Source organism: Pipistrellus kuhlii, unplaced genomic scaffold (assembly GCF_014108245.1).
Source record: "Pipistrellus kuhlii isolate mPipKuh1 unplaced genomic scaffold, mPipKuh1.p scaffold_m20_p_18, whole genome shotgun sequence".
In the NCBI taxonomy this organism is placed as follows: Eukaryota; Metazoa; Chordata; class Mammalia; order Chiroptera; family Vespertilionidae; genus Pipistrellus; species Pipistrellus kuhlii.
In genome coordinates, this window is record NW_023425493.1 from 10,310,301 (window position 1) to 10,371,903 (window position 61,603).

The 61,603-nt window shown below is 48.1% G+C and overlaps 1 protein-coding gene across 2 annotated transcripts; it reads left to right on the top strand.

The window, feature by feature from the left end:
• Positions 1–30,150: 30,150 nt before the first annotated feature.
• On the top strand, positions 30,151–60,675 carry CAMK1G (calcium/calmodulin dependent protein kinase IG). Of its 2 annotated transcripts, none has more exons than XM_036442199.2 (13): positions 30,151–30,355; positions 42,106–42,229; positions 45,937–46,065; positions 49,192–49,266; positions 51,407–51,545; positions 52,224–52,347; positions 53,799–53,874; positions 55,403–55,515; positions 56,260–56,338; positions 57,693–57,780; positions 57,981–58,402; positions 59,484–59,598; positions 59,745–60,675. In XM_036442199.2, the coding sequence occupies exons 2-12, from the start codon at positions 42,135–42,137 to the stop codon at positions 59,572–59,574; spliced, it is 1,431 nt and encodes a 476-aa protein (XP_036298092.1). In that variant the 5' UTR covers positions 30,151–30,355; positions 42,106–42,134; the 3' UTR covers positions 59,575–59,598; positions 59,745–60,675. The 2 variants fall into 2 exon arrangements, with proteins under 2 accessions (XP_036298092.1, XP_036298091.1); XM_036442198.2 differs by lacking the exon at positions 30,151–30,355 and adding an exon at positions 31,101–31,393.
• Positions 60,676–61,603: the final 928 nt, after the last annotated feature.

A 61,603-nucleotide genomic window follows, 5' to 3' on the forward strand; every position in this document is an offset into this window, starting at 1 on the left:
CAAAGTCACCCTAACCATGTTCTATAGACCTGCTAGGTCCATGATATACTGACATCAGACCACATGAAAATAGAAGTAACTTTAAAAAAAAAAAAAAGTAGCCCTAGCTGGCTTGGGTCAGTGGATAGAGCATCAGTCTGTGGACTGAAGGGATCCGGGTTCGATTCCAGTCAAGTGCACATGCCAGGAATTGTGGACTCAATCCCTAGTAGGGGGCATGCATCTTTGATGTTTCTATGTCTCTCTCCTTTCCTCTCAGAAATAAATAGATACACTGAGTGGCCAGATTATTGTGATCCCTGAATGCAAAATAATCTGGCTACTCAGTGTATTTGTATCTCAAATGGGAACCAAACGTATTCTATCAGCCAGTGCAAAGGGGAAAATTGATCAGGTGGATGTTTTATAGTATCTTTGATATCAAATAAATGAGGTACTCAAGAGAAGTACACTGAGTGGCCAGATTATTATGCATTCAGAGACCATAATAATCTGATCACTTGGTGTGTGTGTTTTAAATAGTGTAGCTATGAACCAAGGAATACCAAGGATTGCTGGTAACCACCAAGAGCTAAGAAGAGGGAAGGAAGGATTCTTTCTTAGAGCTCTCAGAGGGAGCACGGCCCTGCCGCCACTTTCATTTCTAAATTCTAGCTTATAGAACCATGAGAGATTAAATGCCTGTTGATTTAAGCCACCTGGATTGTAGTAATTTTTTATGGCCACCCTAGGAAGCTAAGACACACAGTGTGGAGGTAAAAAGGCAGCATGCTACCAAAAAGCAAATCATGAAAGAAGAAATGCAAATACAAGTAAGATATGTAAACAGCATTCCACCTCAGGGATAACGAAAGAAGTGTCACTTAAAACAATGGTGTGCCCTTTTTACTCTTCAGATGGCAAAGATTAAAAAGAATTACGACGCCTGCTGTGGGCAAGGAGGTGGGAAATGGACATCTATATGCTGCTGCTGGGAATAGGAGGGAACAAATCTTCTGGCGCGTAATATGGTAATGCACATCAGACGCTGTAAATCTCATCGTATTCAAGGAAATAATTAGGTGAGGGTGCAGAGATCTATGCATAACACTATTTTCATTCAAGCATTCTTTATTTAGCAAAATAGAAAAGGAAATTTAAAGTTCAAACAATAGGGAGTTGTTAAATAATTTATGTTATGTTTCCACAATAAAATTATGAAGCCATTAATAATGACGTTGCTATATATGTCTATATATAGTTTTTAATATATTCTTATTTATATATTTTTTATATACAGGGTTTGGCAAAAGTAGGTCTACAGTTGTGAGTACATGAAACACACTTGTATTATTATTCACCAACCTTTGCATTATTTTCCATTCAAACAACTGTAAACCTATTTTTGACCATATGTAAATAGCATATGTAATCTTTTCCTGGATGTTAATCCTCCGTTAATATATAAAAGGAGACAGGAGTGGCAGGCAAAGAAGGTTCATGGTCAGGGATGCAGACTACGCCCTCCACGCCGGGGCCTCTTTGGTGGTATTTGTGGGGTCACTTGTATTCGAGTTCCTTGTAAGAAAGGCAGTAGCTGAAAATTCAAAAACTGCCAGCCCATAGAAACCCACGATGCTCCTTTCTTCCCACTATCAAACGTTTTGTAATACTGGTAGCAACCTCCTTGAAATGCTCCGACATGCCCTTAGGGGCGAAAGCCTGCTCAATATCCAGTGTGGTGTCTCCCTTGTTTTCATATATCTGAGTTTCTTCTCCGTCACTGGTGTGACTGATGCCATCTTGGAACCCCAAATGTCCTCTGAAGAAATCAGTTTATATTTATCAACAAGGAGAGATGTTCCAATATATTGCCCAGTAAGAGAATCACAAAATAGAATAATATAATTGTTTGTGTGCTTTGTGTGTGTTGACTGAGAAAGGGAGAGAGAGAGAGATCTAGAATATATACTATGTTAATTGGATGCTAACCTTATACATCATTTGGTTTTTTTAATTTTCTAAATAAAAGCAAACAATGTTTAAAAATAAGGATAAATTTTAAAGCAATGGAGTGGATTTGACCACTTCTTTTCCAAATCCTGGGAGGAGAGGCCCTGGATGCTGCCTCCCCGGGACCTTTTTTTCAGCACGGGGCCAGGTCACCAGAGAGCCCAGTGGTGCAGCACGAGCCAGACCCACACGGCGTGCCTCCCCTTCCTTCTTAACTCTGCTTGGAAGCCTTAAGCACACCCTTCTTCTGTTTTCTTCTTCTTCTTTTTTTAACCTCCAAATAAATCAGTTCTTCCTTCAGCTCCCATTTTTGGAGTTTTCTGCCCCTCTTTATGGCTCTACCCTAACTTTTAACCAGGTCTAGTAACAGAATCGATGCTTTCTCCCTTCACACTGTAGCCCAGGTGCCTGTGCAAATGCCCATTTACCCGAGTCAGTGTGAGCCCTTCACTGACAGGCATCTGCTCCACCTGCCTCTCAGCGCCGGGCTGTGCCTGACCCACAAATGCAGATGGAAGCAAATCACACAATTTCTATCGCTGAAAGGGCTTGGCAATCCCTCAACATCCCTATGCTATAGATAAGGAAAGGAAAGGCGCAGAAAACGGAAATGACCCGCCAGTGGCAAAATCAGGCAGGAGCCAGAGCTCCTGGACCACATTCTTCCTACACGTGGACTTTCTACAGATATAACCATTCTTCAGGCCTAGGCTTCAGGACCCCCAATAGTTTCCTCGGAACCTTCTGGAAATCTGGCACCCTCACTGAATCCTCCCAACTGTTCCTTCCCACTAATCCTCTCAACTATCCTCAGCCCTTTCCATGGGAACAGGCTTTCAACCGCGGCCCTGTGCCAGACTCCTTTCCCCGCTGTCCCTTCAGCCCTGGCCTGTCTCCCCCGGTCCCTCTCCAATCTTCTCAGACCCTCTGGCCACATTTCTCAGCTCCCATCTATGTTCCCCCACCTCAGTCTCCACCTCAAGTCAATTCCCAGACCAGCCTCCCATGTCCAGTGGCCCAGAGAAAGTGGATGGTGCCACTGCTATCGCTTTGGGCCTCATATTTCTCTTCCATACCTGTGTTCACACCCATGCCTTTCACCTGGACCTGCTGCCTGCTCACCTTCCTCACACTGCCCTGTGGAGAGGCATGGAATATGCTTATAGCTTCTGCTTATAAGATTGTCACAGCCTAAATGATGGTAACCTTAGCCCAGTGCCCAATCCCAGGAATTACTCGGGCCTCAAATTAAGTATTCTCATGTATTCTCATTCCTTAAGTGATTAGATTTCTAGGCCCCCTTACCAAGCTGGTCAGCATCCATGGGCGATATCTACACTTGTCAAGATCCCTTCGAAACTGCCACCCTTCATCCAGTGCGCAGGTGCAACCCGTGTGGCCTCACCTCTCCATGGACTAACAGTCTGGCATCTTCAGCAGTTTCTTGGTTCTGCTAACACAGTGGTCAGCAAACTCATTAGTCAACAGAGCCAAATATCAACAGGACAATGACTGAAGTTTCTTTTGAGAGTCAATTTTTTTAAACTTAAACTTCTTCTAATGCCACTTCTTCAAATTAGACTCACCCAGGCCGTGGTATTTTGTGGAAGAGCCACACTCAAGGTTGCCAAAGAGCCATATGTGGCTCTCGAGCTGCAGTTTGCTGACCACGGTGCTAACGCATACCAGTGTGCAGGAGCCTGAAGCCTTCTTTCCTGTGGTGCCACTGGACTCTGGCCCTCATTCATAGCAATTCAATCCCAAGTTGTTCAGAGGAAAGCCTGCACGCTGGCGGCCGAAAGCTGAATCCAGAGCCTGGGATTTTGCATTCCCCACCGTTTTCCCTTCTCAAGGCCCTTAAGCTAAAGATGCCTGTTCCCAGGGTTGTAGGAGTAGCACAGGTAGGAAGTGAGATCTTACCTGTTTAGTCAGCAAGTTTAAACTACACAAAACGACCTTGAAATAATCTTGAGTCGCTAATATCTGATGTCACTTCTCCACCCAAACCAGCCATCCTGCTTCCCCCCAAGTGAGAGCTGGCACATCCAAGAAAAGATTTGGCTCTTAAGCTGACAATTAGTGGCACTGGCCTAGATTTATTTAGAAATCCCTAATTAAGCTCCAGAGTCAACTAGTCATCAAGGTGTTTAATTGGCAGCATATGACCATTAGGAGCTAATTAAGTTGTTCTGTCGTTCTTTAATTAATGTCTCTCCTTCGGCCACCGTATGACTGGGGCAAGTTTAAAGACAAGAGAAGCCCTAGCCGGTTTGGCTCAGTGGATAGAGTGTCAGCCTGCGAACTAAAGGTCCTAGGTTCAAAACTGAAAGGTCCTAGGTTCAAGCCTGGGTTGTGGGCTCGATCCCCAGTGTGGGGTGTGCAGGAGGCAGCCGATCAATGCTTCTCTCTCATCATCGATGTTGCTTTCTCTCTCTTTCTCCCTTCCTTTCTGAAATCAATAAAAATATTTTTTTAAACTTTTAAAGAAAAGGGCCCATCTAGCCAGCCCATAGACTACGTCCGGAGCTGCTGCTGGGTAAGAGTGGCCTTGCCGTGGCAGGAGCCCCAAGCTCTTCCCAGACCTCTTCAGGCAGCAAAGTCTCCTGGCCCACACTGAGCCTCTCCGGTGGTCCTCATAAACCCTGAGCACTCCTGGTCTGAATGTCCTGTAGCCATAGCTACTATAGGTGCTTCTTCCCATGTTCTTACCCATAAGCCCTCAGAAGTGCCCTCAGGAGATGAGTTACGAGGTGCTTATCGACAAGCACAAATGCCCATTATGACAACCTGACACAACTTCACTCTTACATCAAAACAACTTTATTTATAAAAACAATTTCAGCCCAGCTGGTGTGGCTCAGTGGTGGAGTGTGGACCTATGAACCAGGAGGTCTCAGTTGGATTCCTGGTCAGGGCGCATGCCCAGGCTGAGGTCTTGATCCCCAGTAGAGTGTGTGCAAGAGACAGCAGATCAATGATTCTGTCTCATCATTGATGTATTTATCTCTATCCCTTTCCCTTCCTCTCTGGAATCAATAGAAATATATATTTTTTTTAAACTTCATTTTTGTCAAAAACAAGTGGATTTGAAGTCCTGTGAAACAATACACAGCAGAAGGCTTTGGGGAAGAGATGAGACATAGGCCCAAGCACTGAGCTATGGTTAGAGTGAGATAGACTAAGCAGAGAACCAAAATGCTTCCCCAGCATGAAAAATAGCAGTATCAACAGTAATAATAACAACAACCATAGCCCAGTGAGTGAATAGGATTTAGCATGCCCAGCTCTCCGCATTTTGTAAGCGTTATTTAATTTAATCCTCAGAGGAAGTAAATTTACCCCTTTTTTCAAATGAGGAGACGAAGGCAAAGAAGGTTCATCATTTCCCCCAATATGCACAGTCAGGAGCAGAGTGGGGCTCTCAGCCTAAGTTGTCAGCCTCCAAGGCCACACTCCCTCCCATTGGATTCCCCGCTTTGATCTAGATCCCTCCCACTTCCTGTGATCAGATGCTGCCCTGTCCCTGGTGTTTCTAAATTCATGTAAATAACCATTTCCTAAATACACTCAATGAAAAATCAATTACATAGCAAAGAGGCTGAGGTTTGGGTAAACATCCTAATTGTTCCCTCTGGGGCTGCTGGCTGAAAATCCCTACAGAAAGAAGAATGAGTTCATGTTTAGTAAAAGCTCTGCCTCAGGCACTGAATGTGCATTCTCTTCCCCCTTGACCTTAGTGGTCTGAGCCCCTGGGCCAAGCCCCCACAACTTCCCAGGGAAGTTCCTGGTCTCTTATACCACTCCCCGTGGGGCTAAGTGGAAACCCCATGCTCAAAGTAGGCCTCTAAAAGCCAACTTGAAAATTTGACTCCCAAAAATGCTTCCCAGGAGCCTTACTCACAGATGAGCAACTGGCTGCCTTCCTGACTGATTTGATGACTCCTCCGGGAAGGTCACCCTGCTTACTCCCCTGGATACTCCTCATGAGTTCTCTGGTTCTAGACTTAAAGATCTGGCCATTAGACTTTCTTTTGAGTCAGGACACCAAAAAGATGTATTCCATCAAACCTTGTCAATCATTAGCACCTTACCGTGAGTTAGTTTTCAGAACTTTTCAACCAAACAAGTAATTAAAATTGAGCATTGGCTAGAGAAGATGCAAAGTCCAGGTTTGGGGCATAGTAAAGGAAGGCTGAAGGCAGAAAAGTGGCCTTTGATAAGAAAGACCCTGAAAGGGTGGCATTCTAAACTGAATCTGCATAGCCACCCCCTCAACCCCTCCCCCCCACACACTCACACACGCAAGTCAGTTATCTATTATCAATCATTTATGGTGAGCCAGGTAAGATGTATGGTTGGTGACAATTGAAGAAAGAAGGTATGGTTCCTCCCTGGGACTCACAATTATCACAGCATGCAGTTAGTGCTATAGGAACACGGGAGCGCACCCATCAGCACTGGAATAAAGCGGTCCACGGTCTGACCATCTGACTACATGGAAGCAGTGGAATAACTGAAGCAGGATGCAGGAAGTCAAGAGACCTGGTTTCAGTGCATACTTGCTGTGTGACTTTGCATGAGCTCCTTCCTTCTTTTCTTCTTTCCTTCCTTTCTTCCTTTCTTCCTTCCTTCCTTCCCACCTACCTACCTACCTACCTACCTTCCACTTTGTGCTAGCACTGTGCTAAATTTTAGGGATGAATATGGTGATACTACTAGACCAAAGTCCCTGAGCCCAATGGTTCAAAAGACCAAAGCTTAAAACATCAGAGAGTAAGGAAAGCTTTATTTGTCGAGATGGCATCAATTGAGAAGATAGACCTAATGGTGCCTCAAAACCATCTTGCTCGCTGGACTAGGTCAAGGGTTTTAAGGGGTTGGGGAAGAGGTGTGCAGGTGGGGCAAGTTTTAGTGGTAGTGAGGCAGGAAAGGTAAAATAGGGAACAAAGGCCTCAAGCTCTACCCTCCCTTTTTCCATCCTGAACTGGTTCTGTAGTCACAGTGATAACATTATAGATACTATCCCTGCTGTCTTAGGTTTTACAGTCTAATGGAGGAAACAGACATGAAAAAAATAACTTCACAGACAATTTGCCTCTAAAATGATGATGTTTGTTTAGACTGGAGGCTTTCCATCTTAGAATCAACTGGGAAGTTTTAGGAGAGCTATCTGGACATTATCCCCAAAAATTACAATCCATACTGGTGGGGCTCGGGCACAGATATTTTTATAAGTTCTCCCAAGTGAGTCTAATGTGTAATCAGGGCTTAGAACTGTGAATGTCTCTTTATACTCAGACATTCTATGAGTGTTTTATATTCCACTAGAAAGCCAGTGAATGAAATTCATGCACTCAGGGGTCCCTCAGCCCAGCCCATGCCCTCTTGCAGTCTGGGTGCCCCCTCAGGGGATGTCCAACCGATGGCTTAAACCCGATCCCTGAGCAGGCCTAAGCCAGCAGTCAGACACCCTCTGCTGCTGCACTCACCAACCGTGAGTCCAGCTTCTGCATTGGTCAGTGCGGGTCATAGTGACCAGTCATTCCACCGTTTGGTTGATTTGCATATTAGCCTTTTATTATATAGGATAGATAATCTAGGACATTTATGTGTGCACATATGTATATTTCTGTTTATCTGTATATAAGAGAAAGACAAAGATACACAAGGAGATTGCGAACGAGAGAGAGACCAAGTCCAAGTGGAATGTGAATAAGCAAAACGTTGGAAATCAATGGGAAAATAGTATAGATCAATACTTCCCAAACTTGGCCTGAGGAATATTCAGTTGGAAGAGACTACTGGCTTTCTCAACATTCTTCCATCCATTTCTCTTTAGTTATAAACCTCTGATTTAATTCAGGACAGAAATGTGTCCAGCTCTTGACCTGCATTTCCTAGCCTCCATGGCAGCTAAATGTGATCAATGAGATGCGAATAGAAGTCATGGATGGGACTTCCAGAAACTCTCCTTAAGAAAGATATTCACTAAGGGAGAGCATACGTTATTATGCCCTTCACCCCATTCTTTCAACTTTCTGCTTGGACAGAGTGCGATGGCCAGATATCATTAGCCATCTGGAACCTTGAGGATGGACCTAATGAGCTAAGGACATTAGAAGAAAGAGATAAAAAGGAGCCTGGGTCTAAGATCGTATCATGGCATCATAATCACCTGGACCGCTTATTTCTGGTTTTCTTTCATCTGAAAAAAAAAGCTAAAACCCCACTTTGTGTAAACAAGACACAGAAGATTCTTTGACTCTAATGCAGACATTCTATTAAAAAGAAAAATAATCCTCCTTTCGGAATAAGTTTGGGAAATAACGCATATCACAGGGTAATTCTCCACCTGGTCTGTCAGGGCTCCCATTGCACACTGGCTCATAATAAAGGTTCAAAACAGAGAAACCTGCTCACTTGGTTTAACTTGGCATTCAGAATCTGTCTCCACTCACCACCACCACCCCTCCTCCCCCCACCCCCCCACACACACTCCCTTCCCACAACAATATATAGTCAAACACGGACACACAGAGGATCTTTCCATTTTGCACAAAACTAATGTTGTTCAGTGCCTTATTCAAGAACCTCTGACACTGAGATCTGCAGGGTGGGGGTGGTCGGCCGGAGTCGGTTTGGAGGGTGCTGGGGAAGGAAGAGCAAGATCCGATTAGAAAACGGCTCAGCACATACCTTCTCATTGCGGACCAGGACCAGGACTGGGACCCGGACCGGGACCGGGACTCGGAGAGCACCAGCAGAGGATGGATGGGCGGTTGTCTCATGAGTCGCTTGCAACCGACAAGTTCATGGCAGCGGCAGTGCTCTGGGAACTTCGCTGATTCCAAATAGTAAACAGCCATCAACGCCAAAGAACAGAAAGATCCTCTCCGACTAGAGGCCATGAACATTGCAACGCGCCCGAAGGAAACACCACTTCGGGAGGAGCTGGACACACCGGAAGTGTGCGACCGGGGGATTGTGGGATTGTGGGGGCCGCCAGGGCGCCCACCGCTGGACCATGAGCCTGTTATTGCGCATGTGCACAGTCAGCGCTATCATCCTCAGCCCCCCAGTATTGGGACCTGACGTCTGATGGGAAATTATTTCCATTGAAGTTTGCTGTTCCCTTGGGGGGAGGAAGATCAGAATTAAAGGATTCGTCTGTTACCTTGGTTTTAAAGCGAAGGAAAATGGAATAGTGACGAATAAGAAACCAGAGAAAGAGAAGCAGCGATCAGACTCTCAAACCTCAGAGAAAAAGTAGGGGAGGGTGGGGGTAAGGGGAATTGATCAACCAAAGGACTTGTGTGCATGCATATGGGCCTAGCCAGTGGCCATGGACAACAGGGGGTGTGGGCATATGTGGGGAGGGGTTTGGGGTGGGAATTGGGGAGATGAGGACAATTATGTGATATCATAATCAATAAATTTTTTTAAAAAAAAGAAAAACCTTGGGAGATAGTGAAGGGCAGTTTGTCCAGGCTGTTGAGAGATCAGAATTAGAGTTCAATTGGGATAGAAATCCTGCTAACAGCACCTGATGCCTAAAATCTGAGCACTCTCCTTTTAGGTTTTCCAGTTCAAGCTTTTGGAGACTGCCTATGAAAACATGCCTGGTAGGAAAGTGTGTGTATAGAAGCCCATAAGTATTAAGAGTTTGCTGTGTTTACCATGCTTAGCTCTCTGTAAGGAATGTGGAGTAATGTTAAACGCCTCATGTTCTCAAGAAACTTTAATTTTAAAATAAAAAATAAAGAAGAAATATAAATATTTTTTTAAAATAAAAATAAAAGAAGCTTGAGTTTTAGGAGTGAATCAGGCAGGCAGGCGAGTGGTTAGGGGTGATCAGGCAGCAGGCAGCAAATTTAGGGGTGATCAAGCAGGCAGGTGTGCAGTTACGAGCCAGAGGTCCTGGATTGCGAGAGGATGCAGACCAGGCTGAGCGACCCCTCCCCACCAGACATGAATTTCATGCACAAGGCCTCTATTTTATTAATAAGAATAATGAAGCTTATTATATATAGTTATGATTATTATACTGAGCACTTAATCTCATAGCAGACACTGAGCTGTAAACTTTACATGAGTGATCCTTATCAATTCTTACAATGATCCTAGGAGGTCAGAATTATGATCATTCCCATTTTACAGATGAGGAAAATGAGGTCAAAATGCACCTTTCAAAGTTAAACAGACAGTAGGTGGCAAAGCCTGATCATGACGCCAAAGTCCACACTTTTGACCTCAAGTGTCACGCCCAGTTAAAATGCATCTCACATAATATTAATAGATCAACCGAAGGACTTGTATACATGCATATACCGTATTTTTCGGACCATAAGACGCTCCAGACCATAAGACGCACCAGTTTTTAGAGAAGGGAAATGAAGAAAAAAAGATTCTGAAACAAATAGTGTCCTAAAATATTTTATGTGCATTAAAACCCAACATCACAGTCATAAACACATGTAATCAACCCTGTAAAGTAAACAGCAGCATTTAGAACCATTTTAGAGCCGGGCAAGCACACAGAGACCACACAGAGCCGGGCAAGTAAAAAAACTTTTTTTTTTAAAGTATATGTGTAGGCTATATTTATTGGACCATAAGACGCAGGGACTTTTTCCCCCCACTTCTGGGGGGAAAAAAGTGCGTCTTATGGTCCGAAAAATACGGTAAGTACAACCAATGGACATAAAACTCTGAGGAGGGAGGGGATTTGTGGGAGGGGGGAGGGGGGCAAAAAAAATCAATGAAATATGTAAAATAAATAAATAAATTTAAAAAAAGTAAATGATCCAATCAAAAAATAAATAAATAAATAAAATAAAGTTATGTTGGAATCCCTCAGAAACAGCATCTCTCATGGGAATGTTAATTTTTATCACTCAAAGACAAACCTAAGTTAAAAAAATAAAGAGATGACTTTAATCAGCAAAAAAAAAAAAATAAATAAAATAAAATGCATCTCACAGAGTTCAAACAGCTTGGGAAGGTGGCAACAGCTAGGTCCATCTAGTTCATTCATTTCCTACATCGTTGCAGGAAGGAATTGAGGCCCTGCCTGACAGTTACAATATTCTTGTTTATCTAGAACTCTCCGCTTCTTTGCCAGTTTTATAAAGTGGACAGCATTGATTTCATTATACCAATTATTTTACTTTAATTCTAGAATTACTGCCCCCCTCCTTTTTTTGTTTTTGTTTTTGTTTGTTTGTTTGTTTGTTTGCAAATGAGGAAACTAAAACTGGCCCTAATCCTTTCTGAGACGTGCCCAACCCCCTGAGGAGAGCGCATCTGACAACTGTGAAAACTAGTGGAGGCTGCTGACCCAACCCCAGGGCCCCAAGGCACACAAGGCTAGCATAGCTGAGCAGGGTGGTGGGGGAAAGGGGTGGGGGTGTTAACAAAGACTCTTGAGCTTTGGGATATCACCAGAAGTGAGGGCTAATCGCTGACACGGCCCCCCAGGAGGGGACCTGTCTGTCCACAGCCTTCCTCATGGCCCAAGAGCAGAGGAAGGGGCATGCCTGCAGGTCTTGCAGGAGGAGGGTGTGTGGGGCTCATCCCCCACTGCCACTCCCTGAATAGGGGTAGTTATTTTGTTGCTCAGAAAGGAAGGTTCTTCATTGTACTGTGCCAAAGGGCCTGTTTTTATTCATTGTGCCCCAGGCAATGGTGTGTGTGTGTGTGTGTGTGTGTGTGTGTGTGGTAAGGTGGACCAGAGTCATTTAAACCTAATATAACCTGCAAAAAAATACAAACAGAGCCAAAACCGGTTTGGCTCAGTGGATAGAGAGGCGGACTGAAAGGTCCCAAGTTCGATTCAGGTCTAGGGCATGTACCTTGGTTGCAGGCACATCCCCAGTAGGGGGTGTGCAAGAGACAACTGGTTGATGATTCTCTCTCATCTATGTTTCTAACTCTCTATCCTTCTCTCTTCCTCCCTGTAAAAAATCAATAAAATATATATTTTTAAAAAAATACAGAGATTTGATTCAGAAAGAGCAAGAGCTGTGGAGGAGCATGCTAACACTGATAAAGGGAACAAGAGGTGGACCAGTGAGAGGTGGGCCTCCACCGGAGCCTCCTCTGGGTTTGCTGCTGGGATTCCCAGAATTCCCCTGTCTAGCCTGAGCCACTGCTCCGAGAATGGGTGCATCGTGGGGAGAAACAAACAGTCCCATACCCCATATGGGTGCTTTTCTTTTTCTAAGGGATTAGAGAAAAAGAAATAGCTTTTGTTTTCCTTTTTCCCAGTTGGCTAAACATGACATCCGACCTACAGACTTGAAAAACAACCACTAGCAGTTGAGCGATTAGACAGGACAACAGCCTGGGGCATTCTCTCCTGGAATGGGGGAAGCCCAGGCTGTCTTTTCTTCTCACATTTGTGACAATCATCAGAAAAGAGCAGCTGTCAACCTCACCTCCTGCCCCAGTGGGGCTGCCAGGCCACTGCATCTCTATGTCATGGGTTTACTAATCTTACAAGGCAATGCCAGCCTCTGTCTCCTGGTACCTTTCCGGTACCCAGCTCCGGATTCTGCATACAGGTTTAATTAAGCCCCCACAGCCACAGCCCTTCTCCGCTTGTTGATCCTCTCCCACCAGGCCAGACACCAGCCAGAACTCCAATAAATACAAGGCTCTGCCTCCCTGTCCATCTGTTCCATCGGGGGTGGTGATGCAAGGGCAGGACATCCTTCGGGAGGAAATGTCCACTTCATCAGAGGTTTCCTGCTCTCCATGATGAGGGGGAGGCTGCTATCCTGTGTAGAAACGTGCATTAGAGTGCTGAGGGAAAGGTAAGAAAGAGAAAGACATTATTCAGTTTTTTGCACGTAAGTCACTCCTGCTCCCAGCCATTCAAACTTACTGGGGAGGAAATCTCCCCGCCACTAAGGAGCTGCTCTTCTCCAGGGTTCTGTGAGCTCCTGGAGACAAGGTCCCACCCTGGGGAGTGTGTGTGTGTGTGTGTGTGTGTGTGTGTGTGTGTGTGTGGTAGAGGGGGAGAGGTTGGGGGAGGGGGGCGTGTAAAACCAGGAGAGGAGGGTGGGAATATCCAGAGACAGGTCTGGGGAAGAAATGCATGTGTGAAGTATGTTCTACAACTGTGTTTTCACAGCTGTGATCACATCTGTCTCACCCAATAAACTGTGAGTCCTAGCAGGCAAGCACTGCTATCTGGCATAGTGCTGGGCACATAGTAGACATACACATTTTGAAGGAGGAAAATAGGAAGGCAGAAAGGAAGAAAGGGCAGGTGGGTAGGTGAGGATGGGTGGAAAGAAGGAAGAGTGGATGAGTGGCTGGGTGGGCAGATGGGTAGATGGTTATGTGGCTGGGTAGCTGGGTGAGTGGGTGAGTGGATAGGTAGATGAGTAGATGGACTATAAGGATTTGGATGATGGACTCCACTCATTATTATATGGACCTCATTGCTCCAGAAAACCAAACCATTGTGTCTCCTCCTCAGGCTGTTCTTTCATTGGCTGAGTCTTTTTCCTGGGAGGGCATGGTCAGAGACGGCTCACACACAGTCTGCATAACCCAGCATTAAAGCAATGCCAGCAGGAAGAGAAAAATTCCAATCTGTCTGGTTGTTTTGAAAACAAGATGCTAAACACCTTATTGCTTGGGTTGTAGAGGCTATTTTATTTATTCATCTATTTGTTTTTACTGAATTGTGTCCATAGGACACCAAGCACTTGGAATAAGCAAAACTGCAAAAATTAAATCTACCATCTGGACTTTTCTAGACATCTGGATATTTGGCATCGTGTTGACCCCAACTGGATAGCTTGTGGCCATGTAGTTATAGTCCAGAACAGCAGGAGGGCCAAGAAGGAGGCGTAAGTAAAGGTGTGAGCATGATCATGCATTCCAGAGTACCCATATATGTTCCGATTTCAAATACTCTGGCCCATTGTCAGACTATGTCTCAATCTTTAATTTGAAAAATTTGGTTATTCTAGACACATGAGTAAAGGAGAGAGTACACGGGATAAGGGAGGGAAAGAGAAAGAAGAACAGGGAAGGGAAGACAGCAAGTGAAGAAAGGACCTGCTTGGGGCACCTCTCTGAGCTGTCAGTTGGGGGCACTGCAGACAGCTCCCTGTGCCACAGGGTATTCCTCAGAGGGTACTGTTCCCAGAGGGTACTATTCCTAGCTTAGGGCTAAGTCCGGCTGTTCTCCGCACCCCAGGCCCACGGCCCAAGTGCAAACAGCCAGAGCACCTCCTGGGTTTGGCTTACACCGTTTTAATAATGCCTCCACTTTTCCTCACCCCAGCAATGTGGGCAGAGAAAAGAGAGTGAAGCTCCCATTCTACAGGGAAGAAAACTGAGGCTCAGAACAGAAGCTTTCCCGTGATGAGCTAAAGGGAGGGCTCTGTGCTTCCAGGGTACCTTTCCCAGAGGAGGAGCACAGTGAAGCCTTAGCTGAAGTTCTTTTCTGCTGCCCAGGTGTGTGTCAGGAAAGAGGCAGATGACAGGGGAAAGCCTGGAAAGACTGGCATCACTTTAGGCGTGAAAAATGGTGATGATTAAGCAAACTCTTTCTCTCTCTCTCTCTCTCTCTCTCTCTCTCTCTCTCTCTCTCTCTCTCTCTCTGGCACAGACAACAGTACAGTAATTACCAGAGGGAAAGGGGAAAGGGGGATGGGGGAGGTACGAGAGGATAAAGGGAGGGATAAATGGTGATGGAAGGAGATGGGACTTTAGGTGGTGAACACCCAATACAATATACAGATGATGTATTATAGAATTGTACACCTGAAACCTTCAATTTTTTATTAACCAATGTCACCCCAATAAATTCAATTAAAAAGAGGCAGCATGACAGGGGAAGCCTGGAAAAGATTGGCATCACTTTAGACATGACCCAGTCTCTCTCTCTCTCTCTCTCTCTCTCTCTCTCTCTCTCTCTCTCTCTCTCTCTCACACACACACACACACACACACACACATACATTTAAGAGAAAAATATTCTCTCTCCAGGACCCCCCTCCCTGCCTGCCAGCCTTGCATCCCCTCCTAGCTGTTCCTGGCTCACTGTAGTGTGTTTTTGTTTTCTGACTGGGAGATTGATTACAGACGAGCAAATTAGCTCCCACTACTTTTAAGATGCATTTTCTCTCTTAAAGAGAAGGTGATGTGTGTGAGCATTGCATCTCTCTCCCGCTGCCTGCCTTGGCCGCAGGCTGCAGTCAAAGTGGCTTTAGAAGGGAATTCTTGAAGGCAGGCGCACACAGGCAGCCCACAGCAGTCCACCTGCTGTGACCCAGCCCTACACCCATCCGCCTTCACCACCTCTAGCCCCAGGGAATCTCTCTGGTTACTCCAGACTATTTTTAACCATCTCTGTGTCAGTGCATTGAATCCAGCTGCCTAGCACAAGGTAGATAATGGTGAATGAATGGATGAACACATAAATGATGAATGATTTATAAACAATGAGGTCTCAATGTAATAAAATCTCTCTCTCTCTTAATTCTCTCTCTTAATTCTCTCTCTCTGCTGTGGACCTTGCAATTAAAAGTGCAGTCTCCTGACCAGAAGCCTAGCAATCACGTGGGGACAGGGTTTCCAGGTTCCCAGGTGACCTACACCAGCGTTTTTCAACCGCTGTTCTGCGGCACACTAGTGTGCCGCGAGATGTTGCCTGGTGTGCCGTAGGTGCAGACAAGACAAGAATTTTATAATTTTTCACTATTTTGTTTACTTAATATTTCACAATAAAGTAATTATAAAATACTTTCTTTGTGTTTATTTGATTCCTATTCAAGAGAATTACTTTATATATAGTCAATATAGGCACAGAGTTAAATTTTTTTAACATTTTCTAATGGTGGTGTGCCTCGTGATTTTTTTCATGAAACAAGTGTGCCTTTGCCCAAAAAAGGTTGAAAAACACTGACCTACACGACCTACACACAGACCTATAGACTTTGAGAAATACTGCTATGTGGCCTAAGTAGACAGGTAGACAAGATGATCCCTTACATGTGTCTCACTCAATGATATCAGATTAATCAGGATATGGAAGACTTGGCTCAGGGGCATTGCAGAGAGAGTGCTGGCCTAGGGGAGGGAAGGTGCAGTTTCAACTCTTCCTTCCTTTGGTTCTGGCCCTTCCTGCTGTCAGCTCCTTTGGGGTTCCCAGCTAACAGATCCAGAGCACAGCCTGACTTGGCTCTAGCTAATTGCCAACAGTTGGCTGTGGCTACATTCGTTACTCAAAAAGGCTCACTAATCTCCTAATGCCAGTGTGGCCAGAGTGCTAACGGTGCTCTCACCTCCTTACACCCAGAGCCCCAGAGGGCATCCTGGCTTCTCTGTGGAAAAGCAATAGGAACTGCCTCCTTCTCTGGCTAAGGTGGTGCCTGGGCACAGGGAGCCAGGCCGATTTAGAACCTGGTTGAGCCTTGCTTATGAATACCAGGAGGACGGCTATCTGAGACCCTTTGGATGAGCTGAGTTGCACTCGTTCAGCCAAATAATCGAATCTGCCCTTTTCTCTCTCAGGTATAGGGATGGGTTTTACCTTGGAAAACCTTGCAGGGTGTTTGGAAACGTGGACGAGGCGCCTTCTGGAAAGCTAATGATGAAGTCTGAAGAGCTTGAGAGCTTTTGGCCACGGTTTGAGTCAGAAGCTCAAACTAGTATTTATCCTTTCGCTCCAAAAATGTGGCTTCAATGTTCTCCTGCCTTTCTCCTCTAAGTTGCTTCTGTGGCTTGTCCTTCAAAGACTATACATTTTATTAAAATGATAGCTAGATAGATGGATAAATTTAGAGAGGAAGGGAGAATGAATGGAATAGAAACATCAATGATGAGAGAAAATCATTGATAGGCTGCCTCCTGCATGCCCCCCCTACTGGGGACTGAGTCCACAACCCGGGCATGTGCCCTTGACCGAAATCAACAATGAGCTCCTGGTTCATAGGTTGACACTCAACCACTGGGCCACACCAGCCAAGCAGACTATGTATTCTTAAAAGAAGGGATCTGCTGTGCCTTTCACACTCTGGCCACTGGGGCCCAGACCTGCTATCCCATCAGCCATCCACCACCTAGACTCACATGGATAAAGCACAGGATAAAGGAGAGAGCATGATAGAAAGAGAAAGAGGAAGAACAGACAGGAAAGGAAAGCAAGTGAGGAAGGGAGCTGGTTTGTGATACCTCTCTGAACAGTGAGAATATGATGAATATTAAGAATAAGGTGCTTGCCCTGGCCTGTATGGCTCAGTTGTTGGGTTTTGTCCTGTGAACTAAAAGGTGGCTGGTTTGATTCCTGATAAGAATGCTTTCTAGTTCTTTACAGGTGTGTCTGAAACACATGCCTGGGTTGCGGGATCAATCCCCTGTAGGGGGCGTGCAGGAGGCTGCCAATTGATGTTATGCTGTCCCTTCCTCTCTCTCTCTAAAAATCAATAAAGGGGGAGGCGGGTGTCAGAAAATAAGATGCTTAATGAAGATTGATATCACTGCCTCTAGTGGCTATGGGACTGGTCCAGGTGGGTGAGCCATTCACTAGGTCTAACGTGGCACATCTTATGGCTTTATTCTCTTCTTCTTCTAACATTTTTAATATGAAATTTTTTCAAATGGAAAAGTTGAAAGAATTATGTGGGAGATGCTAATGTTGACTATAGGTGGTGGGTGTGTCAGGATCCATCTTTGTTGCTATTTTTGTTCTTCCAATGGACCAGACTCTGACTTCTGTCAATTCCATCAGTATTGCCAAAGCAGATGTGAGAGAGCGTCCTTCTCATCAAAGTAGTTGTTAGTGCAATACTGCCCTCTGCTGGCCATGAGTCCTCATTTCCCCAGGAGCTCTGGCTGGTAAAGGGCTCCAGAAGAGCTGGTCAGGTTGTCCCTCCTGTGCCTACCCTTCACCGAGGCCCCCACTTAGTGCTGATGGGACACACCCAGGCACAGCGGTAGGCACCAGGACTGAAACCCAGCTAAGCACAGACAATTAAGCAATGTGTTAGGTCAGCCAATGCCTTTGTCTTCATGTTTCTACAGCCATTTACTGAGGATATGCTGGTGTGATTCACAGTGGGCAGTGCAAAGCTGTGTCTCCGTACCATGAGAAAATGACTTAACCACTCGGAGCCTCATTCTCCTCCTCGGAGAAATGGGGGTCATCAGACTCTTTCTTCCCTGGGGTAAAGCAAAGAAAATTGCAATAAACCTGGTGTTTCAGACACACCTGTAAAGAACTAGAAAGCATCTGTCTTCTTAAATCAACAGTGACCCCTGTGCAGGTGGTTTGTTGACATCAGGTATATACCCTGGGCCTTGATCTATGTGAGGTCATTCGCTGAGGCAGCTGGTGCTTAAATAGCACTACCAATGGGAAGGGGGTAAAGCAGAAGGGATCATGCAAACAGTAGCCACCAGGGGGCAGGGGAGAGAAGTCCCTGGGCCACTGGAAGCCTGGGGAGCAGGGTCTCCCCTGTGCCTTGGACCTGTTTTATTCAAGAGAGGTTAGGGCGGTGGTTCTCAAACTTGAGCTCCGTCAGCATCGCCTGGGGGAGTGGTTAAAACCAAGATCACTGGCCCCAGCATCAGCCTCTGTTTCCGTGTGTCTACAGTGGAACCTGATAATGTGCATCTCTAACAAGTTCTTAGGAAAGCAGACCACATTGAGAACTGCTGGGCTGAGCTGTGCTATGGTAATAGCTCCTGAACCTCAGTGGATTCCCACCATAAAAGATTATTTCTTGCCCTAACCAGTTTGACTCAGTGGATAGAGCGTCAGCCTGTGGACTCAAGGGTCCCAGGTTCAATTCTGGTCAAGGGCATGTACCTTGGTTGCAGGCACATCCCCCGTAAGAGGTGTGCACGAGGCAGCTGATTGATGTTTCTAACTCTCTCTCCCTCTCCCTTCCTCTCTGTAAAAAAATCAATAAAATGTATTTTAAAAAAGAGATTATTTCTTGTTCATGCTGCATATAGAGGGAGAGTCGGTGCGGATCACTGGAGGACCCACGCTAATAGATGCTCTACCATCTTATTGCTGCAGCTTCTGGAACATCTGATCTCCTGGTTAACAAAGGAAAGGAACTGCAGTGTCATGTTTGGGTTTTTAACCATCTCAGCCCAGAAGTGATGACACAGATCACATCCACTTATTTCACTGACCGGAACTACTCACCTGCCCTGCCCATGTTCCAGGCAGATGTCTGCTATGGCTCTAGGGCCTAGAGGAAGTGGTGGACTGGATGCTGGTGAACACAAATACTGTCAGTTATGCCACCAAGCATCTCTCTTTTCACTCTCAGGAACATGTGCAATCAATCAAAACAGGTTAGTGGGGACATGGTTTTATCCTTTTAAATGTTGGCCATTTGATGGTGATGATGATGATGATGATAATGATGGCCACAGAGAGTTTACTATGTGCCAGGAACTGTTTCTACTGCTTTTTGTATACTAAGTCAGCCGCACAACAACCCTATGTGATAAGTATAATTCACATCCTTGTTTTATATATGCGACAAAGTGTGGTTCTGTCAGTTTCCCAGGTCACACAGCTAGTGGGCAGAGCTCGGATTGTAGCCCAGCCAGTCTGACACTAGAGTCCATGTTTTTAGCCACCCTTCTGCTCCATCACTGTGCAGTTGACTTAATTTTTTTGTTTGTTTGTTTGTTTTTAAATATATTTTATTGATTTTTTACAGAGAGGAAGGGAGAGAGATAGAGAGCCAGAAACGTCGATGAGAGAGAAATATCGACCAGCAACCTCCCCACCACTACCAGGGATGTGTCCGCAACCAACGTACATGCCCCTGACCGGAGTCGAACCCGGGACCCTTCAGTCCGCAGACCAACGCTCCACCACTGAGCCAAACCGGTTTCGGCTTGACTTAATTGAAGAGTATGTAGGGGAGACCTGGTTTCTGGATAAGCAAATGGCTCAAATCTAAATGATCGGGATTATAAACAGTTCTACAGGGAGAAAATCCTCATACAGGTAGCTCTATTGATAAAATCTAAAGGAGTTATCTCAGCTGAGTAGGTTAAAATGGAATCCAGTTCTGAGGTGTCTTTAAGGGTACTCACGGAGACCCCCCCCCCCCCCCGCAAAGGCTAGAAAGCCATGCAGGTAGTATCTGCTGCCCCAAATGAACACCATCTTCCTAGCAATTGGTCAGGGATCAGGAGGACGAGACAAGACATTTCTCGATTTTTCTCATAGGATTGCTTCCCATATCATACAGGTCCTCCTTTAATGAAGATCCAGAAATCTTACTCTCACTTCCCCCCAGTACCCTCAACTCCTGCCCTTGGCCCTTCTTCTTCCAGAAAACACATCAAGCTGCGTGTTCCCACCCTGAGATCTGAGCATCTTCTCTCCCTCTACCCTGGGGGTCGAGTGACAAGTTCTTGCTTAATATCATAGGCAGAGGCTGTAAGTCTTAGTGTTGCTGAGGTGCAGTCCCACTGAGTAGAGGCTAAAACAGTTCCTCAGGGTGGATCATCTATATGCAAAATAAGCTTTTTTCCCCAGTGAAGGTGATATGCTATGGTAATAAAACTGTCCCTTTGTTCTGTCTTACCAAAGACCCCCCCACTCCACAGAAATTGGGAAAGGGGGAGCTAGGAAAATATATAGCTGGGAGAGGGAAGGATAATCCCAACAGGACACGTTGGATCTGATGAGTTTGTTTAAAGGGCCAGTAGAGGGCGCTACTCTAATGCCAGAGAGAGCTTCACATCAGGAACTTGAGCCTGCCCTCTCTGGTCATTCCATAGCATCTCTGGGAGAGCATTATATCCTCAAGAGGGATCTGTTTAACCCAAATGGTCCTTGTCAGTGCATCAGAGGGAGCCAGTCTTTGGCCTCAAAAAGTTAGATGTCTTTGCTGGGATTTACAATCCTCCCATTTCCTGTTTTTCTTCATAAAAGCTCAAAATCTCCTTGGCAATGGTTTTGAAACACTACATTTTCTGGGCAACCTGAAAATACTGGCTATTTTGTTTAGACAGCTATTAAGGATATGTGGACAGTTCATCCATCTTTCTATTTTTATGTCTCTTTCTCTCTCCAATACACACACACACACACACACACACACACTCAATATTCACTGTTTCTGCTGGCAGCTCAATCCCACATCTGCAATGTGGTATCCGACTGAGAAGACAGATGATTGGGAATTAACTGAGTGCTCAAATAAGTTATTCTGCATTGAAGGTCTGTCTGGTAAAGGCTCTCCAACCTGTTTAGGAGTGTGCTTAGCATTAATTATCAATTGAGTGGTGACTAAAGCAATTCTTTCCAGCCCAGTCTCCAGGTGGTAAAAAGCATGGAAACATATCTTTTCTTTCTTGCAAAAGTACCTGTCAGATGGACCAGTGGTGGGAATTGTGCTTTGAAAAGCAAGCACTAACAGCTCACTCCTCTGCTGATTCTGACATGAAATGCATGTTGTATACACGGCTCCTGGAGGCACCGATGAGCTCTGCCTCCAGACTGAGGATGAAGAAATGGGGTTGAGCATTTAGCAAATCCATATCTTGAGAGGTCAGCAAAGGCAGACTTGAGATCTCCCATAGCTCTCATTTCAGCCCATGTGCAGGGGAGGTCAGCTGACCCTGATACTTCCTTACTGCACCCTATCCCACTGCATAGGATCCTACCCTGAGTCAGCCCGACCACCCCTATGGAGGTGTATTAGTTTGCTAGAGCTGCTGTAACAAAGTGTCACAAATTGGGTGGCTTCAACAACAGAAATGTATTGTCTCACAGTCCTGGAGGCTCCATGACCCAAATCAAGTGTTGGTAGAGTTGGTTCCTTCTGGGAGCACCGAGGGAGGAGCTGTCTCACGCCTCTCTCCTCGTTTCTGCTGGTTTGCCCGCACTCCTTGGCATTCCTGGGCTTGTAGAAGCATCACTCTGAACTCCCCCTTTATCTCACATGGTGGTCTCCCTGTGGGCTTATCTGCTTCCAATTTTCCTCTTTTTACAAGGACACCACTCGTATTAGATTAGCACCCTCCCTGATGATCTCATCTCATCTAATTGCATCTGCAATTACCCTGTTTCCAAATAAGATCACATTCTGAGGTCCTGGGGGTTAGCTGAAGTTTTAAATAGGTTTTATGGATTAAAAAAAAAAAATACAGGATAGGTGTCCTAAGCAAAATGAGAGAAGGAACATGATCAAGTCCATGAAGCATGACACAGCAAGGTCATCCAGCCATACAGCACAGATTTGATCCTGCAAACAATGGGGAGCCATGGGCAGATTCAACAAGCATGCATGCTCGGAGGTGCATTGCAGGTCAGTCACTCTATCAGGGCTGGTGGATGGGAATGGGAGAGGGACAGAACTAGAGGAAATGAGCTCAATTCAGAGCTCTCACTATAACTTAGGCAGAAGGAGTGTGGAAGGGGCAAATTTAAGAAATACTTAGGAAATTAAGTCAGCAAGACAGGGGGTTTACTGGATGTGGAAGGGTGAAGGAGGGTGGTGGGGTGGGTCACAAGCAGCTCAGGCTTCCACACTGGATGACTAAGAGGGTAACACAGGATACAGGTGGAAGAGCAGGTGTGGGGACAATACATCAAGTTCAGATTCATAGGCCTGCTTCACTACTGTTCCTTCTCACTCCCAGCTCCACTGTTCATACTTCCCACTGAGGTGCAGTTTCAGACGCGCTGATCTTGGGGAGCTGCAGGCCCCCTGAGAGTGTTCCTCAGTGCCATTAACTAGTTTACATTTTAAGAGAGAAAGTAGACATGTTTGATCCAAGTAGGCCTAGGCTCTACTACCTACAGTTTCACAACCTAGTACCTACAATTCCAAAATCCAAAAATCTCAGAAAATCTGGGGAAATTTTTTTTAAATAAATATGTTCATTTTAGCAGCAGAACTAAATGGAATTAACTTGCTCTCACTGCTTGGCCCAACAACTGTGGCCAAGGCTAGGTTCTATGTAAACATGATGGCTTTCATTGGAGTTATGTGACAACCCCAAGGGGGTGGGAGTGTGTATCCAGAAAATGTAAAGCATGCTATGTAGACCCCATAGGAGCTACCCACTATGCTCATAGGACTCCCATGCCATCAATTCTACATTCCCATTCTATAGATGAAGAAACTGAGGCTTAGATCTAGACTGAAACCTCTTCTATTAGCTAAAAATTTGAAAAGGGCTGCTAGGACCTGAACTGTTTTTATTCTTAGGCTTTTCTAGTTCACTTTCTGGTTGTTTTCATGTTGACTAAACACATCCCACAGATGTGTTTTCACACCTGAGCTCTAAACCCCCCTCCTCCAGTCCACCCCTGCCTTATTCCTAAAACTAATTTTCCTCCTTGAACCCCATTTTCAACCTTGACTCTTGTATGGGGATCCCTGTAATAAACTCTGCCCTGGGCCCAATTCCTCAGAGCCAAGGCACTTACTTACTTTAGTCTCCACCCCCACCCTGGGCTTGGAGTCCCATCCTGATATCTCCCAATAACTCCCACCCCACTCCATGCTATCAGCCAGCCTGCCTTCCTGAATCTCAATTTACATTTGTTAAACGAATTGATACATTACTGGCCACCCTAACAAGTTTGGCTCAGTGGATAGAGCGTCGGCCTGCTGACTAAAGGGTCCCAGGTTTGATTCCAGTGAAGGGCATGTACCTTGGTTGCGGGCATATCCCCAGTGGGGAATATGCAAGAAGCAGCTAGTTGATCGATGTTTCTAATTCTCTCTCCCTATCCCTTCCTCTCTGCAAAAAATCAATAAAATATATATTAAAAGGGGGGGGGGGCAGTCCTGATCAAGGCATGTGGCATGAGCATCTCAGAATCCTCCTTCTCTTAGACTCCCCACTGCTGTTCTGCACACATTTGTGATGCAAGAAGACAGTCCATGTCCTCTTTGCAATCTTTTATTTTGGTTGCTTTCCCTCAGGTTTTGGAAAGCCTGGGCAGACCATTTTCTCTCTGCTTCCTCCCACCTGTTGGGAGGCTTGTAGAAATGCGGAAAGTTGAGATCAAAACCATCCACAACACAGATTGTCAAGGCCAGCCACCTCCCCACCTGCCTGCTGAGGACTTGCCTCCTGTATAAAGAACAGGCACTGGCCTTGGATCTGGAGCTCATTGTGCCTGTTTCGAGGCGCTGTCCCAGGGATTGGGGGGTGGGGTGGGGCAGCCATTGTTCTCTGCCCACAGACCTTGCCGGGAGGTATGGTGCCTGCATCATTCTCTCCTTCTGCAAATGTTCCTTCAGTCCATCCCTGAAGGTCAGATTTAGACTATTTGTTGTCTCCATCAAGCAATTGTTTCTTCTCTCAGGAGTGAATTACGCCTGCTGATTTCTACTTATCATCAGTTCTATTATGTAAATGTTCCAACTCAGCAACAAAGCAGATGAGAACATCTAGGTGGTGACACTGGCTGTTACGTTAGCAGCCTCAGGAGCACTCCTTCTCCTGAAGGCCTAGAAGGGGGCTGAGGAGAAGTGGGGAGGCGAGGGAGAGGGGCTCACTGCCCTCCAAAGGTGGGAGGCAGAGAACCAGGGAAAGAAGGGTTTCTCATTGCTACTGTCCCCAGGGGCTCCCTCCCCCCAATAGGGTGGTGTGTTCCCAGAATGCCGTCCAGCTGCCAGATCCTAGGCATTCCAGTTGTTCCAGTTGTCAGCCTCACACACTGGTGACCTTGGAGAGTCATGCCCATTATAAGGAAAAGTTAGTCTGGCCATGGCTCCACTGTGACTAAGTCCCTAACCAGGGCCTACGCTGGACTTGGCTGGCACTAGGTTGCTCAGGGGCTCAAGACGGCTCCTCCTCCTGGAAAAGATGGTTTCTCCGTACCTTAGAATCATAAAATGAGACCTCACTGTACATGGACGTCCCCTGTCCCAGACAGCTGGTTTACAGGAGTGAGCGCACACACACACACACACACACACACACACACACACCAGTGCTGACACTGCCCCTTCCCTCACCCCGTCTGCTGCCCTCACCAGCCCCCCCCTGAGCTGCCTTCCTCTCTCTATAGGTCCCCACAGTGTCTCAAACTGAGCCATGGCCCCAAAGGGTCCTCTTCCTGAGTGTTTATCATTTTCCAAGCACTTTCTCACCGTTATCTCATTTAATTCTTATGACCCTCTTGTGGAGAAATGTGTTCCTTTATGCCCAACTTGTGCCTTAGAAACAGACTCAGGAATGAGAAGAAAATGGCTTAGGATCATACCGCTAGTAACAGGGCTCCCAGTTCAATCCAGACTCTACTCCTGTTGCCTGACTCTTAGCTGCTTCACTGTAACTCTCAAGGAGGAGTGTGCCTATTACAGAACGCTAGGGTCTGTTTGGGCAGACATTCCTGAGGGTCAGCTGTTCACTCAGCAGTCAAATTCTTCAGTAGGTGAGTCCTTCCAGGATGCCTGCTCCGTGCTTGCTCTGAGCCAGGCACATGCGCACAGAGAAGATTAGCAGGCGGTCCCTGTGGTCCCATGAGCTCCTTTCCCCAGAGGTCAGCGGGCTCAGTAATTATCCCTGGACATTTTCCAGAAGGTTGGCATTGTGGGGATGACTGCTCTGCAACCTGCCCCTTCTAAGGGAACGGGGAGCAGAGGGAAACAGAAAGGAGGGGAAGGAGGGTCACCTCAGTGCCTGGCACAGTGTCCCCACCCACAGCAGACACCCGACAAGCACGTTTTGGTTCTAATCATATTCTGGAAACGGTGCAGCAGTCTCCACCCACATCAGGAATATGGAGAACTACGAGGCAAAGCATTCTGAAGGGGTGTTAGTCAGAAACAGATCAGCCAGGTGGGTGGACACAGGCACCAGGTCTGGGCAGAACGCTGTCACTAGAGGGCAGTGGCAGCTCGCTCTTGGGAATGAGGGAGCCCTGACGGGCCATCATTCCAGAGAAGCCAAAAGCAATCCTGCTGCTTTATAACTCTGTCCACATGGGGAGGACCTGGAGGGGGATCACATGACTTCGGCTGGGAATAAAATGCAGCATTACCTTCATGTTTCATTTGACTCCAACAGTAGCCTCGAGAGGCAGGCCGGCATCGTTAACCCAATTTGACAGGTAAAAACAAAAAGATTCCTGTGTTTTAGACACAGCCCAGGTTGCTTGGCTAATAAAGAAGCTGTGAGGACAATTGCGAGGTGCCCTAAACCCCAGTCCGGGGCCAAATCCAAGACCTGCTTGTACATGGTGATGTGGGCTAAATGCTTTAGGGAAATTCTCAGCATCACAGTTTTTCCTTTATAGGCCATTCCCTTTGTTGTCTGTTCATTCCCTGCAGGGTTGGGAAGTAATAGAAAAAGGAGATTAAAATCAAATTGGACCATCAGTTACTTGGTAAGTAAACCTGATAAAAGCTTGGAGGAGGCAAGTGATACTCATGACTGCCCACCCACTGCCCTTAAAGTCCATTCCTGCTGTCTTTCAAGGTCACACACTGGTGACCTTGGAGAGTCATGATGTATTCCTCCAGCTGTGGATACAGAAATACATGCAGATAATGATGGAAGATAATAATACTGCGAAGAAAGGTACGGCAACCTCTGCCGCGAACCACTCCAGAACTGACTCACTCATCAGCCAACACTCCCAAATCCAAGGTGATGGGTTTATCTCACCCCTCACCACTTCCTGGAGCTGGGCTCATTTGGGAATGTGGCTCAGGCAACAATGGTGAGATTCTTTTAGTACATGGGCATACGGCAAACATAGGAAGAGGCGACCAGGTGAAAATCTACTCACCTTGTAGACATTTTACCTGCAAGGCCCAATGCTACCCTACCCCACCCGTGAGAGAGCCAGAGATAGCCGATGTGTGCTGAACCCTGGCAGAGGCTGAGGGGGGGAAATCTGACGAAAGGATGCCTAGGATGAAGGAGTCATAGGAAAGAGAAGGAAAGAAGGTCTAAGCTGATATCTTCTTCCCTAGGAGGTGGGGGCATTGGAAGCTGCCAGAGAGCCTAACTGAATGGCCCACCTGACACCCAACTCTCCGCAGACTCTAAAGAAATTAGGCCAAAACCGGTTTGGCTCAGTGGATAGAGCGTCAGCCTGTGGACTGAAGGGTCCCAGGTTTGATTCCTATCAAGGCTATGTACTTTGGTTGTGGGCACATCCCCAGTGAGGAGTGTGCAGGGGGTGGCTGATCGGTGATTCTCTCTCATCGATGTTTCTAATCTCTATTTCTCTCCCTTCCTCTTTGTAAAAAATCAATAATATATATATATATATATATATATATATATATATATATATATATGAAAAAATTGGAAGATGCAACACAAATCAGGGGGGATGGGCTGTTACCTATTCTGTGTACAGGGGGCAGCCCATGCAGAGCCTATTATCAAAGTGCTCAACTCCTCCTCCTTCTGCTATCAGTGGTGTCAAAATCAGGACACACCAGTAAGTTCTCCTCCTAGGGTTGAGTCAGCCCTTTAATTGTGTAGATCTTTGGGAACCCTGCTCTCTGCCTGGCGATAGGATAGTCTCCAGACAATAGAGACGTGGTTTCTGTCTTAGAGAGCTTGTCACTCTCAGGCCACCCTGACCTGTGTCAGACCGGTTTCCACCCCAGGGGAGCAGGGTGACACCGTTGCAGCGAGGGGCTTGGGGAGAACAGAGAAGGTCATCCATCTGCTTATGGGCCCAGGAAAGGGGACTCGAGAGAGGACAGTGCTTACGGGTCCGGCTCAAATAAAAAGATGAGCACATCGCAAGCTGCAGGAACAATGCACACCAAGACACAGCAGTGTCTATTCTTGGAAGTACTAGAAATCTGGAGACTTATTTTTAAAACAAATAAGTGCTAAAGTAGCAAGTCATACATTGATTCATGCCGGAGTGCCAGCCTGTCTCTATTGTCCCGTGTTTTCTATTCCCACCCTCCTACCGCCACGGCCTGTGCCTACTCCATCCTGTTATCCAAATTCAAGTTGGAATGTGTTCAGATTGGAAAGTTTTATGAAATAAGTGCTGTTTGATTTTGGGTGGCACCTCTTGTTAGCCTTCCTGTCATCCTTTCAAGGCTGTGCACAATTTGTTCCTTCCCCACCTCATCGGTTGCACTTGGGGCTTCTCTCCCCCATGCTCTCACTGTACAACCGCAGTGTGTTTCTCTTCGTCTCTCTAAGAGGCATGGCTCCTGTCCACCCCAGGACCTTTACATATGCTGTTCTTTTGTTTCTCTGACTTTTCCTGTGCCTGATGCTTTTTCCTTCTGATTCCATTGGAAAGTCACTTCCTCGGGGCTAGGTACAGTTCCCGTAACGTGTGTTTTCATAATGCCCTCTTCAGAGCACTTATCACAATGATAATTACCTGTATTTGTTTAAAATCTGACAACACTGCTAGAACGTAAGAGTCATTAGAGCAAGACTGTGCCTGTCTTGTTTATTACTCTATGTTCAGAGCCTAGCATATTGCCTAGGACATGGGAGGGACTTAATAACTACAATGAATGAATGGATGAATGAATGAATGAATGAATGATGAAGATCACTTTCCCTTCCCTTTTTTTCAACCCTGGCACCTCATTACATCTTGTCATTTGGCTACGGAAAAAGCTCAATCTCAAGATCTAATTAAATATAAAAGACAATGCAGACCAAAGTGAGGTGAGAAAGAACTGCCCCCACTGAATGAACTGACTTGTGTGCTTGGACAGTTGAAGTTCTGTGAGTATAGAGTCTGGGTCTGGTTTCATATCCCCAATACCTAGTAGTACCCAGGCAGTGCTTGATAAATATTTAAGGAATAGTGTGTGTATGTGTGTGTGTGTGTGTGTGTGTGCTAAAAATGTCAGAGGTGGAATTCAGCAACCTACAGATAAACTTTCTAACCCTTGTTAATGTCCATGGGCATTACTGGACTGCCTCAGGCTGTAACTAAACTCTGCTGTCCAGTGTTCAAACAGGAGGAGGACAGCGGCTGGTTGGGATGCTATACCCAGAGAATCTAAGCCATGGAAACACAAACTAGAATTCAAGGCAGGAAAAAAAAACACCATTAAGAACCAAAGAGAGCTGTATAGGATGAGTTAGGAGACTATATTTACAAAACAAAACAAAAACCAACCAACCAAACAAACAAAAAACACCTAAATGATATAAAATAAAAAGGCACAACTCCAAAGCTAATTCGAAGGAGCAATTGAAAGAGCAGAACAGCTGACTCTATCTGAAGGGCAATGAATGGGACCACGTGGCCAAAGGAAGCATGTGTGTGTTTGGGAAGATGGAAGCAGGTCGCCTCGCTGGGAAGAATGGGGGGGGGGGGTTTTGAAGGAGACTATGGCACACTCAGCTTTGTTTGTGGATGGCAGCGGCCATTTTGATGTTGAGATGAAGGTGGATGACCCAGATGGGGGTATTGGTTTGGGACATCCATCGGAAGACTCTGCATTCACATTAAGGGGAGAGTAGAGAAGAAGAAGTAAGAGGGCAGAAAAGTTCAAGGACTTTCCATGAAGAAGCAGCGAAGAGAAGCTGAGATGAAGACCGGGAAGCCTGGTTAAGGGCAGGAACAAGAGGGGAGTGTGAGGGAGCAGAGTTTCCAAAGGGGGAATGGTCTCCTAGGGTCTAATGAGTTAGCAGTGAGAAGAGAATGGCAGGTTTGGGGACCAGAATGCCGTGCTTCTAGAAAGAAGGAAAGGAGACATAGAGACAATGGAACCATTCAACATAGGTCCCCTTCTGGGACAGCCAAGGATTTCTCTGTCAGAGATGTCAAGCCAGACAAATACTGAGGGTTCTTGTCTCTCCATTTCAGCCAACATAGAAGCCCTAATGCTCAGGTAGGTGTTTTTAGACAACACACCCCAGCAGCTGAGTGGTTAAGAGGGAAACCGAGGCAGGCAGACCTAGAAAGCCTCTTGGAGTTTCGGTTGTCACCCCATCCATGACAATGGAAACCTCTAATCTGATGTTCTGGTTATGCTTTTATTTTTCCTCTCTCTCTTTCCATCACACTCATCAATGCAAACACATTTACACAGGCATGTGTGTACACACACACACACACACACACACACACACACTTTGAAAGAGAGAGAGAGAAAAAGAGAGAGAGAGAATAAAAGGACCTCTTTGCAAAAGCATTTTTCTGGACCAGACTAAATGCTGCTCAGAGGGAGGGAGAGCAGAGGAAAAGAGAGGAGAGATAGAAGCCACCTAGCTACTTTTCCTCCCCTTTAAGGCTGCCTGGTTACGGTCCTGGGAAAGAAAACCCCTGCATTCCTCCCCTTTAATGCGGCTTATTGTTAAGGCGCTGGAGCAGCTAATCCTCACAGACCTGTAGGAGCTGGAGTGGGAGCATCAGGAGCGTGGATTCTTTCTGACTCCCTGGGTAAGATGAGCCTGCTTCTTTTCTTGATTTTAGGAGGGTCTTTGGTTTAGTGGGAGGCAGGTGGCTCTTAGAGAGTGGGCTTGAAGAGCCACTTCTGGGAGCAACTTGGGTGTTTGATTTCAGCCTCAGGTCCAGCGTTGCCTATTTCTTGTGGTAGCCAGGGTAAGTTGTCGCTGCCTTGGCAAAGAAGTCTGAATGAGGTCTGGGTGGGACCCCAGTGTGTGTGTGGGGGAGTTGCCTCTGGACACCACTTCAGGGTTGGCTTGCGTGGGAGAACCTTTCGCACTCTGGGCAGAAAACGGGGAGACCCGTGTGTGTCTATGCCCCTCCTCAATGCCTGCTGCAGGCTGCATGGGCAGGGGGAGGCACTCCTCAGGGCTCTATGCCCCTGAAGGCAGTCCATCTATAGGGTGTGGGGACCCCCAGCATGCTGCACCCCTGTCTCCTGCACAGCCTTCATCTCTTCACCTCTCTGTCAAACGGGGCGATGCCCGTCTGCCTACCTGTCTGGGTTGTGGTGAGGATTAGGGCGACCAGTGGGTTAAAAGGAGATTTATGAACAGCCTGTGGCTCTGCAAAGCCAAGGAAGATAAACCAGCCTGGGCCACCCGCTGGCAGGGTCCAGGGACCGGCGGCTCCCGCTCCTGCCCTTGGCGGCTTAGGATGCAGAACTCAGCCACCCGGGGCGGGCAGGCGTGAGGAATTGCTCTCAGTCACAAGACCTCTCCTTCCCCTTCCCCTGGGGAATGCACCCACCTCCCTCCTGTCTTCCAACTTCCCCAGTTCAGTTCTCAGGTTAAAGATGCTAAAAGGAGGTCTGGATTCACCCCCACCACCCCCATCCACGCTGTGGCCCCTTCGCTGCACGTAACTTTGACGCACAAACCTTAACCCTGAGGCTCCCGGAGGCGCTGCCAGGGCTCGCGCTGGTCTGCTTGCCGTGCATGGCTGGCCGGGTGCTTGCTCTGGAGCCAGAGACACTGATGATGAGAAAGACGGCTGAGCAGAGTCCAGAGGGTCCAGCAGGTTCCGTCTTGGGTAAGGAAATGCTCTTTCCCAGACCAGAGGCTGGAGGCAGAGCCTGGCCCCAGCAGGGCCACTGACCTCAGCTTATCAAGGGCCAAAGGGGAGACCCAGCAGGCCCTGACACAGAGTGCTTAGTAATCCTGGATGTGGGACCACGCTCCCCAGTGCACGGTGTGCTTTCTCTTCATTGTCTTTAGGACAGGTCCAGCGGGCTGGAGAAGCAAGTATTATTTCTCCTTTTATAGATGAGACGACGGAGACTCAGAGAGGTTAAGCGGTTTGTCTGGAGTTGCAAAGCTTGGTGATAGTAGCATTTGAACCCAGAGCTTCTGACATCATCCGTGACCTTTCCATGATGCTGCAGATGGCTACGGTGTATGTGGGAGGAGGGCGGGGGCTGGAGGGGGAGCACTCTTTAGAAAAGGGGGCAGAACTTTGGGAAAGAAGCTTCAGGTTAGGGAAAAGGTTTGGGGCCAGATCAGACACTGGCTTCACGGTCGATGCCTCGGGCCCCGGCCTCAGTGCTAAGAACTCTTGAGTTTTTCTGGGGATGCAGCCTTTGCCAGATCATCCAAGCTCTGTGTTTGGGGGGAGGAGGGAGAGCAGCCAGGTTTGGGAATGCAAGCAAGCATCCTAAGAATGAGCGTGGCGTGAGACCCAACCATCACCACCAGGAAAGGAGGCAACAGGTTGAGTGGTAGGGGGACCAGGGGGCTCCTGTTGGCCTCCAGTGGGCGGTCATTTGCCATCTGCTTGATTTGGAGCATTCTGCTTACCATGTTTAACCCATCGGGATCCGAGCTGTGGGGTGAAATGACACCTACCATGAAAGGCTGAGTGTGCATGAAAGGGAGATGATGCCGAAGTGCCTAGCTCAGTGCCCCACCCAAGCGATGGCGGGCAGGACCAGAGCGGTTGTGGGTGGGACCGAAAAGAATCCTTCTCCAAGAGGAGAGCGCCTCCCTCGCCCCCTCTCTCCCACGCAGGCAGGCACGCACGCACGCACATGGCCATAAATACATTGCCACACGGAGTGCCTGCGAGGGCCCCGCCGCAGCCTGCCTGCCGGAGGGAGCCGGGAGTGAATGAGCTGCAGGATGAATGAGACTGGTGGAGCAGCTGCGTGCGGCACTACAACTGCAGGCGCGCCTGCCTGCATGGTCCATGGCAGGGGCTGGGGCTGAGCAGCTGCCAAAAGGAACGCCAGGCCAGTCCGTGGGGGCCAGCGGGCCGCAGGGGCTTTGGTGATTGTCAAACCGGTGTCCTCGGAGGGAAGGCTGGTCACACAGAGCTTCTGGCCCCAGCAGAAGTGAGCTCAGCCCAGGCTGCCTCTGTGCCTCCTTCCCAGGGGGAGATCCCTTCTCTCACCTTCCAGAAGGCGGACGGTGCAGTAGAAGGCCTGGCTGGGGCGGTGTACTATCAGTAGCACCCCAGGGCTGTTCAAAAGAGCCGCCTCCTGCATGGGAGTGAAGCTCGAAGGCAGCGTGTGGCAGGCACAGGCAAAACTATTACCCTTGAAAGCTCCTTAGAAAGGGGCCGGGGTGGAGATGAGCATATTGCCCATGGGGGGCGGGGGGGGGGGGGGGGGAGGGGAGAAAGAAAAATCCAACACCAGCAGTGTTTCCTACAGTGTTGCCACAGAGTTCTGTTTTCTTGGTTGAGGACCAGATGAAGTGGCTGGTTTGTATTTCAGGGCCGTGATGTATGGGAATGTATATATCTTGAAACACTTCGGAATCGCAGTGAGAAGAGATGCTCATGCTGCGAGAGGCATGTGGGAGCCAAGACCAGCTGAGGAAATAGCATTCCCAGCGCCTGTGCTGCACTCAGATCCTTGTTTAAATTGTTAGTTGTTTCTCTTCCTCTCTCTCTCTCCCCCCCGCCCCCTCTCTCTCTCCACGTGCCTGCGGTGTGGGCCCGGGAGAGGGTGCGGGTGCTTTCACGCCCACTGATGGACTGTGCATCATAGGAATGCCAGGAAATAGAGGTCTATTATTCCTTATTTCCTTTGGCAGGTGAGGACACAGAGGTCTACTATAGCTAGAAGCACATTAAGGACAAGTAGCTCCCTTGGCCAATGGGACTCAGTTGGTTGGGCATCATGCTGGGGACCAAGGGGTTGCCAGTTTGATTCCCAGTCAGGGCACATGCCCAGGTTTTGGGCTCAGTCCCCAGCAGGGGTCGTGCAGAAGGCAGCCAATCAATGTCTCACTCTCACATCGATGTCTCTCTCTCTCCTTCCCTCTCCTTCCTCTCTGGAGAAATCAATAAAAATAATCTTCCAAATAATAATAATAATAATAATAATAATAAGTAGCCCTCCCCCCCCCCCCCCCCCCGCTCTCTCCAGTGACTTCTATGTGTCACCTAATGAGGTCCTGGGGAATGCTCCTCGTTTCCTAGATGAGAGGCAGGCAGTACACCTTGAGCAACACGTGGATTCCAGCTTGTCACCGCAGCAGGAGGAATCTGGTTACACTTCAATGTGGGTCTGAGCCTAAAATAAACTGCAGGAGGCAATTGAGAAATGTCCTTCCTCAGTGCTTTTGCAAACAGAAACTGGCAAGCAGAGCTGGCCTTTGAGATGGCAGGATTGGTGGGAGGGCTGGGGATGGAGTCCGTGCTGCTGGGCAGTCTGTCCAGCCAGCAGTCCCCAGGAGGCTGTAGGGTCTGGGATCTGAGCTCTGGCCAGCAGAGCAGCCAATAGAGTGGCAGCCCATGAATGGGAAGCAGGTTCTGACAGCTCACACAGACCCATGCAGCCACGTGCCTGTGACTCGGTGAGGAAACAGGTCTTTGAGGGATGACAGCAGGCTCCTGGAAAATCCACATATTGCTCTAACAAATGGAGGATCACAGAGCTGCAGAGATGGCCTAGTCCCCGTTTTCCAAAGTAAGCTCTGAGCAATGCTAAATTCCCCTGGATGCTAGTAGGTGTTATAGAAGGAAAGACTTCCGCAGCCAGGTAAATTTGGGGCATGCCAGGTTAAATAGCATGAAGCAGGTATCTTTAAGAGTCCCCAGAACCTTTTTAATAAGCTAATGTGGATCATTAAAGATACCTGCTGCAGAGGCAGAACATCCACTTTGCTCAGGATCTCCTGGGACTAATAATATTCTAAAAAATAAACCTCAGGGAAACTTAATGTACTCCTATCTCTTTCCACCAAGAGGAGAGGTGGAAGCCCAGAGATGTCCAGTGATCTGCCTGGGGCTGCACAGCTCCTCGGTGCCAAGTCAAGACTGCAGCCAGAGCTTGAGTTCCTTCTAGTGCCGCTCAGTCCAGAGTGTGATGGGAAGTCTTATATGGGCTGGAGTCCAGGAAATGGCGGGGCCTGGGCAACTAAACATCCCAGCTTTAGCCTTGCAGGCCCTTTATAACCACAGTGCCCCATCTTGGAAGCAGACAGCACATTCTTTGTTTTGTTTCATTTTGTTTTGTTAATCCTTACCACAGGGTATTTGTCCATTGATTTTGAGAGACAGTGGAAGGAAGGGGAGATGAGAGAGAGAGAGACAAAGAGAGAGAAATATTAATATGAAAGAGACATTGATTTGTTGCCTCCCATATACACCCGGATCAGGGCCGGGATCGAACCTGTAATCCTGGCATGTGCCCTTGACCGGGAGCTGAACCCACACAGAGCATATGTGGGCTGGCGCTGTGATCACAGAGCCACGCAAGCCAGGGCAGGCAGCACATTCTTATGACAGATGATCCCACTGATAACCTCCCCCTCAAGACCTGCAGGCCTTTCTGAGTCACAATCCAAAGGAATGGAAAACCGTGGAAACACAAGGCAGTCTTAGGGTGGCCTGCCTCCTATGCGATGCTTGAAAGGACCATATGGTCCCTCAGGAAGGCTCTGAGCCTGCTCACCATGCCCCCGGGGAGAGCCGGGGTGGGGGGGGAGAGGGGGGATGAGGCAGGCTGCCTCTTCCTGTAGGTGGAGCTGATTGCCATCACCTGCGGGTTGAAGGCTGCAGAGGTTAAAGGCTGTTCATAGATCCTCTCCTTCCTTGTCCCCATCTCTTAGCTTATTGTGTCCAGACTGGGAGCTGGACTGTGGATTGGGTAACACATTGCATTGAGTTGAATTCAATTGAATGCCTCTGGGTTAAAACCGGATGCCCCCAAGACTCTGGGATATCTTGTCAGGAGGGGCGACACTCATAAGCAATTAGCTTAGCTGATTGATTTAAAAAGCAGAATCCTAAGTGGCTGTGACTCAAAATAGGAAACTTTTGATCAGGAGGTTACATGGAGCAAGGCAGGCAGGAGTGAAGGTCCAGAGAGAGGCTCCAGGGCCATGTGGGGCCACAGATGGCCTGGCACCGTTGGAGGACAACATTGACAGTGAGGAGACCACCGAAGATAAGCTCATCTGCCTTCCAGTTCTATCTGGGCGCCTGGGAAGGAGAGAAGGACAGGGGCGACCCACGGAAGAAACATGCGAAGGACGCCTGCCTACTGGGCTCCCAGCCCAAGATCTCTCACCGGCACCTCATACGCAGCCAGGCTGGATCGCACAGCCTGTTCCCAGAAGCTCAGAAAGGCCTGCTCAGAGGCAGTGGCCACCCACGAGATCATGTGTTCTGCCTTCAGGAAGAACTTTTCCCTCTGGAGTCTCCTCCCAGCTGTGAAAGCTTCCCCCCAGAAATCAAGAAGACCATCCAAAAAATTACGACTGAGTACGAAATAGCTGGACCCAGGCGCTGAGCTAGGCCCAAGAGAGACAAGGAGATGGACCAGGTCTTGGTCCATAAGGAGTTGATTTCTAGTGAGGCTATGAGCTCAAACACACCAACAGGAAAGTTTCCCATTGCCAGGTGTGTTACAGAAGGCCGGCTCAGGCTGGCATTATAGAGGAACTTTGGTGGGGAGGGAAGATGACTCTAGATAGAATGGTCGGCAAGTGGGAGGCAGGGGGTTCGTCAAGAGTCCCAGGAAGGTTCTGTGGACCAAGAACTGCACTTAGAGCCCAGCTGTCTGTCCCAGAAGAGATGATGATGGCAAAGAAGGCAAGTCGATTCTGCCCTCTCTGCTGCTATGCTTCATGGCGAGAGCTTAGAGAGGAAGTCCTACGGCCTGCCCTTCCCAGAGTGCAGGGCGCCCTGCTGCTGTTCCTCACTAGAGCAATATCAAGGCTACATCTCCCTACCTCCGCCCCCTGCTTAAACACCCATCTGAAGTCCAATTCCTGTGCAGAGCGATCCCTGATCAAGCCCCCCTCCCCACCCATCCCTCATCCCAGGGGCTCTGCTCCTCACTCGCTCATTTAACAGATATGGGCCAGACCCTAAATATATCTGGGTCTCAGTACCGGGGACTAGAAATTCCAAATGAGGAATGCATGGCCCCTGCCCTTTAAGCATGCACATTCTGGTGAGAGAAACCCACATGTAAGCAGTCAGCCTACTGTCAGCCTCTGAACCATTTTGGCCCTGACCCAATGTGCTCATGCATTGGCCAGCTCCCATCCACTGGTCTGTGTTCTTAGGTATTTACTTCCATGCCTCTGCTTGGTCTTTTCAATTGGATTGTAAGCACTTCCCAGGGTAACCTCATGACATAAAAAATGTCTGTATGTAGTCCAGTGGGTATACAGGAGGTATCCATGAATGCATGTCGAATGAAGGGGTGTTACCTCCACAACCCAAAGATGGTCCCAGGTAATGAGGTCATTTCCTTTGCGGGGACCATTTTTGCAGAACAAGCTGAAGGGCCTGACCCTGTTGGGGAGGGAGAGGCCCCAGTGAGCCCCGAATGCCAGCATCTGCTCTCCTGAGCTGCCTAAGGAAATCAGCTCTAATTCTCAGAGAAGCCTACAGTGGCTGCTGCGGGGCTTTGGAGCCCAATAGAGATTACTGTAGAAACAGAGAGGTGGGGTGAACTTTGGAAACAAATGAGAGCAATAGCGAAGCTTCGACCTTTTCGGAATTTGTTTTATTTCCCTCTGAAAGGGCCTTGAGGTTTCTCTGCGGGGAAGCAGGGGCCGGGATGAAGCAGTGGTTCAGATCTGGCCCGGACTTTTTCACGTGGCTCTGAAGATGGAACTAAATTCTTAGCATTGAGTGTATGGGAGGAGGGGTGGGCGGGGAAGATGTTTGCTTATAGCCCAGCTTAAGCTAAGAATACGATGTTTTAAGAAGCTATCTAAAAGAGATGGGAAAGAAGGAACAGCGCGTACAGATCTGCTAATGAGGTGGTGATGCCTCCTGGAGAGCAAGCAAGCGTCATTCCACGGGGGGCCCACCAGGGGGAGTGATGGCTGCCCAGCTGAAGGCCACAAGTGGAAAGAGGGCTTTTGATTGGCTCCCTACCTGGAAACGCAGTGTCTGTCTGCAGCCAGGTTCTTTGGAAGGGGAAAGAGCCAGAGAAAGAGACCCACACACACTGACCCTGTTGATCCGGTTCCTTTCAACACCCACCCTTTGTTCCCACGTGTTTCCAGACTTCTCAGCTACAGTATGTCTACGCGGCAGGAAGCGTTTGGCCCAAGCCCAGATGACAACCGCTCTGATAAGCGGAAGCTGCTAGATTTGGGGCTAAGAAACTATAGAATCCTATCTGGCTAAAGATAGCCCTCTTGTAATATTTCATCTTCCTCAGAGTAGTCTCTGCCAATGAGGGCTCATTTGTCTCCACCTTGCAGACTGTCCTCAAAGTCCTGGGTGAGGCCTCCCCTGGCCAGTGCCGCGGTCCCTCTGGGCTGCCACAGCCAAAAAGAGCAAATCAACAAATGAGCCCAAAGTTGCCAGCACGAGCCACCAGATCTACACTCGGCTGTTTCAAAGGTGTTTTTTTCTTAATTATATAGCCACGTTGCAAATGTACACACGATACTAAAATGTGCAAAGAAATTATAGATTATTTCTTATAAAACCGTATGCCCAGCTCAGTGGTTGAGAATCAACCTATGAACCAGGAGGTCACAGTTTGATTCTGGTCAGGGCACATGCTCACGTTTGGGCTCAGTCTCCAGTGTGGGCATACAAAAGGCAGTCAGTAAATGATTCTCTCTCATTATTGATGTTTCTGTCTCTCTCTCCCTCTTTCTTCCTCTTTGAGATCAATAAAAAGATACTTTAAAAGAAAAAAATCTTACCCCGCCAGGCAGCAAAAAAGGAAATAGAAAACTTCACATTCGAACTTGTCCATTATAACATCTCAGATTTAATAAAGAGTCCCATTTAGCCCTTTATAAAGTGTCTCTCAGGAAAGCACGGCCTTGGATGGCCTTGCCTCCTCCTGTTCTAGTTCAAGGTGGCATTTCCACTAGAAGGCACTCAATCTAGTTTTAGTATGGGAGAGGGAGGCATCAGGCTTGCCAGGGATCTCAAATCCCAGTTGTCTGGGATCTCATCAGAAACTGGCGAGTGGCCTCTGAGGTGTGACTGGTCTCATCTGGCCTATGGAATGTCATGCTGACACCCTCCCTTGAAGGTCCTGATTATAGTCAGTCTTTTCATCCAGATCCCACGTGACATCCCCTCTAGCAGCAATATATCCCCTCACCAGGGCCATGGGCAGAGGGAAGCTGATAAATGTTTTGTTTGCTTGCTTGCTTTTTCGTGTTTTGATAAATGCTTAACAACTAATCCTTGTAGGGTGGAGGGAGGAGTGGGGGAATACCTGCTTGTAGCACTTGCCTGTTTCCATGGTATAAATACTCCCAGAATGGCTAACAACATGAGGCTACTAAGCATGTGGCTGAGAACAGACATGCACAGTCAGCTGCCATGAGGTGGTCAGCTGCCATGAGGTGGCCCTGGGCTACTTCTGCAGATCTTGCAACTCTGTCTTGCTCAGCTTCTCCCTCTAAGTCTGCCCCATAGATACATTCTGACCTCTCAGATGGGGCTGCAGCCAGAGTAGCCCCTAGGCTTAGGGTCTCCCACCAGTGGGGCCCTGGGAAGCCCACCCATCTGTTCCTGGATGGATGCTAGCAAAGGTGTGTGCTTCTGACAAATACACCCCCTGTTTCCCCATCTCCTTCCCAGGATCCACTCAGGCCCAAAGTAGCAGTCTTTCCATGCCTTGTCTTCTCTAGTAAGGACCTCACTTATGTCACATTCTCCTTATTCCCAGGGTCTAAGCCTCACAGTTATGTCTAATGTCACAAGAGGTTTCCTTCTATGCTATAGAACCTATTTTATGACATAAGTCCTCCAGATGGGGATGAACAGGAATGAAAAACCATCAACTTAATATCCCCCAACTAATATCTCTGTTACAACTGTTTAATACAGATAAGACAATATATTAAGTCTCTATGTACACCATTTGATTTATTGTTCACCATAACCAGAAGAGGTGTTGTCCCCATTTTAGAAAAGAGTTAATGGACTCAACAAGGTCATTAACCTGATTAAGGCAATTTAACCAGTAACTAGTGGAGATAGGATTTAAACTCAGGTTGACCTCCAAGCCTATGTTCTTTATCTAATACTAAATTGTGTAGGCACAAACTTTTTCTTTCTTCTATCATTATTAGAAGACCCCATGGATTTTTTTTTTAAAAAATATATATTTTTTATTGATTTTGTACAGAGAGGAAGGGAAAGAGATAGAGAGCCAGAAACATTGATGGGAGAGAGTCATCGATTAGCTGTCTCTTGCACACCCCCCACTAGGGATATACCCGCAACCAAGATACATGCCCTTGACCGGAATTGAATTTGGGACCCTTCAGTCCCCAAGCCGACGCTCTATTCATTGAGCCAAACCAGTCTTGGCTAGAAGACCCGATGGATTTTACTGGCACTTTTTTAAATGAGGAAGGAGGGACATTGCCTGAGACATACAGCCATTAGACAAACTTTCCTCTTTCTTGGTCAGGCCCAAGAAGTTTCTGGGAGAAAGGTGCTGACAGAAATGTGTCTCACCCACCACTCACAGAAACTCAGGACCTCTTCATGTAGAGAGTCCCAGCCCTACTCCCCCAAGAACATGATTCTCTCTAGTAATCATGACCTCAGAAAGGGTACCATCAACCCAGGATGTTCCTACCAGAAACACGAGTCAGTCTAGACTCCTCTTACCCCAACTTAAACACATCACCTAGTGTCATAGAAAACTGGACCCCTGGAATATATCCCAGGTCCACCCACTTCCCTCCTTCCCTGCCACCATAGTCCCTACCTATCATCCCTCTCATAGGTTTCTGCCTATTCTCCATGGGTCAATCTCTGCCCCTCCGCTCCATTCTCCACAGAGCAGCTGCAGTGAGCTCTTTAAAACCTCAGTGATCTATTTAGCTCTCTTGCCAAAAATCCTTCAATGTCTCCCAGTCTCACTAAGAAGAAATTCCAATATCTAACGAAATCTGTAAGGCCTTCTAAGGTCTGGCCTATGCCCACCTCTCCCTGCCCACCACTGTGCCATGCCATGCAGAGTTCAGTCTACTCCAGCTACACGTCTCTTCAGTCCTTTGGGCTCCCTCCCCCCTGAGGACTTTCACATTCTAGTCCTTCTACCAAAATGCCCCTTCCCACACTCTGTGTTTGAATGGCTTCTTCGCAAACTTCTGATCTCACCTGAAATACGACCTGCTCAGAGAGGCCGCCTCTGACCTTTCTCTAAAGAAGACCTGCTCTGTTGGTCTCTGTTCCAAGCCCGGGTTTTGTTCTTCTGTGGTTTTCCCACACTGTGCACATGTTAGTTCACTTGCTCGTTATCCATCTCCTCAAGCCTGCCAGCCCCGGGGGAAGCTGTGTTTTCCTTCAGGACACAGCCAGCCCCTGACATGGCATAAGTGTCAACCGTTGAATTCCTGTGGTAACTCCAGGACTCTGATATTAAAGTCAGGACCCAATTCAGTTCAGTTTCTAGTGAATAACTATTTCCCAGTGCTGTGCTAAATGTTGTGGGAGTTGCGCAGGGAATGCAGTGCTCATTCATCTAGCATCCATGTGTTTAACCCATAGCAGGTAGGACAGATGTGAGAATAGGAATGGTTGAGGGTTGGGAGAGGTAGCAGAGTTGGGATAATAGAAAAGGCTGACTCAGCAATGTGAATAAACACCTTGGAGATCATCCTGTAACACAGGAAATGCCTTAGCTCAGCCCAGGTGGATAAAGCCAAGTTCATCTATGCCTATACACAAAATAGAGTTCCCACCACAGACTAGACTCTGAACTCGGACTTGTGGCAAGCACAGTGGGCATGTAGTAGGCACTCAAAGCCCAGCCAGCATGGCTCAGTGGTTGAGTGTCAACCTATGAACCAGGAGGTCACGGTTTGATTCCAGGTCAGGGCACATGCCCAGGCGATGGGCTCCATCCCCCATGGAGGTGGTGAACAGGAGGCAGCCAATCTATGATTCTCTCTCATCCTTGATGTTTCTTTTTTTTTATTTTATTTTTTTTTTATTTTAAATATATTTTATTGATTTTGTACAGAGAGGAAGGGAGAGAGATAGAGAGATAGAAACATCGATGAGAGAGAGTCATCGATCAGCTGCCTCTTGCACACCCCCTACTGGGGATATGCCCGCAGCCAAGGTACATGCCCTTGACCGGAATCGAACCCGGGTCCATTCAGTCCCCAAGCCGACGCTCTATCCATTGAGCCAAACCGGTCTCGGCTCATCCTTGATGTTTCTATCTCCCTCTCCCTTCCTTTCTGAAATCAATAAAAATATAAATTATTTTTGCAACTCATCTCATTGTATTGGAGAAACTAGCTGAGCTGACCCTCTCTTCCCCTCCTCAAACAAAGCATCCCCGGAAGCTTCAACTCTGGAGGCGATGGGTCGGATGGAAGAAGAAGATGACTGCAGCTCCTGGAAGAAACAGACGACCAACATCCGGAAAACCTTCATCTTCATGGAGGTGCTGGGATCGTGAGTGCGGGGCTGGGAGCCGAGGGAGTGGCTGGGGCACTGGGGGTGGGGGGGCGGGGGCGGTGGAGAGAGGAGGCTGGGAAGGAGTTGTTCCAGACCAGCAGAGACTGATCAATTGGGACAGCATCTCAGCAGCTCCAAGGGACCAAGGGCAGTGGAGTAGGGGCCCATGGTGGAGAGTGGGGAAGGTACCTTGGGATAATACAGAAGATGGTTTCCTACACTAGAGCCCCCAGGGAAAAGGTCCCTCCCCAGCTTCTGTCTCCCACACTGCTCCAAGAGACCCTGCCTATGTCCATAGCTGCCACAGCCCTTGGGTCCTCACCCTGGTCGGAGGAAAGAGACTTTCTGGAACACTTGTGGAGGGTCAGTGACCCTAGCGCCTCCCTGGGCCTCCTCACCCAGCTTCTTCATCTCCCCAGGCAGTGAAAGGGCAACCCCCCTGTCTGCTGGAGATGGAAGAAAACGGGCTTTGCAGGCTAAGCACGGATGGGTTCAGACACCTGGACCAGCTCGGCACCCCCCACCAGCATCTCTGCTCCCTGGCTAAGTGCTGTGTTGGAAAAATAAAGTCATGCTGCAGCCCACACTCCCGCCAGCCCCCGGGTGTCTATGCCTCTGCCCCTTGACAATGATTACCCGGCTGGCGGAGCATAGCCGGCTGCAGCTGACTCTCCACTTGGCCCTGCCTCTCCTCCGGGAGGGCTCAGTCTCTGACGCAGGCTGGGAGCACCTCCGGGCCACCAGCCCTATCGCCTCAGAACCCCAGCTGGTCAGCTAATTAGTCTGGGCTAATTGGTCCAGGGGCCTGGGGAAGTGAGGGGCAGGGAGTGAGCTGGCCATGAAAGCAAGCTCTGCCTTGGGCTAGCTGGGCTGAGTTTAGCTCCCTGTGCCTTGGCTAGGAGGCAGTGACCTCAGGAAGTGAGGGCTGGCCACACTCACCATAGACGGAGAGGAGCAGGCTGGGTGCTGAGAGAAGGCCTCTGCCCCCTAACCACCACCCCCAGCATGCACAGAAGGGTCCCAGGGGCAGTGCCAGTCATCAAAGTATGGGCCCTCCATCAAGGGCCTTTGCCAAGATAGGGGTGGCTAGAGAGAGGGCTTTTGGCAGAAGAGAGAAGAACAAGACTCGTGAGTGATTCTGAAAAGGTTTGCTAAGCAGCCCAAAAATCAAGAGAAGGAGGGAGAAGGTTGCCTGGGTGGACAGAAGCTTATTCACCGTCTGCAAAGACTTGGGCGGTAGGACTCAAAGAAGACAGACACGCTGCCACTTGGCGCTCAGGGAGACCGGCCGCAGCAGCTTCTAAACCCAGTACATCAGAGCCACTGGAGCTTATCCCTCTGATAACTGCGGAAATGCTTAAGAAAAGGCAAAATAATAGTTCAACATCAACATACCCCCCTCCTACATTCAACAGTTGTTAACACTTCGCTGTATTTGTTTTACAAACACACACACACACACACACACACACACACACACCATATTTGTACACTGGTTGCAAACATCATCACACATCACTTCCAAATCCTTCTGTCTGCATCTCCTAGGAATAAAGACATTTTCTTCCATTTCCACAATATCATGTTCACCCTCAAAAATTAATTCGCTATTATTTTAGCCCAGGCGATTTTTTGAAAAACAAAACAAAACAAAAACAGATTCCTGGCTGCAGGGATTTGGGAAGACAGAAACCCAGCAGCCAGGAATCTATATTTAAGTGTTTCCAGTGGCTCTCACGTATCCAGCCCCCGCACTGATTTGAGGCAACCAGGAGGGCAAGATAGGGTCAAGTCACTGCTTAGCAGCTAGGGCTGAGGAGAAGCTAAGGAGAAAGCTCCTCTGTAGTGCTCAGGAGGGGGATAGGCAGCCCAGGCTGCAGGCCCCACAACTGACCTAGGAGAGGCGCTGTGGGGAGGGGATCAGGGGGCAGAACAGACTCCTCCATGAGGGATGCACCAGAATCCCGGCCAAAGGCCCCTTCTCTCCAGTCTTTGGCTCCTCTGCATCAACCAAACAGGGAGAACAAGCTTTTACTAAATCTGCCCGGACACTACCCACAATTCCAAGGCCCTGGGACAACTGTAGGGATGCTGGGCAAAGCTAGTCTGTAGCAGGAGGTCTGTCACCCAAGGTCCAGGCCGCCTTTTTTCACTGCCCAGGAAAACATTTTTTTCTCGTTGGCCCCTGCCCCCACCTCTGGCAGCACCCAGGCTCCCAGCAGGAGTGGAGAGCAACTCAGAGCAGGAAATGCAAACCAGAACTATTGAAGCCATCACTCCTGGATCTGCAGGCTCTGCCTGTCTTGCCTCCTGACCCGAACAACCTTGACTGCTCGAAACTAGCTCTCTGCTCCCCAATCTGACAGTCTGACAGATGGCACAATTAAGTCTTCCAATCCCTCTCCTCTGTCACGCATACACACACACACATACACACACACACACACACATACACACACACACACACACACACACAGCCTGGGGCAGAGGAGCAATACATCACTTCCGATTGCCACAACAGATGCCATGGACACGCACCTTGATGTAAATGACACCCCAGAAAGGCCTCCCTCAATTTGATCTCATTGCACAAGAGGATCCAGAGCAAGTGCCAGCTTTAAAATTGGGGGAACATTCGTGTGAGGCTGTAAAAGTAAAGGTGAAAGAAGCACTCAGGGTAGACCCTATAAAGTCACAGCTGTTAAGGCCACATTTCTCAACTCTCTCCTTTTATGAATAAGGAAAGTAGAGTCTCACCCCTACCTGCTGCTCCCCACCTCCATGCTCTTTCTCATGCTTCTTACCCACCCCCACTTGAAACACCACTTTCAAGTGTTTCTCTCCCCACCCCACCCCCACTGGACTAACTCTCATTCATTCCTTTAATCTTGAGCCAGAGTATTCGTAAGTCAGACAGCCATGAATTACGTCCTCCTCGGCTATCCCAAATTATCTCTGTACACATTAGGAAAAATTGTCCTTTTCTCTAGCCTACTATCTGCTGGGGGTGGGGGAGGAGATGTTGTAATAATTATGTTATAAAGCATACAGTGGCTCCAAGGTGAATGGCATCTGCTGGACATGGCAGCACACAGCCAGCCCAACCATAGTAGGGGCAATGTCTTAAGTCTCCATTTTCAGTGCTCTCATAATACCTCCTGCTTATCTGTAAGTGTCTGTCTCTCACACTAGATTCTAAGCTAGAGAGAGAAAGATAGAAATATCAGTGTTGAGAGAGAGTCATTGATAAGCTGCCTCTGCAGCCCCCTACTAGGGATTGAGTCCCCAACCCAGGCATGTGCCCTGACCAGGAATTGAACCATGACCTCCTAGTTCATAGGTCGATGCTCAACCACTGAACCACACTGGCTGGGCTGCAGTGACCTCTCTTTAATGAGTTTCCCAAGTGAAGAAATCTCTCCAAAGCAAAGCAGAGTCTATGGGAGTCCTTCCCAAATTATAGACCCAGGAAATATCATTGTATAGTCCCTAAGTCTGTAATAGAATCATTTCTTTCCCATGTGATGGATGAGAGGGCACAATGGCATGTCAGATAGGATCTGCCATCAACAGTTCATCAAATGCCCATAATGACAATGAGCATCAGATGCCCCATCTTCCTTTACTGACACTTCAGTTTTGCCTCCAACAATGCTCTCTAGCCAGCCAGTACTAATTTTTATTTCCCCGTGGCTTCTACTCAGAGGAGCTTTTTCTGAAGTTTTCCTGGTGAAGCAAAGGGTGACTGGGAAGCTCTTCGCCCTGAAGTGCATCAAGAAGTCACCGGCATTCCGGGACAGCAGCCTCGAGAATGAGATCGCGGTGCTGAAAAAGTGAGTGGGTCTTAGGGTTGGCTGGGAACAACTGTGGGGTCACACCATTTCCTTCACAAATCACCTTCGAGAAGGTCTGGGGCTGCGTTTTTCATACCAAAAGGCATTGCTCCTTTTGATTGAGCTAATGGGTCAGTTTGACTAACAGCTAAGTTTTGCCAAAAATCTGTCTTGGCTGGATTTTTTCTCCCAGCCAATTGTCTAGTGAACCCACAGGTAGCAGAGCTGGTTTGTGCACATAGACCAGAGGGTAATTATCTCAAAGGAACAAACTTCAGTTGAAGGACAATCCTAGAGAGAATTCACAAGTAAAGAAGCAATGTAAAACTTGGAAATGAACCTCAATTTGTTCCAAATCAAATGTAGGGTTAATACCCTAAGCATCATGATGGAGGCTACACTAATAAATCATAATGTTTACAGCAGGACTTGTGCAACAAACCCTTGTGGGATTCCTTTGGTGTGCAAAAAAATATATAAGTAGGCATTAGGACCACAAGATGAAGCCAACAAAATTCCTTACCCTCAGGAGCTCACACTTTCTGGTCAGAGACAGGAGTACTCATAGCAAACTCTACTCCCATTAGATGTGACTCACACTAGCAGAAGGCAGTGTTTGAAGGAGACAGGGATTCATTTTGCCTGCATGTGTTTTTTTATGAGTAAGGACTATTAGGTACATTTTCAAAGAAGAGGAATCTTGATGGATGAGTAGAATTTTATGGAGGCAGGAGGGGCAATTCAGGAAGGGAATTCAGATTGAGAATAACATAAAGTTTAATATAGAATCATGGAGTTGCAAGGGGTGTTGGGGAAGAGTAAGTGTTGGAAGCCCCTGAACTTATTATCAAGGGACAGGAGATGAAACCAAATGGTCAAGTGAGACTTGATTATAAAGGGTCTTGGCTGTCATGATGAAGACTATTGACTTTATTCTGTGGGCAAAGAAAAGTCATCAAAGGATTTTAAGTAAGAAGTCACATAATCAGATTTCAATTTAGAAATCCTGTAGTAAGCCAGGAATGGAGAATGCCAGCCTAGAGGATGGGAGATCAATTACATGACTTTCTCAAGCAAAGAGGATACAAACAAAACAGTAGCAGGATCATGTAATGGCCAGAAGACCAAGGTTAGGAGGCATTTCAGAGAGAGAAGTGATTGAGTAGGGGTTGACTGGTAAGAATATAAAAGAAAAAAGCATTAAAAATTACTCTGAGATTAAGTGATTAAATGGACAGTAATATCATCCTTGGAATAGAAAGCAAAAAGGATGTTTAGGCTTAGAGGAAATAGAAAGAAAATGATTGGAGCACAATGAATATAAGTATCCACTTATCTCTACATGAAGGTATCTGGTAGGCTGTTAAATATATAGGTCTGGGCTTCAGGGAGATTAAAGCAGAGAATGTGGCTCAGTGGTTAAATATTGACCCATGAACCAGGAGGTTAGGGTTTGATTCCTGGTCAGGGCACATGCCTGGGTTGCAGGCTTGATCTCCAGTAGGAGGCATGCAGGAGGCAGCCAATCAATGATTCTCTCTCATATTTGATATTTCTCTCTCTGAAATCAATAAAAATATTTGTTTAAAGCAGAGAGGGACTCTAGACTCATTGAAAGCAAGGTGGTCTTTTATATTATTGTATTGTGCCATCAGTCCCTAACAGCACAGATACATAAACAGCCATAAACACTTGTTCAGTGAGTGAATCATCAACAAATTGATGTTAGTTTTTGTCAGCTTGTATGTATAATTCAATCCATTAGACTGCCACTGCAAGAAGTCTATATTTTTAGAAAAGTCTGAAAGATGATATGTATTATTAAGTACTATAAGCCCTGATGCATAAAATTTGTTCACAGGTAGGTTCCCTAGGTGTGGCCAGTGATGAGGGCCAATCAGAGCCTCCCTTCATTCCTTGCCATCACCTGGTGGTCAGCACACATCACAGAGAGCAATAGAACTCCCAGTCTTCTGGTCGAACTCCTGCAGGGACACTTTGCTTATTAGTCATATATATATAGATGTGTTTACTATTCCACAGACACTGTGCTAAGCATTTGACATGTATTTTTTAAATACTTATATAACCCTATAAGACAGATCTTTGAAGATGAATAAAGTGAGGCTTAGAAGATTTGAGTAGTAAGCCAGTCAGAGTTACCCAGTTAAATGCCTGAACTAGATCTGAACAACTGACTTAGAGTCTAAGTTCTTAACCTCTGTGTTGCACAACCGTGAGTCAAACTTCCTAGAAATTTTCTTCCTGGACAGCCACACACTGAATTGCTGATCGGAAAGCCAAGCCCTCAGCTAAAATGATTATTCTGCTTGCCTCCACCTCTGAGTAATTCCAGCAAAGGTCATCTGGGGCAAGGTTTTCCCACCTCAGCTCTATTGACATTTTCGACCAGATCATTCTTTGTAGTGTTGGGGTTGCCCTGTGCATTGTAATATGTTTAGCAGTGTTTCTGCTTCTGCCCAGTGAGTGCCTGCAATATCTCTCCTGTCACTTGTCATAGTAATCATAAATGTCTTTAGATATTGCCAGATGTCCTCTGAGGGACAAAACAGCCCTGATTGAGAATCACTGGTCTAAGACATCCCAAAGAAATGAACCCCAAATGAACATTTACCTTATCACAATATCCTGGAATAAAAAAATTTGCAACATTTTCTCCATGGTTACCCACGAGGAGGCCTCACTAACCTAAGTCCCTTCTGTTGTAGTAACCTTTCTTCGTGCAATGTTTCTGAAAGGGACCTGGATACTCATGTTGTACGTATAATTGAATGCTCCCTTAACCTTCCTCAGGTCTTTTAACTTTCTCTTTTGATCAAGTTGAAAGAGATTGATAAAGCAACAAATGAAACATTTGTTCCCTAAAGGCAGGATGATCAATTATCCATTCAAAAATATGGACTGAGCACCACTCTGGGAATATTTTCCTGGGATTTCTTTGTAATGGCCTAAGTGTTAGAAAGGCTTCAAAAGGACCCCATTCTTCCTAAATATTGTCATAAAAAATCTCCAATAGAAATAAGAGTCTCTAGTTGGGCTGGGTTAGCATCCTTTGTCTAGATGACCTAAACCACATGCCTTTCACCATGACCTTACTTTCCCCAGGATCAAGCATGAAAACATCGTGACCCTGGAGGACATCTATGAGAGCACCACTCACTACTACCTGGTCATGCAGCTGTAAGTAAAGGGGACCTGCTTCCTCCACAGATGCCCCATGGGGCCTCAGAGGCCTGGAGGAAGCTGGTTGGTGGTGAGGGAAGAATGGTGATTAAAAGTCAAGAATTAACTCAAGAGAATCTGAATGCCAAGAGCCCTTTTAGGATCAGTATGCCTCTGGGTGTGGACCTGTTCTTTATGCATCCAGGGATAAAGCTAGGGTTGATTATTGAGTTGGTACCTACCAGAACAGCCTTACTAGTTGTTAATATATTTTCTACCAGTCAGCAAGTAGCTGTGACTCTAACCTATCCATCCTCCCTTCTGACCCAGTCCCTTCCCTCTGGACCTCCCCACAACTCTACTATTGAAGGGGTACTGCCTGGCAAAGCAGGGGCCTCCAGAACCCTTCTCTGTCCCCATGGCTTGAGTCCATTTTGACCAGTCATGTTGAGCAAACTGGATATTAAATGGTTTACCACCACTCCAGAGTAAAATTACTATGGGTGTAGAAGCCACAGGTAGGTAGACTTTACTTCAATATAAAGAAAGACTTGCTCAAAAGTTTAAAACAGGCTGTGATTGTGAGTGTGTTCATGTGTAGATTGAAATGTTGCCTCATTAGGAAGGTCTCCCCATCACTGTCATATCCAAATAAGAGTTCTGCCTTAGGGCGGCTGCTGTAGGATTGGCCAGTTTTCCCAAGGAGTCAGTACTGGGCTCAGAGACATTCTACTTATAAAGTACACACACACACTCAAACACACACATCACTGCAATTTCAGCATAACTGGATGAAATGTTTCTGGCTGACAGGCTAATTCCTCAGAAACTCTAATGAACTAACTCTGGCCTCAGTAGCCTGTTAACCCCTGGGCTCACCTGAGGCCCGAGGTATAGCAATAGCAAGCAGTCAAGGGAGAAAGGTTGGGAGAGGGCCCAGAGCATCATAACAAGTGAGCAGGGACCATGTGGAACCTCAGTGAAGCCAGGATTATCAGACATTCAGATGGCTAAGGGAGGCAGGAGGGTGGGAAGACTCAGAAGTCACTGAAGAACCACCAAGCCTCCCTGAGCACTACTCTCAAGGCTCAGGATACGCTGACTCAGGAGTTCTTAGTTGTGGACAAAGACTAACTTTCTCTCATGGGCCTCCAGCTCCCATAACAGAGTCCAGAGCATCAGGACAGAAGCAGAAGAAGTAGGATGTCATGCATTTTTATTGGAGAAATTCTGCACCCTTAGTACCACATGGTCCTCACATGGGTGCATAGCCACATCTTATGCCATGAGCAGTAGAAGGGGATTGGAGCCCCTGAGTCGTGGTTGAAGTAGTCTGGGATATTTATCCCAGAGAAGGCCTTAGAAAAGCATCTCAGTGCACATGCCTAAAAAGATTCATGTGATATAGGATGTTGTTTTTGTTCTGTGTGGCCAATGGTGGCATTACTGTATGCTGGTAGAAACTACAGGGAGTCAGTTTATCATAGAGCTGGAAATATTGAGGTGACAAAAGATAGAAACAGTATGTCTTAAAAGGGAGTGAGTTCTCTGTTGTCCAATACTTACTAGAAAACTTCTAGGCAAAACGGTCGAGATGGGACTCAAGGGATGGGGGTCAGACTTGATCTTAAAATTTCCCTAAATCCTAAGATACCAGACCATGTGAGCCTCAAACTACTCCTACAACTCCACCCCATATTTTCACCTTTAGGTGGCCCAGTTTAACAAAATGAGGAAAGAATTCCCAACATAAGCACAGAATCCTCATTTGCACACCTTCTCTTTGCCTGATTTCAGTTTCACTTCTCTCTTTCATCATTTCTTCTTCCCCATGCCTTAGGCAGTGAGAGAAGGCAGATAAGAAATGTGTCCACAAAAAGGAATTCTTGGCTTCTTCGGAAACCCCAACCAGGGGCATTTTACATTTCAAAGGACATTGTCAGGGAGAGGTCAATGGTTGGCCCAAAGAAATGACTCCCTAGCGATATCACTCCAGGCACCTGAAGGAGGCATACTGAGACTGGAGTGGCAGGTCCTCCTTGCACAGTCAGGGATACCTGTCTGTTTTGCCACAACTGTGTCCCCATGGCTACAGGGCAAACCCATTCATATGACCCGAAATAAGAGCTGGATTCCTGCCTTTGCCCTGTGCCCACAGTGTTTCTGGTGGGGAGCTCTTTGACCGGATCCTGGAGCGGGGTGTCTACACAGAGAAGGACGCCAGCCTGGTGATCCAGCAGGTCTTGTCCGCCGTGAAATATCTCCACGAGAATGGCATTGTCCACAGAGACTTAAAGGTGCCAGCGGAGGGGGGGGGGGGGGGGGGGGGGGGAAAACAGAGACAGAGAAGTGATCCTTTAGGAAGGTGCAAGGGTCATGGGCAGTCTGAGCTCTGTAAAATGGAAAGGGCAGGACTGGCTCACCCCTAAGGTCCTTTCTGCCCTATGATTGAACAAATCTTAGATGAATGAGGAATCATTGCCAATTTGTACCTCAGCCTTTTCCTGAACTTTTCACCAGTCCTTACCCTATTTGGCTACCAAGATAATCTACAGGTTTCTGGGACCCAGCCACAGACATACTCAAATGTAATAAATACTTACTGAGGGTCAACATTGCACCAGGCATGTGCCAGACTTTGGAGAGGTCAGAGGTAGTTAACCAAAGGTTAATTCCTTCAAAAAACAGTCTTAGGGTAGTTGGGGAATGAGAAGAGAGATGGATTAGTGCCTTAAAGGTTATAAAGCTAAGCAAAGTCAAGGTCATAAGCAAAATATTGAATGATGGGGTATAGGAGTTGAGGGTGCAGGTAGGAGCAGGAGAGAAGAGTGGGGGGAGGGGGAAGATGAGAGTGGCCTTGATGTCAGGGCCCCAGGGTGCAGCTTCCTAAAAATATATATATATATATATCAGGAGGCAAAGAGATGTGTGTTTCAGATTATTATTATATACATGCTATTTCTCCTCACCCACAGCCTGAAAACCTGCTGTACCTCACCCCTGAAGAGAATTCTAAGATCATGATCACAGACTTTGGTCTGTCCAAGATGGAACAGAGTGGTGTCATGTCCACTGCCTGTGGGACTCCAGGCTATGTTGGTGAGTCTGAGAGCAGGAGGGAAGATGACCAATTGGCTACATTTGACCACATAGATGTTGTTCACAGAGAAGAATGTGACTCACGGTTGTGAGGAGATAGAGTTCAATTTCAGGGATGATCCAAGTAGAACAATCACTTATGAGGTTCAGGGCCAGCCAATCCATTGATCTCTAAACTACCCGAGCCTGCATTATTAGAAAGACAGCCTACCCCAACTTCTGCCTTTGTCTTTCAGGCTATACAAGGGAGTGAGACAAAGTCACAAAGACAGAAACCTTTAGACCACATGTGTCAAACACAAGGCCCGTGGGCCAAATCCGTCCCGCCAGGCCTTGCAATGTGGCCCGCACCGCGTTGTCATCACTGCACTCCACTGCGTTTCCATCACAATGACAGTTTATGACTGTTCAGTAAACCATTCGGCCCGCGATTTCGGCTGGATTTTAGATTTTGGCCCCTTCTCTGATTGAGTTCGACACCCCTACTTTAGACAGTGAAGGGTTGTCCACTAGCCCTCTTTCTTTTCTCCCACTTGAAAGGAAACCTCAGCCTCCCAAGTGTTGGTATCCTGGAGGCATAGTGCTGAGTTTATATCTAAGGAACCCCCAAATCACACCCTAGGAAACTGACAGAAGTGGGGCATCCTGCCTAAGGAGGAGGCTTTCAGAGCCCCCCAAAAAGTAAGAGCAGGCAGGATACCAGGGGAGATCACTGGGGGAGAAAGCCCAGACTCAGAGCAGCCACTCCTACCCTTTCCCCCTTAGCCAGTCCTCACCGGGTTGGAATTAGGAAGTGGGAAGTACAACCCTGACTCAACAGAGAGAATGGGCACTTTCCCTAGAAGAGAGGCTGGTACTTACCATTAGGTATTTAGTCCTACTGGGCACAAGCCCTGGTGTCTGTGATCAACACAGAAGACAGGTAAATGTCCCAGAGCTCCCAATCAGTGAAAAACATAGCTCATTCCCTCGTGGAGCTCATGATCTGATCAGGCAGACTAAGCCCAGACCTCAGAAGGCGCCATAGACTGATGGGACCGGTATAGCCAGTCCTTGGAGGGTTCCTCACTTAACAGGAGAGACTCAGTCTCTACCTTCATGGAAATCCTGGTCTAGTCAGAGAGAATACCTAACATGCAGATTTTTCCATAGCCATTACCCTGGGGATCCCCAATCTAAGTGGGGAGACACAGGACCTGCCTTCAGAAAGCACTCAGTCCAATGGGCGACACATAACCCTGAGATCTTCAGTCTGAACACAGTCATAGGCCCTATCCTGGGGACCTCCTAGTTCGATGGAAGAAGAGGTAGTCTGTTGGGAAAGACAAAGTCCCTGCCCTAGGGGAGTTTTTTTAAATAAATTCTCTTCTCTAAGCCTCTTCCTGACCTTCAGTCCCCAACCCACCATGCTCTCCTTGTGCCCCAGCCTTGACTCTGCCTTTGGTTTGCAGCTCCGGAAGTGTTGGCCCAGAAACCCTACAGCAAAGCTGTGGATTGCTGGTCCATTGGCGTCATCACCTACATATTGTGAGTAGAAGCTGTCATTGGCTCAGTTCCTGGAAATTCTCTGAACATGCTCACCCCCTCTTCTCCTGTCTTCTGTCTCAGCTCCTCAAGCAGCATCCACCTCCAAAGCATGCGCATAGACATGTGCACACACACACACACACACACATGCACACGTGCACACACACACATATACACCCACACAGGCTTGTGCACACAGCTCTACCTATCCTGTTTACCAGGTAATAAAAACAGCTCAATAGGAACCCACTGTTCAGCCACCTGGTAGTCTGTCTTCCTGCCCCTTTACTGCATGTGCTGAGTCCTGCTCTGTGGCATGAGCAGTGAAAAGGGGAGAGACCAAGTCACGAAAGCCACGTGGGCACAATGTTCACATCTAAGATTTTTCTCCTGGTGATGTCAGCCCAAGGCCACGCGATGGCCTGGATAAACCTGGTCATTGCTCCTCCCACACATCCCCAGGCTCTCCTTTCCAAACCTGCTCGCCACCCCTTCCCCTCCAGTCCTCCTCACCTGTAGCTCTTAGAAAAATAACCTACTGTTTGTTATTTACCACTTGATGTGGATTCAGTTCTCTATTTCCTTAGCTTATGTCAAATAATGACTCTCATTTATTCAACAAATATTCACTGACTGTCTACCCCGTGCCAATCACTGGTGTAGGTACTAAATAATAAAGAACAAAATGGCCTTTAAAATCCCTCATAAAGCTTGCACTCAAGGATGGACATTCTACCATCCTTCTTAAAGATATTTTAGATTGCCCTAGCCCAGTGGTCAGCACTCATTAGTTAACAGAACCAAATATCAACAGTACAACGATTGAAATTTCTTTTGAGAGCCAAATTTTTTAAACTTAAACTTCTTCTAACACCACTTCTTCAAAATAGACTCACCCAGGCCATGGTATTTTATGGAAGAGCCACACTCAAGGGTCCAAAGAGCCACGTGTGGCTCGCAAGCCGCAGTTTATTGACCACATCCCTAACCAGTTTGGCTCAGTGGATAGAGCGTCAGCCTGTGGACCAAAGGGTCCTGGCTTTGATTCTAGTCAAGGGCACATACCTTGGTTGCAGGCTCTTCCCAGGCCTGGGCCTTGGTCGTGGCTCATGCAGGAGGCAACCAATTGTTGTGTTTCTCTGCCCTCAATGTTTCCCTCTGTCTTCCCATCTCTTCCACTCTCTCCAAGAATCAATGCAAAAATATCCTCGGGTGAAGATTACAAAAAAATGGAGGGGAAAAGGAAGATATTCTATATCATCTGGGAGTCAGGGGAGGTACAGGGAGAGGTGGCAAGGGTTTGTGGGAAGAATGTCCAAAGGGGTCTTCCAGGCTGCCTGTTCCAAGCTTTGGCTGCTGCATAAACACTTGATGGGATCTGCACTGTTCCTGAGTCAGAGGCAGACCCCCATCCTGGTCACACTGCTTCGGGGGGGACCCTTGTTGGCTGCTATGTGCTCGGTGGGAGGCTGGCCCGTGGGGAGAGGCTGGCCCAGGAAGGAAACATGGCCCTCCTGTTCCCCTGCAGGTTGTGTGGGTATCCTCCTTTCTATGAAGAAACGGAGTCCAAGCTTTTCGAGAAGATCAAAGAAGGCTACTATGAGTTTGAGTCTCCATTCTGGGATGACATTTCTGAGTCAGGTAAGGCCCGGGGGTGTGAATGACAAGATAACAGGCTCAAGGGAGAGGCTGCCGAGAGAAAAGAGCTTAACAAAGGATGACAGCAAACTCTTGAAAGTCCCTGGGGAATTTTACAGAAAACAGGCTGCCGGGGAGGGTAGAGAAATCTTTATCTGGTTCCAAGGCCAATATAGTATACACACCTAAGGTTCATGCTTTTGCTATCCCTGGAGACAGAACTGCAGCCTGCCCGGGAAAAGCAGGGAGGCAGTCCCTATGAGGGGGCAGGAGGCACAGCCAGGGGAGTACTCTAGCAAGACTGGCAAAACCAAGGCCAGGTTTTGCCTTTTACACATCAAGACGGACACCATGCCATGTCTCTGTGTGTGAAAGAAAATCATTGCATGTTGTTGGATCCATGATGTAGAGATCAGAGCTGGGAAAAAGCCAGCACTCACATGTGGGCCCCCGTGTCGGTGCTGGCCCCTGAATGGCGTCAATCAATACACACGCTGGTGCCTCGTGACGAGAGGTGGTGTGCGCTGCTACGTGGGTGAGGCTGAGGAGAGCCTCTCTTTGGTGCTTTATGGTGGGTAGTTGTTAGGTGGTTTGGATTTTTTTTAAAATCTCTTTTTAAGACTTAAAATTGCCTCTTTGGAAGATTAGCTAAAAGATGCATTCACTGCCACCCACCAGCCGGAAGTGAATTTCCATCAGTCATGAAATCTGCTCCTTAGCTGCTGTGTCTTTGATTGCTCCTCTTAGCCAAGGATTTTATTTGCCACTTGCTGGAGAAAGACCCGAGTGAGCGGTACACCTGTGAGAAGGCCTTGAGGCACCCCTGGTGAGTGAGGAATGGGGTGGGTTCGATCTCCCACCCGTGGCTCCCCAGATACCACGCTGACCTGTCCAATGGAATGTTTCCCTGGAGTCTGCTTGCCCCGAGCTGCCTACTGTTGTGGCATTTGGGGAGCATAGGTGTGTTCCTCGGGTCCAGCCAGAGACGCAAACAGCATTTAATTAAGTGGGTTCTGACCCCAGGGTGGCAGCCGGGCCATCGAGTCAAGTGCAGAGGGCAACAGTTAGGCTCTGTGTCAGCACTAGAGGGCAACACTGCGTTCTTGTTACACAAGAGGCAGCTCTGTCTACCCTTCAGAGCATCATTTAACTCTACAGTCAAAACTGTTTCATATGAAGTGGTTTGAACATGATCACAATTTATGAAGTGGGTCAATAAAGTCTTGAAACACCTCCTTTTCTTCTTGCTACACCCCTGTTCAAGAATTTACAATAGCTCCCTATTTCCTACCACAGCACTCCCAGAATCCTTTGCCCAGATTTTCCCTAATCTGGCCAGAACTCCAACTTTACTTCCCAGGATTCCCAACATGCCTTCTCTATTCCAGAAAGGCCCATGAGCTATACTTCTGTCCCTGCCTTTCCCAGCCCCATATGCCAAACTCTTTCTGAATTGCACCTTGTGTTATACCATTTTCCCCACTGGGGAGGTCCTGTCTCTTGCCTTGTATGTGGTCTCTGCCCTTCCCTGGAGCCATGGCTCCTCAGTCCATGATGTGAAGCAAGACTCCACTCCCACACTGTAAGCCCCGAGGGGATCAGGACCACGCCTGTCCCCTCTCTGGGTTCCTTAGTACCTAGCAGGTCCTGTGCCCATGGCAAGTGTCTGAGGAACACTGAGAGACCCGTGAACAGGGGCTGAGGGGATAGGACAAGGGCTGCCTATACTGGGTGGTCTCACTGAGAAAGTTTTCCAGGGGGAGGTGGGTTTTGAGTGAACTTTTGAGCTAATGGATGGGGACAACCCAAGTGCCTCTGACCCTTTTTATATAAAAGGTCAGCTAGTGAACAGTTTAGGCGTTGCTGGCCATGCCACCTCGGTGGCAGCTGGTCTGTCTGGCTCTGTAGTACGGAAGCAGCCCTGAATGAAGGGGCAGGTCTGTGTCCTGGGAAGACTTTTACAAAATCAGCAATAGGGAAGCTTGCTGATCCTACTCTATCTAAAGCAGGTTTTGGTTTTGCCAAAGCCCAGACCCCTGATGACTTTCCCCGGGGACAGAGGAGCTCGGGTCCCACCCCCTCCGTGGGCTCCACTTGGTTTAACCTGGACCTACATGCACCGTCTCCTGGCTGAGTTCCCTTAGGTGTCCACTACCCAGGTGTCCCCTCTGCATCCACAGGATTAACGGAAACACAGCCCTCCACCGGGACATCTACCCCTCAGTCAGCCTTCAGATCCAGAAGAACTTTGCCAAGAGCAAGTGGAGGGTAAGTGGTCCTCCCAGGAGGCCGCAGGCTGCTCTGGGCCCCTGGAGGCGGGGCTGGGGCAGGGCTAGTGGAGGGATTCCCTTGCGGATTCCCAGCAGACACCGGCACTCCCTAGTCCCTCTCTGCACTAAGTGGGCATTTTGGATTCAAGAGGCCACAGGGCAAGGAAAAGTGAGCCAAGGCTGGTCTTGTCTCCTTAGCAAGCCTTCAACGCGGCCACCGTGGTGCACCACATGAGGAAGTTGCACATGAACCTGCACAGTCCCGGCGTCCGCCCCGAGGCGGAGAACAGGCCTCCTGTCGTGAAAGCCTCAGAAGCTTCGAGACCCAGCTCCCCTGAGATCACCATTATTGAAGCCCCCGCCCTGGACCAGAGCGTGGCACTCCCTGCCCTGACCCGGCTGCCCTGCCAGCATAGCCTCCGGCCCACAGGTCCCGGTGGCAGGTCCCTCAACTGCCTGATCAACGGCTCCCTCCGCATCAGCAGCAGCCTGGTGCCCATGCAGCACGGGCCCCTGGCTGTGGGGCCCTGTGGCTGCTGTGCCAGCTGCTTGAGCATCGGAAGCAAAGCCAAGTCCTCCTACTGCTCTGAGCCCTCCCTCTTCAAAAAGGCCAACAAAAAGTACGTGTTTTCTTTTCTTTTCTAATATGGTTCTATTGGTGCTTAGGGAGAGAGGAAGGGAGAGGGTAGAGAGAGAGAAACATTGATGAGGGAGAAACATCATTGATCAGCTGCCTCCTGTTTGCCCCCTACTGGGGACTGAGCCTGCAAATCAGACACGTGCCCTTGCAGGGTATTGAACTGGTGACTTTTTGTTCCTGGGTCAATGTTCAACCACTGAGCCACACCAGCCACGCAAAAAGTATGTATTTTCACCCAAAGACAGAGGCCTTGCCCTACCCAGCCTGGGTCTGAAAGAACTCAGGCAACGAGCTAAAATAAATTGGCCAAAGGATCTCTCCCACTCGAGGCCGCTCTGTGGGGTGGGAAGAGCTCTGGCTCAGGGGTCAAGGGAAATGCTGTCCTTCCCACCCACTAGCTGTGTGACCAAAAACAAATCAAGGTCTCTGCCTCTATTTTGATCATCTGTAAAATGGGTTCACTGAATTCCATTTACCTGCTCAGCCTGCCTCACAGAGGCACTCTGAAAGCAACAGGAATTATAAATGCCTGCAGAAAACTGGGCGTGTGTGTGAATGAATGAGCATTAGATTCCTTGAGTTTCTGGGGTCTCAGTGTTTGGGGGGGAGGCAGAGGGCTTGCTTGTCTTGTTTGTCTTTTCTGCAAGTGCTTGTACTTTCTGAACCGCCTAGAGCAAGCATGTCAAATTCAAAGGCTAACACAGGCCAAATAAATGAGATATGTGGCCTGTGGGCCGAGAGTTTGAAATGCTTGGCCTAGAGCAGTGGTCGGCAAACTTATAAGTCAACAGAGCCAAATATCAACAGTACAACGATTGGAATTTCTTTGGAGAGCCACATTTTTTAAACTTCAACTTCTTCTAATGCCACTTCTTCAAAATAGACTTCAAAATACCAGGCCCAGGCCGTGGTATTTTGTGGAAGAGCCACACTCAAGGGGCCACACTCACGAGCTGCAGTTTGCAGACTACGGGCCTAGAGGACGGGCGGAGAGGATGGAAACTATCTGGGCTCTTCCCTTGTCAATGACATCATAGCTTGCTGCCCCTCTTTCTCTCCAGGAACTTCAAGTCCGAGGTCCTGGTGCCCGTCAAAGCCAGCGGCAGCTCCCACTGCCGGGCGGGGCAGACCGGAGTCTGTCTCATTATGTGATCCCTGTGTCACTGCAGCTTTCAGGTGAGGGGACCAGAGTCAGGAGGGCTGGGCGGGGAACTTGGTGGGGGAGCTTCTATCCCAGAAGGAAGGCCCCATCCCAGCGTCTGAATAACGGGGTCTGAGGGGTGGCAGCACCCCTACTCCACCCTGCACCCTTTCTTCTGCAGGAGTGATGGCCAACTCTTCTCTGCCCTTCAGAACCTGGGCCGACTCTGCAGCAGGAGGAAGGGGAGCAAGCGGGCCAAGGCGTGGCGGGAGCAATTTCCGGTCAGAAGCAGCCAACTGCTTCCGCCTGGGGCAGACCTTCACTGCGGGCCCAGGCATGAGCCACCAGGCAACAAGGCCTCTGCAGCTGTGGGCAGGAGGAACGGCACCCGCCGCTGGCTTCCAGGTCTTCCTGGCCTGCTGCTCTGCACCCCACTCCCCATGTGCCGTGCCTCTGTGCAGTGTGCGTAGATAGCTCTTGCCCAGGTCTGTGTTGTTTGTCTTGAAAAGCTTACCAGGCTGGCCAGGCTGTGTCACCCTCAGAGCAAAGCCATAAGGAGCATCTACCCAGACTCCCCGCTCAGCGCTCACGCGCTCCTGCCTCTCAGGCCTCCATCCCTGTGGCCAGAAGGGGTTCATCCGTGTAGTCGCCTGCCCATCCCATCCGCATGAATGGCGGGCAGCTGGGCGGTCTGCCTGTGCGCTCTCAAAGGGAATTTCTAACTCCAGAATTGGCTCCTCATTGTTCAGAGACCCCCAGCCTGCGCCAGCCCCCTTCTGAGCCTGTCCCCTCCCCACCCCAGTCCACAGGCAGTGCCGCACCCTCCGAGAAGGAAAAGGAGGAAAACCATGATGACGTACTGTGAGGAGTAATATCCTGGCCAGATGCCCTCTGCACACACATCTGATTGAGTAAAAACTGGAAGTTGACTGTTTTCATGGCAGCCAGTAATTCTAACCCAGCCTCTGCTCCCCTCTCTCTCCCTGAGAGTCAGGTGCATCGTTCTTATCTCCCCCCCACTCCCACCCACACACACACTTTTCTTGCCATCCAACCCCCTTTCGGCTTCATGCTTAGTGTTGTGCTTAATAAAATGGACATATTTTTCTCTATAAGGCTTCCTTTGGTTCTTTTTGTAAAACATATTTGTGTTGATTTCAGAGAGGAAAGGAGAGGGAGAGAGAGAGAAATGAGAGAGAATCATTGATCGGCTGCCTCCTGCACGCCCTCTACTGGGGATGGAGCCTGCAACCCAGGCATGTGCCCTGACCTGGAAACAAACCATGACCTCCTGGTCCATAGATTGACCCTCAACCACTGAGCCATGTTGCCCGGGCTCCTTTGGTTCTTCTCAAGTCAGAAGCAGCTCAGGGACTTGTGAGCAGGTGTGGAGAGGAAAGTGCATGGGGAGGTTGAGGCCAGGAAGGACCTAGCAAACATGGACCCAGAGCACATGGTGTGCCAGGCACCTGGCGACGGGTGTGAACATACTGGCCCATTTCCTCCTCACAAGGACCCCTTGGAGCAGGGGTCCTCAAACTTTTTAAAGTGGGGGCCAGATCACGGTCCCTCAGAGAGCTGGAGGGCCGGACTATATGAACTACTAATTCCTACTGTAACACCTCGGCTGCGCTCACTGCCCAAAAAACCTGGCGGGCCAGATCAGACTCCTCTGCGGGCCGCATGTGGCCCACGGGCCGTAGTTTGAAGACCCCTGCCTTGGAGCCTAGCTGAAGCCTCCATGCTCCTAATGACTGTATGAGAAGAGCATGAAGTTGAGGCCCAGCCCTGCCCTGCCACATGGGGGACCCTGGGGAAGGGATGCAACCCTCTGTGTCACCTTGGTTTCATTTGTCAGATGAGAACAACAGCGCCACCTACATCATGAAATAGTGCAGACCGGGTGTCCAGCCCAGTGTCAATAAATAACCTCTTGATATAAAAACCCTGGGTGTAACACGGTCACGGCAGAAGTTCCACCAACCTGAAGGAAATCAGTCCTGCAGGGGTGGCCTTGGCAACAGCTGCACCCTTCCGGAG

Bases quoted from the DNA above. Each gene is read 5' to 3' on its own strand.
- CAMK1G (XM_036442198.2), top strand. From the start codon at position 31,300: ATGGCTGGCCGGGTGCTTGCTCTGGAGCCAGAGACACTGATGATGAGA. The intron at 31,394-42,105 runs GTAAGGAAATGC...CCTCAAACAAAG, and splicing joins TCCAGCAGGTTCCGTCTTGG to CATCCCCGGAAGCTTCAACT. The intron at 53,875-55,402 runs GTGAGTAGAAGC...GTTCCCCTGCAG, and splicing joins GGCGTCATCACCTACATATT to GTTGTGTGGGTATCCTCCTT.